Source organism: Sorex fumeus, unplaced genomic scaffold, assembly GCF_029834395.1.
Source record: "Sorex fumeus unplaced genomic scaffold, SorFum_2.1 ptg000042l, whole genome shotgun sequence".
NCBI classification, from domain to species: domain Eukaryota; kingdom Metazoa; phylum Chordata; class Mammalia; order Eulipotyphla; family Soricidae; genus Sorex; species Sorex fumeus.
Genome location: NW_026606099.1, coordinates 6,729,505 through 6,801,593, shown reverse-complemented (window position 1 = coordinate 6,801,593; position 72,089 = coordinate 6,729,505). Strand labels below are relative to the sequence as shown.

Genomic DNA, 72,089 nt, shown 5'->3' with positions numbered 1-72,089 from the left:
TGTTAATTTGTAAGGTCAGATCCTTCTAGGACACTGAACTTGTAAATTAATATTGCCTTTCTCCTCTCCTTATGTCTTTTGAATGTTTACTTTAATGCAATGTTCTTTACAGGAAGACTATTAATATTATGCTTTGTAACTTAGGATTTAATTGTCTTTGAATATTATTCACTCCTGGGCATCTGCTTTCTCAACTTAAGCCTCAGTTGCCCTCACTTCCTAGCGCTCCCAAAAGCAGGGTCCCAACAAGGGACTGGATGGAACCAGGGAAAGCAGGTAAGCTATGTGCTACCCTGGCATCAAGGTAGGCCAGGCCAAAGCGCTGCGACTCTTAACTATAAGTTAGGAGTTTGATCATAGATAAATGCTGTCATGATCCAAGAGTAACCGCGAGACTAGGACCCTGTTAGGAATAGGAAAGACTATCTGGCCTGAGCACTGTAATCTGAGATCGAGATGGCCCTAGGAGAGCAATTCTATAAGCTTAAGGTATTTCTTATTATGTCCATACAAAATGATTTATATTATGTATGCTTATATGTTTGTTGGACAAAAATAGGAGAAACACACCCAGGGGATTCTGCTCTAGGGTGGGTTGATCTGCTAAATGAGAATCTGTCCTAGCGCAACTTTCCTGTGTGTCCTGACTAGCTTGGATGAGGCTGAACATTTCTCCCTTTCAAACTGCCTTCAGTAAATAATTTCAGTATATTGTAAGAGGCAGATTTCCTTTTCTCACAAAAACCTAGCTGGTCTTAGATGTCCAGATCTCAGGTGCTAGCCAGGCCTGATCTTTGGGATGTAGATTCCAAACTCTAGCAGACTGGTTTTCCGGATGCAAATCCAAGTGCTTGTAGCTTGTGAAAGTGCTTGTGAAAGGTTTTAGTCTTGGTTTTGTATCTTCTTTCCGGAGGCCAAAATTACTGGCCTGTAAAGAAACAATGTATGTTTTGCCACCTCAATGTTCTTTCTGTAACTCCTTTTGATGACATCTCTGTATTGCGCCCTTTAGAGGTACCATGATCTATATAAGGAGATTTTGGGGGCTCTCTGGGGGAACATGTGCTTGAGAGAACTTGGGCCCACCATAACATAAATTTCTCTTATGGGATAAGCTTTTTGTAATAAGCTGCTACTAAGACCAACCAGCCTGGCCCTCGTTTCCTTCCTTCGCCTGACCATCACCATCGACCTCCCTGGAGTGGGGGAAACGGCCTGTGACTATCGAATGTGGGCGGTGGGTGAGATAGACCACCGTGCCTTTTTTGTGTTTACACATCTGGCATCCCTGGATGGGCATGAACCACCAACCTTTCCGTTAACAGCCGAAAGGAGCACTGTGATAAACCTGATAAACCTAAGCTCCTTGTATTCCAACAATTTAAAATGCAGGGAGAAGGGAAAGTCCGGTGTCTAGTCATCTGTCTTCTTCAAAGAAACTCAGTGAAACTTTAAAATTAGTCTTTCTTGTTTGGGGGGGCAGACCCTGCTCAGATTTTACTTCTAACTCTGCACTCAGGGGTCACTCCTGGCAGGCTTACAGGACTATATATGGTGTCCAAGATCGAACCTGGGTGAGCCGCGTCCAGGGCAAGCACCCTACCTGCTCTACTACCACTCCAGTCCCAATCTGTTGCTCTTGTACTTGTTTAAACTGAAGGTAAGGAAAAAAGAACCAAGGATACAGTGCCTCCAGCTGGTCAACCTGTACCTGCAGGTGGGTGCATCAATAGCCTGATGGTGCCTTCAGGCTTCATGTAGCACTGTAGCACTGTTCTCCCGTTGTTCATTGATTTGCTCGAGTGGGCCCAGTAACGTCTCCATTGTGAGATTTGTTGTTACTGTGTTTGGCATATTGAATATGCCATGGGTAGCTTGCCAGGCTTTGCCATGCAGGCGAGATACTCTCGGTAGCTTGCCGGGCTCTCTGAGAGGGACGGAGGAATCGAACCATGTTCGTGTGCAAGGCAAACACCCTACCACTGTGCTCTTGATACCCCGAAATTGCTGCTGTGCCATTAAATGACCAAAAATTAGGTATATGGGAGCCACACCCACAAACCACCTCCCACTCAGTTATACAAGTTTGTTTATTGACCTTGCTTCACAGATCCATAAATAGATCTCAAAAGAGATCAAAAGTCGCATTTAATCTCAGACCCACACAAGACTGAACAGACCAGGGTAAATCGGAAGGGGCAGGTTTTCCTGGCGCCTGCCCAAGCAGAGCCCCAGGCAGTCGCTTGCTCCCACTATTCAAAATCGCCACCATTTCCCCACCTGGAATCCACCATCTTAGGACTAACCTCACCAAGATATCAACCTGTTGGAAATTTGGCCACGTGAGTTTTGTGAATGAAATCTCTAGACTTTCTTCTAGTTGGGATAGGCTATCTCCCTTCACTTCCCAATACTCCTGGAAGCACTGGCAGTCAACCCCACAAGTCAACTCCAGCACTGCCATGTAAAGCTCTTCTACCTGACCTACTTCAGAGACCCATAAATAAATCTCAAAAGAGATCGGAAGCCACAGTTAATCTCGGAACCATGCAACGCTGAACAGACTGGGATAAATTGGAGGGGGAGGTTCAGCCTGATGCCTGCCCAAGCAGAACCCCCAGCAGCTGCTTGCTTCCACAATTCGCCATGCCTCCCGCCTAACTCCACTGTCTCAGGACGGACCTCAACTGAAAATTCAGGTTGCGGGTTTTATGACTGAAATCTCCAGGTTTTCTTGGGGTTGGGATGGCTACCAACCCCCACTTCCCTGTACTTCCGGAAGCCTCAGCAGTCATGTCCACACACCAAAGCTGCCATCCAGTTATAAAAGCCACTCCAACCTTACCAATCTAACAAAAATACTGGAGGCCCTGAACAAACATGATGACATCTTAATAACTATTGCAAACCATAATGCACAAAAGGAAAAGGAGAGAGAGAAAAAAGAAAAGTGCTTGCCATAGAAGGAAGGTGGGGGTAGGGAGTGGGGTATTGGGGGTGGTGGGGGGGAAACAGGAGACATTGGTGGTGGAAAACGTATGGAAAAATAGGTGTTAGATCAATGCATGATTGAACCCCAATCATGAACAACTTTGTAATGGGCCGTTTCACGAACATTTAATTTAAAACATTTTGAAAAAGTAAGGTGGAGTTCATGCTTGCTTCAGTCAGCTTAATCATTGGCTAAATAAATAGCAATACTCCTACATTAAAAAAAAAGAACCAAAACAAGCAATTTATAGAAGATTATACAGATAAAACGCAGCAGAATGAGGATTCTAGTGTAGGTCTTCTGGGTAAATATCAAAGTCTTTTAGTAACATTCTTAGCTATTAGCAGTTTCTTCATGAATTTTGTTTTGTATCTTTTGTTGTTTTGGTTTTAAGCCAAGGCTTACTTTTGGCTCTGTGCTCAGGGATCACTCCTGGCAGTGCTCAGGGAAGCATATTCTATGCCAAAGATTGAACCGAGGTCTTGTCTTTTTTTTTTCCTCACTCATTTCTATTCCCATAATCACCGAATTATGCATCTTATGGAAAAGATATTTATGAGGTATCATTATTGCCTACCCAAACTTTGGGCAAATGGACAGACTCCCAGAAATTTAGCTTGGTTTCAGACTCTAAAGAGAAACATCTATATAGCTGGCTAAATTTTGGGCACAACAAGTTCTATATAGTTGTCCTGACCTATGCCCTAAACTTTAGAACTGCCTAAGTATAGACATGTCCTTTTAACTTGTTGTGTTGTGTTGACTGGGGATCACTTAAACATTCCTGGCTATGGTGTTAACACATTTTTAACTGTGGTGCAGGATTGCAAGCAGGTTGCAAGCACATGTGTGCTTGACTGCAGTGCTGAGGTGTGTAGCGCTTGGATATGTTTTTGATAGGGGTCACACTCTTTGTTGAGGGTATGCAGGTTATGATTTCAATGCTTAGTTGATTTTTGCAATGCTCACACGTTTGCCAGAGGTTTCACTTTCTTGTCGTGATGCAGAATTTTTTTTATAGTTGTGATACTCATCAGGGGTCACATTGCCTTTGTGGGGCTTACATACAACCAGCTGTGAAGTGACTGGAAATCGCTGAGGGTGCTGAGGGTGCCAGGAATCACAGACAGTAGAGCTGCCAGGTTATTGTCAGCACATGTGGTGAATTTGAGCTCACGACTATTCGCTTTCATGACAGGCTCCCAAAACCACGGTGCAATTTCCTTTGAGCCCTAAGCATTAACTTTGATAAGCACTAGTTCTCCTTTTCTGACTATGTATAAATTCACGCCTCGAACAAGTTGAACTTCTTAGCAATCCAAAAGCATGATGCAATAGTCTGGAAATGTTGGTGCATAATTTACTTTGCTACTTTGGGCAAACCACTTAATCTCTCTGAGATTTAATTTCTACATCTTTGTTATAAAAAGTCTATGATTTTATTGTCTTTTAAGAGAAATTTATTAAACAACTGGGACATGATAATTATAAATTTCAGAATAAAATTCACAGTTCTCGGATTTATTTCCCACAGCTTTCCTTTCCTGGAAATATTCTCTTCCAAAATACTTTGGAAAGCATGACATAGTTTAGTTTATTCAAGGTGAGTGCAGCCTCTATTGTAAAAAGTTCTCTTTTCTGTATTTTATAAATACTTAACCTAAGACAGGTTCATCTAGTGTGCTCACTAGATTAAATTTTGAAAAGTAATATCAAAGCTTTTGTTAATGTAAAGTTTTATATAATTCTGTGTTTATCTTAATGCTGTAAAAACACCGGTACTATTGAAAATAGAAACAGCTTTGTTGCTATTTTTACTTCATCTATGAACACTGAGGAAATGCTCAATTCGAGGAAAGAAAAGATACGATAAAATTATTGGAGGACTGTACCACTGTAGCACTGACCTCCCATTCATCGATTTGCTCGAGTGGGCACCAGTAACGTCTCACAACAAATTGTGAGACTTGCTGTTACTGTTTTTGGCATATCGAATACTTCACGGGTAGCTTGTCAGGCTTTGCTGTGCGGGCAAGATACTCTCGGTAGATACTCTCCGAGAGGGGCAGAGGAATCGAACTTGGGTCGGCCACGTGCAAGACAAATGCCCTACCTGCTATGCTATCGCTCCAGCCCATCGGAGGATTACTGGTTACAAATTTCAAATGGGTTCAATTTGGTTAAGGACACTAGGCTGAGGTGTCAAATCTATTTGAGACATTAAAATGTATTAGAATTCATAATAAAATGGGTGGATTAGCTGTCATTGTGTTCCTATGGTGTTTTTTACGCATTAACACAGTTAGTGAGGTGAAGTGATACTACAAGTAGGGTGCTCGCCTTGCACACTATGGTGCCCTGCATCCTTCCAGCAACGATACTTGAGTGAAAAGCCAAGAGTAAGCCCTGAGTACTGCCAGGTGTTACCCCCAAACACGCAAACAAAAAATGCAGGACTTCACTGTTTTTCCTAAGTCTCTCTCTGGGTTCCTAGGGCAACTTCTTACACTGAGTAGGGATGAGAGTTGGGGTTGATTTTCCTTTATTATGAGGTGAGCACTAATAAGATATGCTTCTTCTCATCAAAAGAGCCTGTTAGTTAGCTGAATTGTATTACAGTGGTGATTTTTCCACTTTTTAAAATTACTACAATAAGAATATTTTGCATCAACTGAGTATATATCCACAAGTACAAACAAAATCACACACTATGAAAATCTTCAGAAAGAAATACATGTGATTTTCTCTAATATATCCTATTTTGTCCATTCTTTAAAAAGTTTATCTGTAGGGGGTCAGAGCAGGCAGGGCACTAGCAGACAACTGACCCAGGTTCTATCCTCAGCATCCCAGTATGGATCCCTGAGCACAGAGCCAGCAATAAGCCCTGAGCACTGCCAGGTGTGACCCAACCCTTCCCCCACCTCCAAATAATAAGATCTCTCCATAGGCCATTCAGTGGTTAGAATGTATGCCTCACAGGTATGATGTTCTGAGTTCTATCCATAACACCACAGAAAAAATACTCCCACTGAACTGATTTTATAATCCAACAATGAGCCTCAGTTCAAAAGCACTGTTACAGGCCCTCTATGTAATGGAAAATAAAAAATAACATCACAAATGCTATTTGGGCTAAAGATGTGCTAAATATATATTTCTAGGAGGTGTGAGTAACATAAAGACATAGCTCTTTTGATGAAAGAGCTCCTGGGCTTACACCCAGGAATTACTCCTAGCAGTGCTCAGGGAAGCATATGGGATGTCAGGGATCGAACCAGGGTCAGCCACATGCAAGGCAAAAACTCTACCCATTGTACTATCATTCTGGCCCCATTCCTCTGACACTTCAGTTCATGGTTCATTTCATATGTGTTTCCATTTTCCCCTTTTGGGGAAACTCGGAGCCAACCCAATCTTAGGAAATTCATCTAATGTAAAAAAAAAAAAAAAAACAAGAGGCAAGATCTAATGTAATGATAGTGCTTGACTCTGCCCTCCTGGAGCAAAGAGATTTTCATCTGGGGTCCAGGCATTGTTCCTTCTGCCAACTCTTTTTATTTGTTTTGTATGTTTAGTTTGCTTTTGGGCTACACCCAGCGGTGCTCAGGGCTAACTACTGGCTCTGTATCTTGGATCACTCCAAGGGGGATTCAGGGCACCATATAGGGAGCCAGGGATCAGAGCTGGGTCAGCACTGTGGAAGGAAGCACCTTACCAAGTGTACTATCTTTTGGTCCCCCCAACTTTATTTTTGTTTTTCCCCAGCCCCTTCCACTGTAGCACTTGTGGCACTGTCCTCCCGTTGTTCACTGATTTATTCTAGCAGGCCCAGTAACGTCTCCATTGTGAGACTTGTTGTTACTGTGTTTGGCATATTGAATACATTGCAGGTAGTTTGCCAGGCTTTGCAGTGCAGGCGAGATACTCTCTGTAGCTTGCCGGGCTCTCTGAGAGGGACAGAGGAATTGAACTCAAGTAGGCCGGGTCGTCCGTGTGCAAGGCAAAACACCCTACCCTCTCTCTCTCCCTTTCCCTTAGATGTTGATAATGTAATGACTGGAGGTCACATATACCTGGGGCATGGTGCCTGTACAATTTGGCGATGGTGAGACTTACTTGAGCCACAACTCAGAACTCCTGGCTCTGTTCTCAGGGGCCACTCTCAATATTACCAGGGATTGAACCCAGGTCTTCCGCATGCAAAGCAAGTACTGAACCCTTTGAGCTATCTTTTCAGCCCCATGTTTGCAAAGTTTCAGTTGTGGTGCTTGCCTTGGGTCACACATCAGACATCAGACTGCAGTGTTCCCACACTCAGCTCTAGTGGTTGCAGAGTGCTACACCACCTGAAGCTGTAGTGCTCACACACATTCTGGTTATAGTGCTCCCTGGAAGTCACTGCGGTCTTCAGACCCGCTTGGCCCAGGAAAGTGTGCATATTGCCTATCAGTTGCAGGGTTCACCTTTTTGTTATGGTTCTCACATATTCTGGTGGGGTGGCAGAAACCAATTGCAGTGCTGGGGATCACAGATGGTAGAGCTACCAGGATTACACAGCAGAACTTCGAGGATTGTGCTCCATACAGAGGGAAGCACAGGCATTAAAGACGTCACCTGACAGTATGCTTGCAATGTCTTCCAGTAGTCTGACCATTCTCACCTGCTACCCCGAGTATCTTTCCTTTGCATCTTTACTTCTGGAGAAGCAATTAAGCTCTTTGCCTAAGGACAAGTTTGCCCATTCCCTCCCAAATTGAGAAATTTTGGGTTTTACCCTGAATTTTTGGTAGGAATTTCAGGTTTGTTCCTTTTCCTCCAGGCACTGCGACCTTGTTTGTACAAGGCTTCCTTATCCACCTGTTGATCACCTACGACTGGACAGGCTAATAGCATAAGTCTTCAGCTCCACCAGCACTGACGAGACTGCCACTTCCTCCCACATGCTGAGCCTCCTCATAATTGCATCAGTGCTGCACGTAGTGATGAGAGAAATACTTGTAGATTGTCAGGCTTGGGGTTAATTGGTTTCAGCTCACGTCTCAGGGGAGCAGAGTCCTAGTGCACATGCCCCCTGGTACAAGTGACCTAACCAGCTACTCTTCTAAGGGGAGGGGCCTCCTGAAAGAAAGCAATTCCTTTTACCGAACCCCTTTCATCTGTGGCACTTAGAGGCCCGCCAAGTGGGACAGATATGAAATCTCAGCATACAGGGAACTCAATTCAACTCAATTAACTGTTCATTAGGAAACAGGAGTGGCAGATAGAAGATGCGTCCCTTTTCATGGTCGGTCAAAGAAGAAATTTGATTATGCTAAAGGGCGTGGTCTGCCTCTTGAAATTCCCTTGCCTTTCCTGTTGCACAGTCTGCCTAAAGTGCCCTTATCCAACCAAGGGAGGTGCACTTGTCTGCATATATAGAAACAGGACCCGGCCCTGGGAAGAGTCAGACTTGTTCTGCACCATGACGAAGAAACAGGCGAAGGCGGATGCAGCTCCGTGTGAGCTGAGTAAGTAGCCAGCAGGTAGCCCAGCGAAGGTGCTCACCGAGCAGACGTGGAAGGGGACAGGATGGCTCTGATTCCTGATTTAGTTGCAGCCGTGATTCCCAAAGCAAAGGATCTGTTTTGGGGGGATTTCGTGGGGCCTTTCTGAAGCTCTGGGGCATGAGGTGGAGAGACTCTTAACATTAATTTGTGTATTTTCTTTTCCCTCCAGGAGAAATTCTGAGTGGAAACCAACCTGTACCAGATAGCCAGAGATATTTGGGCCGTATTTCCCCCCCTTTGTCTTTCAGTTAGTTTTCACATTGTACTTTATTTGAATATTTCTTGTGCAGTTCATGCTCCTTTCCCCCCCTCTCTGGACTCTTTTTTACAGCTTTTTTTTAAAAACTAATAAAATTTTCTCCCAGAGGTTTTCTTCATGACGAAAGAAGTTGAAAGATTTATGCTTTTTCTTCTCTAGGTCTATGACTTGTTCACATAAACTTGGCAAACTCCGCTTTTGGCTTTTGTTGATCTGGCTATAACTTCCAATATTACGTTGTAAACAAATTAATGAGCGTGAAAGCGGCAAGCTTTAAAGAGGCAAGCGGTAGTGGGTCTAACAACGATCTAGTACTTCCTACCGACTCTGTAGAAAATTAGGAGGCGTTTCCGACCATTTCCGAGGCACTGCACCTCTGGCAGTCACTTTGAGAGAAAGACACTGAATGGGGGGACTGAATGGGGGGTGCAGCGGTGGCTTTTCCCGAGGGCAGGTGGGCTGGACTGGAGGAAGAAAAGCAGAGCGGCTGCTAACAGGGAAGACAACAACGCATCGCCGAGTTGGGAAGTCGTAGGCATCTGATGTGGTCCGACAGGCTGCACCGGCTGAGCTTTCGGGGTTCCTCCCAGGTGCGGGGGTTCCCGGGGAGCAGCCGATGCTACGGAGCTGGTTCCTGGGGCAGGAGGAAACGCTCCCGCCAGGCGCCTACAGTTATAGGGCGAGACTCCAGGAAAAAAAGCTCGATTGCCACTGGGTTGTCGAGCGGCGGCTGAGACACGTGGCCTCTCCCGGGGCTGTCGCGGAGTGGGCGCCCCGCAACGCACCCAGCGGGTCCAACAACCGCGCAGGCGGCCGCGAGCCGGAGGCGGCCGCTGGGCTCCCGCCGCGCTTTCCGGGCTTCCAGGAGCCCCGCTCGGGTGGGGGCGGAGCCTCGCTCGGGCGCTGGGCCGCAGGGCCAATAGGAACCCGCGGCCGCGGCCGTGCCGGCCAATCGCCGCGCGCGCAGGGGGCGGGCCGGTGGGCGCGGGCCTCGGGGCCATGGAGACGCCGGCGCGGGGGCGACCTGTCAAGGGGGTGGCGGAGCCGGTAAGGCGAGGAGCGCGCGGGGTCAGGGGTCACGCGCTTCGGGCGAACCCGAGGCCGCCGCGGGCGGACGCGGGGGTGGCGGGGGGACCCCGTGGGGGCCACGCGGGTGGCGGTGCGCGGCCGAGAGAGGACAGGCCTGAAGGCCGGGGGCGCGGGGCCGCCGAGGGAGGGCGGCGGGGCGGGGGCGGGGGCGGGGGGCGCGGACCGACCGTCGGAGGCCGCGAGGGGAGACCCCCCCACCCCCCACCCCGCACGCCGCGGGTCCCGGGGAAAAGGCCGAACCCGGGCTGGACTGGACGCCGGGCCCAGCCCCGTGGCCTGGGTGCGCGGAGCCGCGTCCCGCAGCGACGGCGGCCGGTGGGGGCTGAGCGGGGACCCCCGGGGCCCCGCGACGCCCCTCCCCTTGTCACCCAGCATTTCCCGGGGGTCCGCGCGGCGCCGCAGCACAGCACGCTCGGGGCTGTGGGTGCCACCCGGGCCTCCGGGGAGGAACCTTGGGTGCGGGGGTGGGGGGCGAGTGGCACCCGAGTTGCGGGCGGGGTGATGCTCTCCACCCCGCGGTAGGTGTCCCCCTGTTGGAGCCCCCTGGTCCCTCCGGCTCCCCCCCCCAACCCCCCCAGATCCTCAGGCTCCGGGTCTGGGTTCCGAAACGGTTCCTAGGAGCTGCGGGCGCTGGGTCCGAGTTTGGGGCGTGGGAACCCCGAGCGAGTCGCTTGCAAGGAGGATCCGGCGACCTCGCTGCAGAGTTGGGAAAGGATCGGTCGGAGGAGCCAGCAGCGAGAGGCATCCCAGGAACTGGCCTGGCCATCGCGTTAGCGGAGATGGGTGACCTCAGGCGGCAGGACGGTGTCCCGGGAGCCGCTGTGGCAAGTGGCAGAGCCCCTTTGTTCTGTGGTTGTCTCTTTCGAGATGCCCCGGGTTGTTGGTGCGGACTGAACTGGCATCCCAGTGCTCATGATCGCTCCTGGCGTGTTGGACTTTAGTGCCCCTTTGTGCCTTGCCCCGGGAAGGTGCCAGCCGGGAGAATTCTCGCCGAATATATTGCTTATTCACAGCTCCGAATCCTGCCTGCCAGTGGCCAGTGGACCCCCAGGGCAGTGCTGGCCTCCCTGCGAGCCCTAAGCTGGGGGAGTCCTGTAAAAAAAATGACCCACTGGAGGGGTTTTGTTGTCTGTTTATTCTTAAATAACACCGAAAAGGGCCTGGCGCAGCGGTGTCCGGTGGATGAAACCTGAGAACTGTTGGGCTGTTTGGGTTTTCTGTTGGATGACATTTTATTTAGTCCTGACCTCGGCACAGTTTATTTTGGATCCAATCTCCAAAAGGCCATGATTGCAGCCTGCTTGCTTTGCCCTGTTTCCGGAATGACTGTGGGACTTGGGATGGGGAATTTTCTGGGCAGTCTGGCAGCATTTCGTAGTAGTGGAAGGACAGCCTTGGTAGGAATCTGAGCCTTTTTGCTTTATGGAAATCCTTGTGGCCCTGGGGCTCACCCCACAAAACAACTAAGAACCGTTGGTTCTGTTTTGACTAAGTACTCTTGGCTTAGTGAAGTTGGAGACTGGTGTCTGTACATCTTTTTTGTTTGACTTCAAGTGCTTAAAGCCCTGGGTGTGTGCTTTGGAATCAAAGACGGTTTTGTTTTCTGCCATTTCACCAGGCACAGATGAATAAGCATCTCCTGACAGATTTTATGTTCTTTCCGTGAGCTTAAAAATTCTTCTAGATTCTCTTGTACGTTGTGGAAGACTTTAATCATATGGAAAACATTTTGCTTTCCTTCCTTGTTCTTCCAATGAAGTTATTCCTTTACTCCTAACATTATTGGGAGCAAATCATGAAATGAGAAACTTGAGCTTAGAAAAAAGTGGAAAAAAAGATTCTCCCTGCCCTAGTGTCTTTGGGAAACTACCTTGTTGCTTGGAACAGGAGAAGAGGGAGTGACATGTTTAAAAAGATGGTTGAGGCATATTTGCCCTAATATTGTCATGTTTGCCGTCTTAAGCCTCTGCGATTGGAATACGATATTTTGAAAGGTAGGCAGGGAGCATTTGAATTTGCAGAACGTAAGGAATTAAAAGATCACTCCTGTCTCACTTCATATAATTTTTCTATTCAATTAACAAACATATTGATTAGCATTTATTGACTGCTATAGGCACCAAGACCCTGTGTCTCCAGGTTAACATGGATAAAAAAGAAAAACATGTATTTTTAAGGCTGGAGCGATAGCACAGCGGGTAGGGCGTTCGCCTTACAAGCGGCCGACATGGCCGACCCGAGTTCGATTCCTCCGCCCCTCTCGGAGAGCCCGGCAAGCTACCGAGAGTATTCGATATGCCAGACACAGTAACAACAAAGTCTCCAATGGAGATGTTACTGGGCCCGCTCGAGCAAATCGACGATCAACGGGAGGGCCTTTACCTTTACCTGTATTTTTTACTTTATTTTAGTGAAATCAGGTCAAAATATTTTACACACAAAAAAATATTTCACAGTTTTCCAGGGTTGTTAGATTTAGTGTCCAATTCCTTTTTCCAATTTTCATTTGAAGTCAGAATAATTTACACTGTTAAAGCTTCAGTGCCAGAGATTCCAGTTAAGCCATAATTGATTATCAGTCTAACCTAACTGATTCTTAGTCTTGTCTTTGTGCTTATTGCTAGTGGGTCACCTTTTATAAATTATATTTGTTTGTTTTAGTCTTACTTAGCACTAATAATCAGTTTTCTGTTAAAACTTCAATGTAATTAGAGGATAGGAATCCAAGTTAATTATTAAAAAGTCACCAGGTTCCAAAGAGCGAAAGAAGGCATTTAAGAGACTAGGGAGTCTTTCAGATGTGCTTTCTTTACATATACCTATGCTTTAAGAAAAAAAACACTGAGACATATATGTACTTAAAATTAAGGACTGTAGTATCTTGGCTTTATTATAGTTCATTAGCTTTCATTGGAATAAATCTATTGAATGTAATCATTTAGTGACAATAGTTCTTCATGATTACTAGAGGAAAGTACTTTTAAAACTTTGAGGGCAAAACATGTTTTCTGCGGTTAAAGGTGGGTGTATGCTGCCTTAATGCCTTTCTTTCTTTTATATTAAAATGTTGTGTATATGAAAACTGGGAGCTGTGTTTCAGGCTTGATGTGTCAACCCTGGAGGCCTGGTTAGTGTCTGAAAGGGAAGCTCAGGGCTGCCAACTACTGCTGAGAAGGAAGTCAGAGGAAGGGCCCCCAGGGAGAGGGAAGAACAAAGACCCAGCTCTGGCCACTGGGACTTCAGTAACGTTGACATAGGAGTGCCAAGTAGGTTGGGAGCTGGTGAAGCTGAGGAAGAATTCTCCTTAGCTGCTATCAGCCCTCCTTGTGCTGAAGTCTGGTTGATGGGTGATACTTTTGCCTGAAAGAAGGGTACAGCCTGGCCACATTTCTCCGCAGTGTTATCATTTTTTGACATTCGGGCAGCCAAGTTCATTATCAGCTGTACTCTTCTACTCATATCTTACTCTGTCTACTCCGTCTCTCTTCTTGCTGCCGACATTGCCTTTTTTTTTTTTTTATCTTTTTTTCCTTTTTAGACAGTCTCAGTGTCAGGTTTTTCTTTCCCCATTGTAACAGATTCTGCAAAGTCCATCCCTGATGAGAAAGGGCACAGCTGAGGCTGAGTTGAAATTGTGGTTTTCTGGTTGACTAAGCACTCTCCAATTTGTGCTTATTGTCTGTGGCATTTGCAGTTAGTGAAGCCCAGAAAGGTTAAGCCAATACCTTGGTGACCGTGGTGCCAGATGAGTGAGACATTCACAGGCAGAGGCCCTGATGGGTATTAACCCACACAGAACAATAGCAGTATTTGTGCTTTCTGAACAGGACACGTTGCTGGTGCTCTCTGATGAAGACATTCTAATATTACCCTTGTAAGCAAAAAGTTTGGAATTTTGAGACCTTTCTCTCTATTGGTTTTGGGGTCATACCCAGTGGGTGCCTGGGGGCTGCCCTCAGGTCAGTGCTAGGACACTTCCTGGTGGTGCCGGTCTGTGGGGAGCTGTGCAGTATTGGGGAACAAAACTATGGCCTCTGCATGTCCAACTTGCACTCTAGCCCTTTGAGCTATCTCCCCAGCCCCTGAGATCTTTTTCTTGACATCCGTAGCGACATCCTTTGTTTTGATCCTCTGTAAGTTAATGTAATCAGTCTTCAACCTGTCTTTTCTTTTTATGATTTTAGATCAGATTTATAATATTATAAATATTTTTTTATTATAAATATTTTAAATTCTGGATTTCATGTCCTAAAGAATCACTTAGAAAATAACCTGGATTTCTTTCTTTTTTTTTTTAAATATTGTTTCCTTTCACTTTCATTGGAGGCAAATTGATTTTTGGAAGTAATTAGATGGTATTATCCATGAAAAGGCTCAGAAAATGATGGTTCTTCATTAACTTGGAAGTAATAAGCTCCTTATTAAAGGGAGTTAGTAATCTTATTCAAATGCACAGGTTTCAGAAGCACTAGCTCTGTTTTTGTTTTCTTTGGTGGGGGTTGGGGGAAAGGGGTGTTGGGACTATACCTTGGCTCGCTCTTCTGGCTCTGAGCTCAGGGATCATTCCTGATGTTGCTCAGGGGACCAAATGCAGTGCCAGGAATTGAACTGGGGTCAGTGGGGTCAACCCATGCAAGGCAATGAAAGTTCTTTAACTTCTGTACTGTCTCTGGAGCCCAGTACTCTAAGCAACTTGAATATTTCAGAGAATTTTGATGACTCCCAGTCATCATGTTCTTGAATGTGTTATACAACATAGGTCTTAGACTAATAGCAATGATTTAGTAGGACAAGTACTTTAATTTTTTTTTTTTTTGCTTTTGTTGGCGGGGGTGGGGGTGGTTTGGGCCATACCTCGCAATACTCAGGTTATTCCTGGCTCTGCACTCAGGATTACTCCTGAACCATATGGATCCAGAGGATCACATAGGATGCCAGGGATTGAACCTGTGTAGGTGTGTGCAAGGCAAACACCCTACCCCCTCTACTATCTCTCTGGCCCCAAGTTCTGATGTAGACCCTTGGAAAGAGAATTTTAGGAGGATCATGGAATCTTTTCATTTTCTTTAGGGAAAAGGGTATTTTTAAAATCACAAGTCTCCTGTTTCTTGTGTTTCTCTAGAATCACAATTCTTGTGTTTCTCTGAAACACCCAGGTGTCAATTTTTTAAGGTCTTGATTTGTATAATTAGCAGTTTCCACTTTGTCACCAGCATGTTACTGACTTTGAACACCATATCTAAACATTTTTTTCACATTTTCTTAATTAGTTGTTTACATGCAAATACTTCTGGTGGCCTATATGAAAGTTCTTTTCCTATGTAGTGCTGCCTTTGATTTGTTTGAGATAGGAGGGGAAAGAGCAAGGGGCTGGAATGAAATTAAAGCACTATATAAAGAAAATTCCACCCTGCACCAAGTGTTAGTTTTAGGGAGACCTTTGCAATGTTGACCACAGTTTTAAATTCAGTAAAATGTCTTCAATTGCTTCATTCTCCGATGGGGAATTTTATTTTTAAAAACTTATCTTAAATTTAAACTTTTTTAAAAAACATATGGGGTGGTACTCAGAGCTTATTACTGTCTCTTTGTTCAGGAGTTAACAGTGGACAGTGTGTAGGGGGCCATAGGCTTGGGGGTTGGGTGGAGTGGGTGATTATGATTTGAACCAGCTTCAGGTGAATGTAGACACATGTAAGGAAAGTGCTACACTTGGTATACTATCCAGCCCCTAAAGTTTAGTTTGTTTGTTTTGGGGCTACACTCCGGTGGTACCCAGGACTTAACTCCTGTCTCTGCATTCACTTATCACTCCCGGCAGTGCTGGGAGGACCACATGGAAATGCTGGGGATCAAACATGGGATGGCATGTGCAACACAGAGCACCCTACCCACTGCACTGTCTCTCCAGCCCTTAAATTTGAATTTTTAATATTCAGCATTTCACACTTTTCTTCTTCTTTTTTTTTGGGGGGGGGGGGGGTTGCATCCCAGTGATGCTCTGGTTGCTCCTGGCTCTGCACTCAGGAATTAACTCCTGACAGTGCTTGGGGGATCATATGGCATGCTGGGGAATCGAACCTGGGTCAGCTGCGTTTCCCAAGCCAAATTTCCCACCTGTACTATCCCACCGGCCCCTTAGATGCAGTTTTTTTTTTAAAAAAGTTTAGACCATCGTTCTTCTAGAATTCTTTTAAATGCTAAGAGAACAGATAGGAATGTTGTTAATTAGTTGTTCAGAATTTTGGGCTGCAAGTGTAGATTTCTTGGCCTCAGGTGCAGATCACTTGCTTTGGATATCTGAGGCTCTGGATTCAATCTCAGAACTACAACCACCCCCCTCTCCTCCACCCCCCCAAAAAAGGAGGACTGTAAGGAGCACTGTCCTCCCGTTGTTCATCAATTTACTCCAGCGGGCACCAGTAACGTCTCACAACAAATTGTGAGACTTCTTGTTACTGTTTTTTGTTTTTTTTTTGGCATATCAGATATGTCACAGGTAGCTTGCCAGGCTTTGCCGTGCAGGCAAGATACTCTCGGTAGCTTGCCGGGCTCTCCGAGAGGGGCGGAGGAATCGAACTCAGGTCGGTCGTATGCAAGGTAAACGCCCTACCCGCTATGCTATCGCTCCAGCCCCCCCCCCCAAAAAGAGAAAAAAAAGGGCGGAGAAGAAGAAAAATTCACAGGCCAGAGAGACAGTACAAAGGGTTAAGCACTTGCCTTGCAGGTGGCCAATTCCGGTTCAATCCTTGGCACCCAGGTACTGCCAGCACTGATCCCTAAGCATAGAGAATCAGGAGTAAGCCCCAAGCACTGCCAGGTGTAGCCCTAAACCCTATCCCCTCCCCCGAATCAGAATGTTGTTATAGTTGGTATGTGTTTAGGGAGATAACTTTTGAATTCATTTCAAACTTACAGAAAAGTTTTAAGAATAGTTTTAGGTGTATTAGGAACTTACTGAAACTGAGATTAATGACAGTGGTTAAAGAAGCTTTGGAGAGGTTTTTTAACCCAGATTAAAAAAACACTTCGCTGAGGAGGTGGCTTCTAATTGTTCCATTCAGGTGAAGCGCTCTAATCATAATTCCAAGCATAGTTCTTTGGGTAATTAACCGTAAATTAAGCTTAAGGCAGTAAATGCCTGCCAGTAGACAGCTGTAGATCTCTGATTATCCATGACTGAAACTTTATCAGCATTCTGCTGAACAGCCCTCAGTGCTGAGAAATGAGGGAATCCATTTGACCTTTGCATTAAATGGACTTGGATATGGCTTAAAAGGCCACATGTTTGGCATGTGGGAGCTCTTGAGTGTCACCTGCATGTTCCAGAGCACTGAGTACATGTGGCCCCTGAACCCTACTGTGGGTTGGCCAAAACAGAAGGAAAAAGTACTCAGTAAAAACTGTAAGTGCCAAATTAACTACAGCACTTACGCAGTGTGAGTTCTACTGGGCTTCCCAACCCTTTCTTAGGGGCCCCATTTTCAGTTCTTGCTGTGTCTTCGGAAGATAATCTCTGTGTGTGCATGTGTGTATTCTTTCCACTTTTATTTTTAGGCTGCGTAAGCGAGAATGCTGTTCTATCCATTCAGTTTTTATTTAAGGAGTCCCCTACTAATACCTACGTGGTTTTCTAGCCTTCGGTACTACAAATCGTGCCCTAGGACATCTTTGCCAAACTTCTTTATGTTGAGGTTTCTTTGTTTGTTATTGTTGTTGTTTTGGGGTCACTCCCTGAAGTGCTCAGGGATAACTCCTTCCAGGCTTAGGGAACCATATCTGGTGCCAGGGATAGAACCCCGATCAGCTGCAAGGCAGGCACCCTATCTTCTGTACTGTCGCCCCAGCCCACATGTGTAGGTTTCTTTAGAATGCATCCATTTTTTCTTTTTTAATTGAATCACCATGAGCTACACTTACAAAGCTTTCATATTTGAGTTTCACCCATCCCTCTACCAGTGTACATTTTCCATCACCAGTGACTCCATCTCACCCTTCCCCCTGCCTCTATGGCAGACAGTTTCCCTCTTACTCTCTTCTTATGGGCATTATGGTTTGCAGTACAGATAACGAGAGGCCATCATGTTTGGTCCCTTGTCTACTTTCAGCACACATCTCTCGCCCCGAGCGATCCCTCCAACCGTCATTGACTTAGTGATCCCTTCCCTGTCCCAGCTGCCTTCTCCCCCAGATCATGAGGCAGGCTTCCAACCGTGGGGCAATCTTCCTGGCCCTGTCTCTACTGTCCTTGGGTGTTAGACTCATATTATGACATTTTATATAGAATGCATCCTTAAAGTGGAATTGCTGGGTCAAAGGAAAGGTAGGCTTTTGAAATTTAGTTAGAAAATGTAAATTTTTTAGCCTGTTTTTCTTGTTAAGTAAACTTAAAACATTTGATATGGAACGGGATAAAATGGTCTTGCTACATTTACATGTGATTGTTCTTGATTTTGTTTATGTTCCTGATGGCTGATTTATAGGAAACATAAGTGATCCTTTGTAGTTGGGAGTGAGCTAATAATAACACAGGAATCTTAATCATAAGTATGAAGATATTGTGTTGATTCTAGTTGCTTCTACTTGCTGTTTGCCTTAATGTAAACTAATTTCCTAAAAGGGTCTTAACACAGTTTTTGCCCTGTTTCTTTTTAACTAGATCAAAGAGAATGAATGTCTTTATACTTAAAAAGTGTTAAAAATGGGTAGAGGTCATTCTGATTTTAGATATTTGGGTTATTCCAAAGACAGAGACTTTGGGTGATTTCCTAGTAATCTCTCTCTGTGGTTGTTTATTAAAAGGTATTGATTTCACTGAATAGTCAGTTGCTTCCATTTGGTACTGAATTCTTAGAGCCAAAAAATAAAATGTTGTTAACATTTTATTAACTTCTAACTATGCTTTAAAACTTCATTTTGAAACTTAATTGATTAGAGAAATTATCTTTTCACAGAGCAAGTGTTTGTATGGTGTAGCGTACAAAAAAATTCTGGTTCTGAATTTTTTAGTTTGTTCTTGCTAATTCCTCTATCTCTACCTTTACTCTTTCCAGAATCCTACTCTAAGACCGTGAACACTCAAGTATCCAATATGGTGTTGGGTCCAGAACAGAAGATTCCAGATGGTAACTTATAGTTTTATATTACTGTAAATATTTTATTTTAATTAGGGTCAAGAAACAGAAATCTCCCATTGTATAATGGTAACATAAAAGGGCTGGAGCAATAGCACAGCAGGTGGGGCATTTGCCTTGCATGCAGCCGACCTGGGTTTGATTCCTCCCCGCCTCTTGGAGAGCCCGGCAAGCTACCAAGAGTGTCCCGCCCACATGGCAGAGCCTGGCCGTGTTCAATAAGCCAAAAACAGTAACAAGTCTCACAATGGAGACGTTCCTGGGCACAACAATGGGAGGACAGTGCTACAGTGCTATAATGGTAATGTGTACTAGTTTTCTTTTCCCTTTTTAGGAGGAAAATGTGCTAAGGAGAGGGGAGTTATTCACAGCTCTGTGCTCCCAGGAACCATGTGATAGAACTTGGGCCTCCTGTGAGTTCAGCAGGCTTTGTGTGTACCTAACCCTTTGAGCTCGCTCTCTGGCTCTATCTGCTGTATTCAGAGTTGACTTAGGCTATATGTGAAAATGGATTTATAGCCATAGAGACCTGCCTCACCTCTTACCTCCAATTCTAAGGTTAGCCAAGATTTGCTGCAGGTTTGTATTCTAGAGCAATCCTGCAGCATTATTGGCCGACCTGACATCACAGCCTCTGAAGGACTTTGCTCAAGATCCTCCCTAACGTTTCAGATTTGTGTAGAGCAGTAAAATACAGGGCAATGTACAGTATCTAGTACAAACACAGAATAAGTAGACATATTTATTGGAGTTTCTTGAGTGTTTTACTAACCCTGATTCTAAGCTTCCCTTTTAGAATTTCCATTCATTTTCTGTAAGTTTCCTTATCCATTCACGGACATTCAGGGTGAATTGGTTAGCTCCTTTTTGGGTGAAGGGGGAAGAGAGATTTCTTTCGGTAATTTGAGGCTGCATTGATTTCTTTTGAAAACACTGAGTCAGAGCATTGCAGCTCAAAATAGCCATTTGATGGCTACCGTAAATTGCGTTTTGTGTTTTTCTTACTCATTAGTCCTTTTCTCCCAGACTCTCACTTTCTCTGGAAGGAGGGGTGGGAGAGGGAGAAACGCTGAAATTAGTCTGAGATGAATACACTCTTATCACATGGCTCCAGTATCTGGTGACCTGGAACCCCTCAGAACTGGCTCCTTTCCTCAGATAGAGACAAAGGTTTCCTGCTGTTGGTTTCCCTGCAGTTTCAGATTTCAGTTTAAACTGGCAGGATTTTGCAACTTCCACATTTTTGAGAAGCCTGCAGGAAGTAATGTCCAAGGAGGATTCTGTGACTAAACCTTAGTGAACAGTGATATTTAGGCTGTTCCACTAAACTGTATTAGTTATTTTGTTCTAAAGCTTAGGATTTCAGGAGCCTAAGATAGAACAGCAGATAAAGCACTTGCATTGGGTACAACAGACCCATATGGTTCTATGTGGTCCCCTACTCAGCCAGGAGTGATCCCTGGGCACACAGAGAGCAAGGAGCATGCCCTGAGCACTTTTGGGCATGGCTTCTCCTCACAAAAAAGTTAGAATTTCAGAGGCTGGTGACAGAGACAGCTGGTAGAACTCTTGCCTTACGCACATCTGGGTTTGATCCCTAGTACCCCAAATTGTCCCCTGAGCCCTGCCAGGAGTGATCCCTAAATGCAGAATCAGGAATAAACCCTGAACCTTTCAAGATGTGGTCCCAATACTAAAAAGCTAAAAATTAAAAAATTAAATTTAGATTTTAGGGACTGAAATGTAGCTCAAAGCATGCTTCATGGGTGTAAGGCCCCAAGTTGGATCCCCACACCAAATAAAAATTAAAAAAGAGAAATCTTACAAGTAATTTTTGTTTGTTTTTTTTTGGGGGGGGGAGGCACACTTAGTGGTACTCAGGGCTTACTCCTAGCTCTGCACTCAGGAATTAATCTTGGGGGTTCAGGAGACCATATAGGATACTGGGGATCTACCCTTCATTGGTGACATGTAAGGCAAGTATTACATGCTGTAATATCACATCGACCCTCAAAGATAATTTTTAATAAGTAATAAAACTTAGAACCTGGGAGGGGGTGCGGCTGGTAATACCTGGCAGTGCTCACAATTTACACCTGGATCTATAAGCAGGGATCTCTCCTGGCAGGGCTTGGTGGACCGGAATCGTATTTGGGTACATGCAAGGCAAGTGCCTTACTGTGCTACCTCAAAGGGATTTTAGTTACTTATCGAAGGGCTAGTCTGCACATGCCATCTTGTTTGTTTGCTTGTTTATTTGCTTGTGATCCCTGAGCTTAGTGCTTCCTTCTGGCTCTGCACTCAGGAATTTCTCCTGTTGTTGCTATGGGACCATATGGGATGCCAGGGATTGAACCTGGGTTGGCTGTGTGCAAGGCGCTGTTCTTTTGCTATGGCTAGCAGATGTTGAGGCCACCTTATCAGTGTTTTTAGGAGCAGATGGAATAGGTCTGAAATTGCCAAGTGGGTACAGAGTAGGAAAGCTGAAAAACATTTCTGAGATTGGTATGTTAAAAATGAAGAAACAGCAGTCCCCAGATTTTCAGTTATGCCAAGATTTGTTACCTAATCTAATTGTAGTTTTAGCCTGTCTCAAACTGGAATTTCCAGTTTGTAACTGGAATTTTCTGTTGTGGGAGTCTACATGATAGGAAACCTATTTCCTGAAGGAGGGACATGTCTTGTCTGAAAGAATCTCTTGCTGAATAACCTCCATGTTGTGCTTTTAGTATCCAGACCTCCATTTTCATACAATATGTTTCATAAATGAAATTTGAGAATCTCATAATGTCACTGTCACTGTCCTCCCGTTGTTCATCGATTTGCTTGAGCGGGCCCAGTAACATCTCCATTTTGAGACTTGTTGTTACTGTGTTTGGCATATCGAATACGTCACAGGGAGCTTGCCAGGCTTTGCCATGCGGGCGAGATACTCTCGGTAGCTTGCCGGGATCTCCAAGAGGGGCTGAGGAATCAAACCCAGCTTGGCCGGGCCAGCTGCATGCAAGGCAAACGCCCTACCACTCTGCTATAGCTCCAGCCCACAATAAAAATAAACCGAAGAATTTATATATATATATATATAATACATAATATATAATACAATTTTCCCTTATTCTTTCATTTCCAAAGTGTGCTTTTTTTTTTTTTGGACTGGTATGATTATCTATATCTTTTTTTTTTTTCTTTTTGAGTCACACCCAGGAATGCTCAGGGGTTACTCCTGGCTCTGCACTCAGGACAGGAATTACTCCTGGCAATACTTAGGGGACCATATAGGATACTGGAGATTGAACCTGGGTCAGCAGCATGCAAGGCAAACGCCCTACCCGCTGTGCTATCACTCCGGCCTCTATCTATATATTTTAAGCTCTAGGTCAAGATACCTATTTATACTGAATATACAAAAACAAATGCAAACCCATAAATAAATCTTGAAAGAGATCAAAAAGCTGCAATATATCTTGGACACATGCATGGCCGAGTAATCTGGGGCATATCGGGGGGGGGGGGGGTGTTAGCCCAGTGTCCGCCCAAACAGAGTCCCCACCCCATCACTAGTACCCCTGGAGGTGGCTTGGGGCGATCACTGTCAACCAAGCATCCTTAGTCCTTGCTTTGAACCATAAAATAAAACAAACCTGAATTGGGGTCCTTGGCAGACCCAGGGATTATTCAGTGAGAGAGAGAGGGCGCGCACTGGAGAGACAGGCTGAGGGTGGAGGGGTTGGGAGATGATGGGAGGGGAACTGGGACATTGGTAGTGGGAAATGTACACTTGTGGAGGGATGGGTGTTGGAACATTTTATGACTAAAACCCAAACATGAGCAGCTTTGTAACAGCTTTTTCTATCGTATGGTGATTCAATCTTTTTTTGGCTTTTTTGGGTCACACCTGGTGATGCACAGGAGTTACTCCTGGTTCATGCACTCAGGAATCACTCCTGGCGGTGCTCGGGGGACCGTAGGGGATGCTGGGAATCGAACCTGGGTTGGCCACATGCAAGGCAAACGCCCTACCCGCTGTGCTATTGCTCCAGTCCCTCAATTTTTTTTTAAAGGATTATAGTGTGGAGACTTTTCCTGGAATTATAAGATCAGGTGTATGTATGTGTAGGAAAATGCAGTGCTCAGGGCTTACTCCTAGGTCTTTTATCAGTAGTGACCCCTAGCATACTCAGGGGACTAAATACAGTGCCAGGAATAATCAGACCAGGGTTGTCTCCATGCAAGGTAAGTGTCTTACCTTCTTCTGTACACACACACACACACACACACACACACACACACACACACACACACACACACACTTCTTCAGTCCCATCCTGTTTTTTTCAGCTAAGCATTGTATTTGTCCTGATGGTTCCCTATGTTGTGAGGGCATTGCTGTCCAGTCACCTGAGTCAGATCTCCTTCACAGTCCTAGTTACCAGATGCTAACAAGACAACATCCTAAATCTCTCTGGAATTGCTCGCTTTCCATTTGCATCTCCTTTTGTGAATCAGGTTCTTCGCTAGTCTAATGTAGATTTTAATTGCTCTACTGCAGCTTTCTCTTTTTCAGTCAATGGAGGCAACTCCAGGTCTGAGTTTTATTTTTGTAGTTATTGTATCATCATAATAGTTTTATTCAAAGTAGCACAAATGTGGCTCTAAGTCACTTTTTTTCTCAACTGCAACTGTTGATACCTGTGCATGCAAAGTTCGAAATCAACACTTTGTCACTGACAACTCCCTTAAGAGTGTAACTGGATTTTTCTTACCTGCTGAATCAGGATGATTAATCTTGATTTCATATTCCAGTTTTTACTGAATGTAATAAAGATCTGAATCAATTTTCTGGAATATCAGCTCCAACTTACTAGAACATTCAGCATCCATGTTGAATGGTTGGCATTCTGTAGTGCTAGTTAAATCTGGGCTGAATGTTTTTATTTGAGAAATGTTAAAACTCACCTAGAGCTGAATGATGGGGAATATAGGGTAAGTTACAGCCTTTTTCAAAAAAATTTAAGTCATAAGTTTTTCTTTGGTGTGTTTTTTGATTTTTTAACAATATGAAAGTATTGTGGGCCAAAAAAGACAGTACAAGGGTTAAGGTGCTGACCGTGGCTGATTCTGGTTTTATCTCCAGTACCAAAGGTTCCCTGAGCACTGCCAGGAGTGATCCCTGAGCAGAGCCAGGTATTAAGCCCTGAACACTGCTGGATGTGGCTTCAAAACCAAAATATATATATATATATATATATATATATTACCTATTTAAATTTTATTAAAAATATAAATGATTGGAAATTAATTGAGCTAGAGTAATTTTGATCTTGGGCATTTAGGAATTAAAAAGATTTCTTTCAGTGTTTCTATGAATGAGTTGTTAATGTATTTTGTTCACCTTTAATCTTTCTCCAACTCAATTAAGATGATGCATCTGGGGACCATGGGGACTCTGCCAGTCTTGGAGCCATTAACCCGGCCTACAGCACCTCTTCTATTCCTCAGTCCAACGGGCATGCAGAGGAGCCCTTCAGCACCTACTTTGATGAGAAAATCCCCATTCCTGAGGAGGAGGTTAGTAAGAAGTTTTTGGAGAAAAACCTAATTGTCTAGGGAAAACCTGTTAGTGAAGCCAGCTAGACAAATCAAGATCACCATCCTCAAAGCGATTTTTGACAATTTTTGAAGGCAAGTTTTTGGTAATCAGAATAAAGGAAACTATTTAAAGGGAGCCTAGAAAGCAGTTGCTAAGTTATGCATTGCATGCTTTTTTGGTGGAGAAAGAATGCATTTTTATTTGTGAATCCCTGGGTTTGATCTCTGGCAGCCCCGAGTAAATAGAAAGTATGTGTCTGGTGTCCCTTCTTAAAGGTAGTTTTTATTCTACTTGAAAAGTACTGCACACTGACACAGTGATATTCGTCCTCTAGCCTTTGAGTGAGGGGTTAATGGAAAGAGCAGGTAGGAGAAGGGTTGGTTTTTGGAGAGAAGTGGGCAGCTCATAGATAAGAAGTAGATGAGGAAGTAAAACAGGGACTTAGGCATTATCCAGCTTCCTTAATTCTCTGTTCTTGTGAATCTGTGACATTGTTGCTGTATGTGTGACAAATAGCAGGTAAGTTAGATCAGACTGTAGGTGTGATTTATCCGTTTGTTCTCTTTTCTTCGTCTCTTTTTCTAGTACTCTTGTTTTAGCTTTCGTAAACTCTGGGCTTTCACGGGACCAGGCTTTCTTATGAGCATTGCCTACTTGGATCCAGGAAACATCGAGTCCGATTTGCAGTCTGGAGCAGTGGCTGGATTTAAGGTGAACATCTGGTCCCACTCGAGTCCCTCTGAACACCCATATAAATCACCCTTTTCTTTCCTCTACCCTCCCTGGTGTGCGTCTGCCACAGGGGCTGCAAGCAGATGCTGTAGTGGTAGGGAAACTTCAGTGAGGAGTACTTTCCCATTTTCTTTTTCTCTTGTTTTATCCACATTATTTCCTTGACTAAGGGAAACTGCAGATGGGAGAAACTAAGGATCATAAAGGCACGAGTAACCTAATAGGTCGTGACAGAACCTGATGTAGAACTTGGGTCATTTGATCCCTCAAGAATGTTTCCCATCACATTGCCCAGCAGTTAAACGAACAACTCACTCGTCTAATGAGTGCTGTGGTGGGCTTTTGTTTTTCTCTAGTTGCTCTGGGTTCTTCTGCTGGCCACCATTGTGGGGCTCCTGCTCCAGCGTCTTGCTGCCAGACTGGGAGTGGTCACTGGGCTACATCTTGCTGAAGTGTGTCACCGGCAGTATCCCAAGGTGAGCAATGTACTGCTACTTTTGTTTGTCACTCGTATCATCAGAATCTGTGTGTCTGCCGAATTGATGGTCTTCCTGTATTTTGAAACAGCAAGACTTGGGAGTCAGTGGCCCTGTGGAGTCCTAGTGGAAATACTGTAGCCCTTCTCACTGCCAAGCCTAATTTTTCTACTTCAGAAAGATTTGAGGGGCTGGACAGACAGTACAAGGGTTAAGGTGCTTGTCTTATACATGGCCAGCCCCATTTCAATTTCTGGCATCATACATGGTCCCCTCAGTACCGACAGGAGTCAGGAATGATTCCTGAGCGCAGAAACAGGAGTACGCTTTGAGCATTGCCAGGTATGGCCAAACCGCATCCCCCACAGACCCTCCCAGAAAATCTTGATTTGTGGGTTCAGGAGGATAGCTCAAAGTACTCATGTACATACTTTACGTGCAGAAACCCGCTTTAAGAGCCCTTGCACTGCATGCTTTCCTGATCACTGCTGGAAATGACCCCAAGCCCAGATCCATGAGTAGCTCCTGAGCGCTGTTGACTGTAGCTCAAAAACTCAAAATTAAGTCATTAAACTTGAAATTCAGTTTTTTCCAGAATGGTTACCTAGAAAAGTTTTGTTTGAGCAAATCTTTTCCTTCACTCCACCTTCCTTCATTTAGCAGAGTCTCGGCTATGGAGGAACGGGAAGTACTCTCTCTCAGCACTTTCATTCCTACATCCACATTACTGTGCAGTGCTCTGCAGATTTCCTTTTTTGTTTGACTCTGATCACTTTGAAAACGTAATTTTTTTCCCTTTAAGTTATATGTGGCAGGATCTTGGGATTGTTGGTTGGTTGTTGGTCTGGGAGTTGCTTGTACCTGGAGGTACAGTTAATAAATAATAAAATAAATTATATTTTATAAATTATTAGTAATTTTTATATTTTTAATTATTTTTTCTCCTCACCTTTGTGAACATCATTAACAAAATGTTTCCTTCATTTGGACTTTTTGGTCCAATTTAATTTCCTGTTTTGTTAAATGTCTCCTGAGTCCAGCTTCTTTTCCTAAGTCTGTTTGCATACCTGTATTATTGCATTGGAGGTTAACCCTCTTATTTTTGAAGCATTATCTCACAAGCTATACTTGAGTTCCAAGGGGACCATCCTTTGTTATATTCATATTTAATATCCTGGAACTTTTATTTTGTCTCTTTCGTAAGAGTAGGTTGAAATTTTCTTCCATCATCTTCTATTCTCTTTACTTTGTTTTCTTATTTTTCAATTTTAAAAATTATCATAACATTTTCAACAGTGTTAACATTTATGATATTGATGTTCAAGAAACTATGCCCTCTCCACCAAGCGCTCCATCTCCCCCCACCAAAGTGCCAAATAACCTCCACCAGCATTCCTGTGTTGCTTTTAGTCTGTCTCTTCATTCCTCCCCCTCTGCTGGCTAATTTCAGCTTTGTAATCCAAGACCAAGGTGTTGTCATTGTTTAATACTGTCAATTCCCTTGTTTTCTTTTTCTGTATGTCACAGATGAGTGAGATCACACATCCACATTTGTCCTATTCCCTCTAACCTATTTCACTTAACATCTTGTTCTCTCTTCTCACTCTCTCCCTCTCTCCATATATATACATATATAAGTACACACATACACACATATGTAAGTAGCACTGTAGCACTGTCCTCCCGTTGTTCATTGATTTGCTCAAGCGGGCACCAGCAACATCTCACAACAAATTTTGAGACTTGCTGTTGCTGTTTTTGGCATATTGAATGCTTCACGGGTAGTTTTCCAGGCTTTTCCGTGAGAGCAAGATACTTTTAGCTTGCCGGGCTCTCCGAGAGGGGTGGAGGAATCGAACCCGGGTCAGCTGCGCTCAAGGCAAATGCCTTACCTGCTATGCTATCGCTCCAGCCCTCTGAATAATATTCACTCTTAGACATCTGCTTTCTTGTCTTAAGCCTCAGTTGCCCTCAGTTGCCCCCAAAGCAGTGTCCCAACGAGGAACTAAATGGACCCAGGGCAAGCTGTGAGCTACCCTGGCATCAAAATGGGCGAGGCCAGAGCGCCAGAATACTCAGCTATAAGTCAAGAGCATGGTCATGGACAAACTCTGTCATGACCCAAAAGAGGTAACTGGATAAGGACCCTGCTGGGGTTAGGAAGACTAACCTGTCCCGAGTACTGTGGTCTGGAATATATAGTGAGATGTCTTCAGGAAGAACCAAACTTTAAGCTTGATATATCTCTTACTGTGCTCATACAAAATGCCATCACATATATAGGTATCTTATATATATATTTTTTCCTTTTTTTTAGGTTGTGTGTGAGTGGTATGTGTGTCTGTGTGTGTGTATTTGGGGGCCACTCCTGAATCTGTGCTCGGGTCACTCCCAGCAGTGTTTGAGGGTGGGGGACATACGGTGCCAGACATCAAACTGGGGTCAGCTACATACAAGGCAAAGGCCTTAGCTTCTGTACTGCATCTCTGTCCCCCGTAAACAATATTTTGATCACATCAGCAGAACATTACTCCCCCTTCCACTCCCGAACTCTGGGACTGTTCTAACGCAGGAAGTAGAGTAGAAATGAATTCATGGATGATTTGTTTCTCTCTTGAGTAAAAGGAAAGAGGAAAAGAGAAAGATGAGCATATGATTTGGACTCAGATACTTTGGGACATTTTGGGGGGGGGGGGGTGCTGCAATGCAGTAATGGGCCCAGTGGAACTGGAGGCTCATAAAGGATTGTGTATGCATAGGTGCCGAAATGGTAATTCTAAACTATTGAGGAAAAGTTTATTGAAGTAAATCATTAGAATTACGTCTCTCTGCTCTTTGGTGTCCAGGTGCCACGAATTATCCTGTGGCTGATGGTGGAGACGGCTATCATTGGCTCAGACATGCAAGAAGTCATCGGCTCCGCCATTGCCATCAATCTCCTATCTGCTGGAAGGTGAGTGTTTTGCTAAATTTCAAAGCACGTGTAAAAACAAAAGCCTGGCTCATTTTCAATCATTAATTTTCAACTCTAGAGTTACCTTTTCTGTGGAGTCTTTCTGGAATTAATTTCTCTTCTCCTGGGAGATGTAGGCTTTAAACTTCTCATGTTGTCACATTGGGTTCTCCATATTGCTGATCCCCAGTGTGTGGCTTTGTGTATTATAAGTATTTGTATGTTGATTTCCCCAGAAGTATGACTCAACCTTTTCACTTTTGAGAAGTCTGACACAGTAGACTATCACAGTTTGAATTGTTGCTTTGATCTTAGTCTTAGCCTCCTGCTCTTGTTCCTCTAAGTGCTGTATACCTGGAGTTGTTGGGGAGAACCACAGAAAGTTGTTGCCTTTTTTAAAAACCGTTAATTCTTATTTCTAAACTAGGATTCCTCTGTGGGGTGGAGTGCTTATCACCATCGCAGATACCTTTGTGTTTCTCTTTTTGGACAAATACGGTAAGGAAAGTGGGAATGGAGGGGACAGTTAAGGACACCACTTTTCATCATGTTATTATTGGGGAAGTTTGCTTCTAGGATTCTCACTGTTACATTTTCCCCTGTAGGCTTGAGGAAGCTGGAAGCTTTCTTTGGCTTTCTCATCACTATTATGGCCCTCACATTTGGATATGAGGCAAGTGTTACAGGATATTTATGACTTTTTAAGACAAACTTACATTTTTGCTCTTTATTATAAAAGAAAGTATAATGCTATTGTGGCTTGATTGTGTCTTACATTTTAAAAAAGTCCAGTTTGCTTCTTCACTGTTTATTTAAATAATTTCATTGAATCACCATGAGATTCACAGTTACAAAGCTGTTCTCAGTCATACAATGAGAACAATGGTTTATATAAATTAGATGTGATATTAGGACACATGGTGGAACAAGGATAGTCTGGGGCACTCTGATAGTGGTAGAAGTGAATTAAGATTGTATATAAAAATCATAAAAATTAACATTACTGTAATCATGTTGGGCTGGAGTGATAGCACAGCGGGCAGGGCGTTTGCCTTGCACGCAGCCAACATGGCTGACCCGAGTTCGATTTCTCCGCCCCTCTCGAGGAGCCCGGCAAGCTACCGAGAGTATCCCGCCCCCCCAGCAAAGACTGGCAAGGTCCTCCTGGCATATTCAATATGCCAAACACAGTAACAAGTCTCACAATGTTACTGGGCCCAACGGGAAGACAGTGATAAAGTGATACAGTGTAACCATGTTGTCTAACCTAAAATAAATTAAAAAATGAAAAATAAATTTTAAATTCCTAAAAATTGACACTATTGTAACCATGTTATCTAACCTAAAATAAATTTCAAAAATTAAAAATAAATTATAAAAGAAAACTTAATTCTTCTTCCCCCCCAAATTCAGTTCTCACCCAGTTTTGCAGGATTATGGTCACTGTAAGAACAAGTCTCACAATAGAGACGTTATTGGAGCCCACTGAAGCAAATCGATGAACAGCAGGAGAACAGTGCTACAGTACACTAGGTTTCAGGAAGGTCTGCAAGTGACCCCAAGTTTTAAAAAAACAGACTGAATTGTGTAGGACTTTTGATATTGTACGACCTGGTTCCAGCTGGCGTGTTCTAACAACAGAATAACCAGCCTTCGAGAGAGGAGCAGAGGGAGGGTTGCAGGGCTATTCTTGGCTCTTCACTTACAGCAAACCTATTTTTGCTTGTCTTAGTTTCTGCCAACAGCAACTTGAACTTTCCCTGTATTGCAACAGTTGATGAACTATAATTTGTGCCCCACCCCAGACATGCCTAGGAATTTTTCACCTAGGAATTTTTGTCTTGTAATAAGCACTTTTTATATCCTAGTTGTTAGCACACTGATTTCTGCATATTGACCTGGATAACTTTTAAAAATGTCTATGTAGAACTGAGGATGGGGCTCAACAATAGAGCATATGGCTTTGCCTTTGTGAGGTCCTGGGTTTGATGTCCCGCACTGCGAAAAATAAAAATATGTCTAATCTAAGAGTAGATTATGCACCTTGGTCCAAGATCCAAGAAATGCTAAACCAGAAAAAGAGATGTGTTTATGAATATTGCAGCATACACTAGTGGCAAACATTAGTGATTTTTAGATGACACTGTGAACAGAAGTATAATACAAGTAAATAATCAAGAATTTTGTTTTAATAATTAATAGTTGACTCTGGGACAAAAGAGACAGTGCAAGAGGTTAGGCGCCTGCCTTGCATGCAGCCACTTTGGTTGACCCTGTTTAGACCCCGACACTGCCTATGGTTCCTTGAGCACCACCAGTCACTCCTGAGCCTAAAGTCAGGAGTAGCCCCTGAATACTGCTGGGAGTGGTCCAACCCTTCCCTCCAAAAAGATTAGATTCTATCTCTGGTTCTGTCCCATAGACATTATATTACGAAGCTAATATCAAAAAGGTCCTTTGTAGCCAATTTATTACTTTAGAAGTCCAACTGCATTCTATCTAGCTTGTACATGTATGATACCGGAGTCCTGAATTCACTGACACCCGACAGAAAGCTCTTTAGGCTGCTATTTTTTGATAATCTGTGTTCTTTAGATTATTATTCTTTATTCTTTATTACTTTGCTTGTTGGTGAAGATGGTCGTAAGGAGTAAAGGATTCTATTTTGTATGTTGTAAGGATGCTCTTCGCTATTCCTCCTGTCTCCTATTCCTGAGAAGGCTAATGGTTGTTATGTTGCTGTGTAGTATGTTACAGTGAAACCCAACCAGATCCAGGTACTCAGGGGCTTGTTCGTGCCGTCTTGTTCGGGATGTCACACCCCACAGATCGAGCAGGCTGTGGGCATCGTGGGAGCTGTCATCATGCCACACAACATGTACCTGCATTCTGCCTTAGTTAAGGTGAGCCAGATGGGATCTTTGCCTTTAAGAGTGCGACAGGGGACACACTTTTAGTTTAAACTGTTAGCTCTTTGAAGGAACAAGGAATTTTCACATGGTTGGATATTTATGAACTACACACGCTTGGACTCTGATTTACTTACCTATAACCATAAGTGACTGACGAGAGGCTGGGTTCATTCTTCATAAACAGTCTGGAAGGTCCAGGCAGGAAGACTGAGCAATAAACAGGATGTCTGAGAAACCACCAACAGTACTTATTTTATTGAGACCATCATAGCACGCTCTCTCTCTCTCTCTCTCTCTCTCTCTCTCTCTCTCTCTCTCTCTCTTTTGCTCTGTACTCATCAAAGACTTTGTTGTTTCAGTCTTTGCTGGCAATTATTTTGAAAATCAGCTAACTGGTGGTAGATCAGAAATTCAGGAAAAGGATGTCTAACCTCAACGCTGACTCCTAAATCACTATGCATCAAGTCTTTATGTTTCAGTCTCAAGCTTGTCATGAAGGAACCCAGCCAGCCCTGTTCTGTCAGTCATACACACCAGCTTAGTGGGAGATTTTAGAGACTGACAATTAAGGTCTTAGACCTTTCTGAAATGAAATCAGGTTGTTTGGTGGGGCGGGGGGAGGGGGGGGGTAGGATGGAGGGAGCAGCAGTTTTTCCAGCTGCAATAACTGAGAGCTTAGTAATCACTTTATCACTGTTTCCTAGGTGGGGAATGTGTAATGTATTCATAGGGTCATGAAGTTCTTGGTGAACTCGGGTGTCAGCGGGACTCTCATTTTTCAATTGGTCAATTGTTTGCACTCTGGATCTTTTAGCTGACTCCAAACGTATGAAATACTATGTAGAAACTCATTCCGGCTAGTCAAAAATTAACTGTTGCTGTTATCTGTCTAGTCCAGACAAGTAAACCGAGCCAATAAACAAGAAGTCCGAGAAGCCAATAAGTACTTTTTCATTGAATCCTGCATTGCTCTCTTCGTGTCCTTCATCATAAATGTTTTTGTCGTCTCCGTTTTTGCCGAAGCATTTTTTGAGAAAAGCAACAAGCAAGTGGTGAGTAAACCATGTCCCTTATGGTAGTGAAGGGGAGGGTAAGCGAAAGTTGGACCGGATAGGAAAATACTGCTGTGACTTGGAGCTCACAGGAAATAGATCTGTAGCCTTATAGCCGCCTGGTTTTAGTCCAGTCTGTGCCTAGCCAAGGATGGACCAGTGTTTTGCAGATTTGGGGCCAACAAGAGAGGTAACCTCAGACTCAAAATTGCTCCATGCTGTTATGTTGATGGCCTCAAATCTATATCCATTTGCCTCTTTGTCATCTCCTTTGTTTTGTAAACTGCCAGCTTCTGGCCAGTCCTTTCATTTGCTGAAGAGGAGAGGTTGTGCAGAGTCAACAGACAGAAAAATTCGCTGGGATAGACCGTTTCTCATTTTGAATTCTCTGTCTTCTTGAATCCTTATTGCCTTTCTAGTTCGGGTCACCATTTTGTTTCCCAGGCACAAGATCTCTGACACCTGTCACTAAGGACTCCTTATTGTCGATATTCTTTTATATTCGAAGTCTTCCTAAGGGCCTTTTCTTCTTAATTTTCTTTGAAAATGCCTTTTTAAACATTTTTTGAGTTTTGGCTTCCCAGGAGGTCCAGGGCCCTTCCTCAGTTCTCAGCCAGCAAGGGTCCAAGGTTGCCATGCTGCTCAGGCTCTGCAGTGCTGATGACCTCCAGGACCAGGCCTCGTGGCATACTCGGGGCCTCCAGGAATGCACCCAGTCATGCTTAGGAAATCATGTGATGCCAAGAATTGAATCCAGGCTCGGCATGCACCCTAACTGCTACACTACTTCAGGCCCTAGTCCATCAACATTTAAAAAAAAAATCCAGTGTTTATATGGATTGCCATGTGAAACAAATGTTTTAGGGTTGGGACTGGGGTTGGGGGGTTATACCTGTCTGTGCTCAAGGTTTACTCTTGGCCCTGCACTCAAGGATCACTCCTGGCTGGCACAGGGGTGTCAGGGTCAAACCCAGGTTGCAAGGTAAGCTCCTTACCCACTATACTATTTTTCTGGCTCCTGTAAGAAGCTTTAATGGTCCTGAGGTCTTTTAATTTTTTTTAAAAAATAACTCTTGGCCCAAAAAGTCATGTGAGTGGGTTTCAGCAACTCACTCTCTCTCCAGTGGGTTTCACAAAGTGAATTTCTCTCAATGGAATGAGGCCGGTGCTTCAGTTGAGCTTCTTGGCTTCGGTATTTTTCTGCTCCTTCCTTAACATGTTTTTGTCAACAACTCAGCTCTTACGGTGCTCAATACAAGGATTAAAATTCTCTCTCTCTCTCTCTCTCTCTCTCTCTCTCTCTCTCTCTCTCTCTCTCTCTCTCAGTTTTTTTGTTTGTTTTTTGGTGGACCGTCGCTGACATTGTCAGGGATTACTCCTGACTTTGCTCAGGAATCATTCCTGGCAGTGCTTGGGGAAATATATGCCAAAGATTGAACTTGGGTTAGCACGTACAGTACAAATACCCTGCCTGCCTTACAATATCTCTGGGCCCATCATTACCACTGTAGCACTGTCCTCCTGTTGTTCATTGATTTGCTCGAGCGGGCACCAGTAACGTCTCCATTGTGAGACGTGTTGTCACTGTTTTTGGCATATCAAATACATTACTGGTAGCTTGCCAGGCTTTGCCGTGCTGGTGGGATACTCTGTAGCTTGCCGGGCTCTCCGGGAAGGGCGGAGGAATCGAACCCATGTTGGCTGCGTGCAAGGCCAACACCCTACCCGCTGTGCTGTCTCTCCAGCCCGGGACCCACCAGTACAAGTATTAATTCTCTTGATAAGAATCTTGCCTTTTTTTGTTTATAATAACGCCAATGGCATGCTGGGTAACATTGTAGACTCCCAGGTTTGCCCTGGGAACATTTGTGGAGCATTCCTTTTTAAACAGTGCCTGTTCCCTTTATAGTATCACCTTGCAAATCTGCATTATGCGGCTAACCCAATTTATGTTTTCTGGAAACTCTAGGGAACATATTATTGTGCCTCTCCTCTTCCCTTTGGATTGGTTAATTTGACGCTATACTGGAAGATGGTGGTTCTGGCTAAGGCTCTGAATACTTTGATGATATTTGGGGGCAGATAGAGAAATTATGAAGGAAGAGAACACGTGGCATCAAATTTGGTTTGGCACCAGCATCTATTCATATTATAGCCTGTAACCAGTTATCTTACCTCCATCTTGTATCAAATGTGATTTGTGTGTAATATCAAAGTGAGCTCTTCTCATCCATTCCTTACCTCAAAATTAAAGTTTCTGGGGCTGGGTAGATGACTCAAGTGGTAGAGTGCATGCCTGATACATGCAAAGGCCTAAGTTCAACTCCTGGTTCCATATGCCCCTTTTTCCCCCTGTTCCCCAACCACATGCGTACGTGCGCACACACACACATACACACACAGCACAAGGTATGAGGCTAAGTATTGCAAGGGGTGGCCCCTATAAACAAATGGGAGATCTCAATTGGTGTTCAGGAGATCCTTGGGGTCCATTCCTTTACATGTGCTTGCACACACACACTCTCTCTCTCTCTCTCTCTCTCTCTCTCTCTCTCTCTCTCTCTCTCTCTCTCTCTCTCTCTCTCGGCCAATTGGGCAGACAGTTAAATGCAAGGGATTTCCTCAGCCACACCCAGTGCTACTTGGAGAGGAGCTAAAAATTTTTTTGATTTATGCCGGGACATGTGACTCATGCATCAGATATAGGAGGTCCTTGAGTTTATCTCAAGCACAGCGAAATAAATAATAAAAGCAAATAGAAAGAAATAAAGTTGCTCCTATACTGTTTTGTGTTTCAGTTTGAAGTCTGTAAAAACAGCAGCAGTCACCATACTCACCTTTTTCCTGATGATAACTCCACACTAACAGTGGACATATATAAAGGGGTAAGCCTGTTTGTATTTGTGATCTGTGTTTCCAAATCAGTGTTCTTGGCATAAATGTGGGCTCACTTCAGAGCTGAGCATGTCTCCTCTGGAGAGTCACTGATTTCAGAAGTTTAGATGCCAGACAGGCATTTTGTTACCTGGGAGGGAATAGAGGATCAGATGAAAAGAAATTGTACCAGTCATTCCCAAACTTCCATAGATAGCATCTTGTTGTTCAGGCGTAATGATTGGGGTGACTAAAGAAGGTGTGTCTTGGGACCAGAGCGATAGTACAGCAGGTAGGGCATTTGCTTTGCACACAACTGACCTGGGTTTGACCCTGGCATCCCATATGTTCCCCCAAGCACTGCCAGGAGAAATTCCTGAGTGCAGAACCAGGAGTAGCCCCGAGCATTGCTGGGTACAACCCAAATAGCAAAATAAATAAATAGATATTAGCACACACAAAAAATCTGTTTCTTAATTGTGACCTGTCAGACCCTTTATGTTGATTACATTGTCACCCTCTAATAATAAAAATGTGGTGTGTGGCATACATAAACATATGTATCTATTCTCAGATTATTTTTCTTCATTTTACTGTTTCTCAGAATGATGTGTTAAGAAATGTAATTTGACAGGAACTGGAGCAATAGTACAAGCAGTAGTACTTGCCCTGCCTTGAATGTAGGTTCAGTCCTCAGCATGCGTATTGGTCTCTGAATAATGCCAGGATTGGTCCTGAGCACAGAGTCAGTAGTAAACCCTTAGAACAGCTAGGTGTGGCTTAAAAAGAAAAAAAAAGGAAAAGAAAAGAAATGTAATTTGGGAGCCAGAGAGATGGTACAGTGGGATAGGTGCTTGCCTTATATGTGGATGACCCGGGTTCAGTGTATGGCCCTCTGAGCACAGAGCTGGAAGTAAGCCCTGAACATTGTAGGGTATGTCCCAAAAACACTGAAACAAGAAAATGTAATTTAGGCAAAGTGTAGAGCTTTTAAGAATTTTTTAACTTCTAGATTGAGGATGAAGTTTATAGGAATCTGAAAAAGAGAAAGGACTTGACTGGGGACTAAAGTAACATTTTTTTTAATTGAAAATCTCTTTATTCATATCAGGACCTGAGTGTACCTTCAAAACATTGCCCAGAATAGTACTCGGTGTAGCTGGATGCACAGCAAAGAAGAGGGAGTCCCCAGAGAAATGCTGATTTGGATGTTGTCTAAGCCAGTCATTGACACAACCTGTCTGTCTTGCTTCTCTCAGGGTGTTGTCCTGGGATGTTACTTTGGACCTGCCGCTCTTTACATCTGGGCCGTGGGAATCCTGGCTGCCGGACAGAGCTCCACCATGACAGGAACCTATTCTGGCCAGTTTGTCATGGAGGTTCGTGTTGCCTTAACTGATTGAGCAGAAAAGGAGGTTGCCCTTCTATTACTCCTTACGCCCTTGCTTCTAACATCTTCCTGAACATCCCTAGATCTGTTTCTGTTTTCTGTTTCAGCTACACAGAAATCTTGTTTCTGTGTTTTCTTCCAGGGATTCCTGAACCTAAAATGGTCACGCTTTGCCCGGGTGATTCTGACCCGTTCTATTGCCATCATTCCTACTCTGCTTGTTTCTGTCTTCCAAGACGTAGAGCGTCTAACAGGAATGAATGACTTCTTGAATGTTCTTCAGAGTTTACAGGTAATGAGGGTGCTAAGGAAACTTGTAGCCCTTATAGTCACAGAACTTTGTATTCTGTCTTTGGGTGCCAAGCCTAGTACTGCATTCTGGGGGAAGTAAAAGAGGAAGGAAAAGTCACAGGATTGTGTCTGCTTCATACACACACGTGTGTAGTCAGTGTGCATGAATTCTCTGGCACTTCCTGGGTTTCAAAATTGGCATCATGTTTGTGTATGCATTGTAAGCTAGGACTATATATAGTTAGTTGTATGTGTATTAAAAGCTAGAACATCAAACACTCTTAACCAGTACAAGGAAATGTTAAATTAACATAATAGGACAATAATAAATTTTATGGAGGCTAAGAAGACAAAGCTGCTAGAAAGACACTTAAAATCACAACTGATTCTTAGGTTTAATAGCTCTATAATAGCACCAAATAAAGGGTGTTGGGAGGCTCCTCCTCCCAGGATGGGAGAAGCATGCTGAAAGTAGACTATAGACCAAACATGATTGCCACTCAATGCCTCTTTTGCAAACCACGGCACCCCAAAGGAGAGAGGGAACAAAAGGGAATGCCCTGCAACAGAAGCAGTATGGGATGGGGGGGGGGGGTGGGGGGTGGGAGGGATACTGGGACCTGTGGTGGTGGAGAACGGGCACTGGGGGAGGGATGGGTATTTGATCATTGTATAATTGAAACCCAAGCACAAAAATTTGTAAGTCTGCAACTGTACCTCATGGTGTCCCTCTAATAAAAAACAAAAATTAAAAAAAATAATAGCTCTATAGCTTTCATCATAATGCAGCATCTTGGTATTACGGGTAGGAGTATTTCTCAAGGAACAAATAGGGCCTGTATTTAGTTTTTGCTGATAGTGCTGTTCTCTAGAGTGACACAGAGCTTCCGTTAGCCCCAGCTGACCCAGCTAATCCTGGTTCTTCTTTTCCAGCTTCCCTTCGCCCTCATACCCATCCTCACATTCACGAGCTTGCGGCCAGTAATGAATGACTTTGCCAACGGATTGTGAGTGTACTCTCAGTTCTCTGTGGGATGCGGGGGGGACATTTCTTCAGCAAAAGGACAGTCACACAAACGGAAAAAGTCATCTGCTTTGAGAAGTGACAGAGCTCCTTCTCTATGCCTTTTGGCATAGAAAATGTTGCCTGTGAATATGACCCTATTTTTTGTTTCTTGAGGAAAATGTTCAACTTTGAGGGATTTAATTTCAGCAGCATCATTGAATTTAAATTCCACAATAAATGAGAGAAAAGCCATAAGCTGACACCGTTAACACTTTTATCTACAGCTTTAAGGAAATGGTGTATTTGAAATGATAGCTGCCTCTAAAGGGATTCTCGTGACTTGTTGTATTTCTAGGAACTTAAATCATAGGGATTATTATTTTCTCTCATTATCCTAATCTGAAATATATTAAGAATATTTTCAGTTAGGGCTGGAGTGATAGCACAGCGGGTAAGGCGTTCGCCTTGCAAGCGGACAATATGGCCGACCCGAGTTCGATTCCTCTATCCCTCTCGGAGAGCCCGGCAAGCTACCGAGAGTATTCGATACACCAGACACAGTAACAACAAAGTCTCCAATGGAGACGTTACTGGGCCCGCTCGAGCAAATCGACGATCAACGGGAGGGCCTTTACTTTACTTTTACTTATTTTCAGTTCAGCCTGAAATGTCTAGAACTTATTTGCTGCTGTCTACTACCCCACAAAATAATGTTCATTTGGGGAGGGTGAGTGGTAGTGTCTCTCCCAAGCCATGCTAAGGAGGCTTGGGGGCCCTTCCTAGAGATTCTCAGCCAGTTCAGCTGTCAGTTCTATGCAAGATGCAGAGCTGCTGGGTCCTGAGCGTTAAGTACAGAGGATAGGGTGTTTGCCTTGCATGTGGCCCACCTGGTTCCATCCCAGCATCCCATATGTTCCCCCACACACTGCCAGAGGGGATTCCTGAGTGCAGAGCCAGGAGTAACCCCTGAGCACTGCTGGTGTGGCCCCAAAACCAAAGTAAAAGATGTAGTGCTGCTTGGACCCTGGGGTGGGGGCCTGAGTTTTATCCAGGTCACCCTGGCAGTACCTTGGTCTCCAGGGCTGCAGTTGATGATTCTCAGGAAATTATGTGGTGGCAGAGAGTGAATGGGAGTTGGCCATCTGTAAGGCAAGCACCTTTGCTGTCTGGTCCCCGTAGTGTTATTTTAATGTTAATAGCTAGCTTAGACTATTTCACCAGTGCCTTTTTTTTTTCCTTACAGGGGCTGGCGAATTGCCGGTGGCATCTTGGTCCTCATTGTCTGTTCCATAAACATGTACTTTGTAGTGGTTTATGTCCAGGACCTAGGGCATGTGTCATTATATGTGGTGGCTGCTGTCATCAGCTTGGCTTATCTGAGCTTTGTATTTTACTTGGTAAGTCCGTCCAGTACAGGGTATGTGAGGGGGAGTCCATGAGTTCAAAGATGCAGTGGTGGTAGAGGTGGAACATGTAGAAATTCAAGGACCAGAGGCCATAGAATACAACAGCTGGGGCACTTGCTTTGCATGCCCTAGTCAACCTGGGTTCAGGCCCCAGCATTCCCTCAGATTCCCTGAGCACTACCAGGAGTGATTCGTAAGTGCTCAGGGATTCTAACTGGGCTCAACATTCAGGGCAAGCACCTTAATCCCTGTACTTTCTCTCCGCCCCCGAAGTAATATCTGTAACCATAAAATTGACTTCGGTTTTTAGGGCTGGGAATGTGCTTCAGTCGCAGAAAATATGCCTCACTCGTGTGAGGCCCTGGATTTAATCCCTAACACCACACACATGTACACACATGCACACGTGTACCCTGCCCCCCCAACACACACACACACACACACACACACACACACACACCCCTTGGTTTCTAGGAGACATCATTTTTGTCTGGTTTCCATGGTTAGACAGACATTCTTATGACAAGAGTCGTATGTTTGAGGGAGTAAGAGAAGGGTGACAATGTAGGAAATAGAGAGCAGTGCAGGATGGAACTGGAAAAGCGTTGTGCTGCCTGATTTTAGAGCTTTGGGGCAGAGCTCATGTGTTTTCACATCCCTATTCAACTCTACTTCTAAATTCCTGTTCAATAAGGAACTAAAGAAATAGTGATATTCTCTTACTGGGTTATCTGAACAGTATTAAAAATCATTTTAAAAACCATAACCTATTTAGGAAATTCAAGAGAGTGAAGAATTATTATACCTTTATAATACAGAATGTAAGGATCTAGAATAAATTACATCAAAGTGCTAATTTCAATATATTAGCTTGGTGCTAATTATACATGTATGTATTATAGATATATATGTATTTTCTGTATAATACATATGTTATAGAATAATATATGTATTATAGTTATATTTACCCTCTATTTTTCAAGTCATGCTTTTCATTAATATTAATGAAAATCAGTTACAATAACACCAGCCACAAACTTACCTTCTTCTCTTTAGGTTTCTTGAAAATAATACAAAGGATGAAAATTGGTGACAGCAAAATTTATACTATGTTTCAAAGACTGATTAAGAATTAGAGACTCGGGGCTGGAGCGATAGCACAGCGGGTAGGGCGTTTGCCTTGCACATGGCCCACCCAGGTTCGATTCCCATCATCCAACATGGTTCCCCGAGTACCGCCAGGAGTAATTCCTGAGTGCAGAGCCAGGAGTAACCCCTGAGCATCGCCAGGTGTGACCCAAAAAAGCAAAAAAAAAAAAAAAATTAGAGACTAGGAGCTTGAGCGATAGCACAGTGGGTAAGGCATTTGCCTTGCATGCAGCTGACCCAGGTTCAAGTCCCAGCATCCCTGTATCGTCCCCTGATAACCACCAGGAGAAATTCCTGAGTGCAGAGCCATGAGTAACCCCTGTACATTGCCAGGTGTGAGCCAAAATGAAAAAAAAAAGAATTAGAGGCTAGTTGGGGCTGGAGAGATAGGATGGCAGGTAAAGTGCTTGCCTTGCACGCTGCTGACCAGGGCTCAATCCCTGGCACTCCACATTCTCCCCCAAGCCCTCCAAGAGTGATTCCTCGGTGTGGAGCCAGTAGTAACCCCTGACCATGCTGGGTGTGGCCTTAAAACCAAAATAAATAACAGACTAGTTATTCTTTATAAGTAATTCTTAATAATTCTTACCTACTTCTCAAACCAGTATCTGACAGGAATCGTTTTAAATATTCATTATAGAAGTCAAGGAAATTCAGGACCAGAGATAGGCTAAGTGATAGAGTGTATACTTCACATGTGAACTTCACATGGGCTCAATTCCCAGCAAACACCCCTTAAGAAAATGAAGTAATGAAAGAATCCTTCATGCACATTGGTTATTAAAATGCCAAATTGTCTGTCATCCTGAAACTTGAAACTGTTGACAATCCAGATTTAAGGCTGAAGACTGATTTACATGTGGGTTACTGCTGTTTATCTCTAAAATATGGACTTCATAGAGCAGAGCACTTTGAGAGACTGTTTCAGTTGTACCGCCATCATGAGGAATGGAAAAAATTGTCTTCAGGGAATCTCTACTTGAATAAAAGAAACACACCACAAACACACAACAGTAGGAAACAGAAGTTAGTATTGAAAATTGCCAAAACACCATGACAGAAACTAGCATGTATTGAGGAAGATGGGTTCTGGTGTGTTTGGAAGGGTATGAAACTGGGTGCATGTCTTGTACAGTCTTGCTGATAGAAGACAGGCAAAGCTGGGCGTTCGCAGGAGAAAGCCAGTTTACATGGGAGTAGGGCAGTGAGAACAGTCAGGAGACTGGCGACTGATGATGCCCAAATTTTATCTTTCAGAGTTGGCAATGTTTGATTGCATTGGGCATGTCCTTCCTGGATTGTGGGCGCACGGTAAGCATCTCTAAAGCGCTGATGACCGAAGAAGCCACCGATAGCAACACTAAGTAAACTGGATCAGTTTTCTTCAAGTAACCGACAGAGCCAGTGGGTTCCTGTGACCTACTATGTGAACAGGCCAGGAGCCTGTACTGTTGCACAGACTGGTTGTAGTTAGGGATCAACTTTTTGTTGAAAGAGATGGTCCCATACATGTTTGAAAAATGCAAAGTTAATTCTTCCTGGCCTCTTAAATTGGGACCTGGAAGAGGTTGGATCTTTGAAATGCTACATTTGCTACTGTCATTGCAACACTAACTCTTAAGTAGCTGCCCAAGGGCAAACTTGTTTTATCCCTTTGAAAAATAATACACTATCTCCATGATTCTAAATCAGGTAATATATTAAAAATAATTTGAAACATGCAATAATTTTTACCCTAATACAAATTACAGGACGGGTATGCAAATTTTGCTTTTCAAAAGATAATGGATTGAGAAATAATTTTCTAATGCATACTCTTTCCATCATTTTTCAGTATAAAAAATAACTTCTGAAATAGGGTGGTTTCATTTATATATAATATAAAATCGTGAAACATCTACCTCTGTTAGCTTCAGGATTCTTTTCATTGATTTCCACTTCAATGGAAACTTGAGTGAAATTTAAGAGGAGTTAGGAATCATGAGGTGAAAGTGTACAAATAGCAAAACCCATCTGTAGCTGGTGGTTCCTAATCTCCTTTGAAAGTGATTTCAAAGGTTTCGCTCACGTATTGCAAGTGTCTGAGGATTTCCTGGAGACTGCTGATAGAACAACCATCTGAGTACACAGATTTTCTGATGATACTTACTCTCCAGCATACCGAGCTGTTAAACCTCCCTTCCCACTCAGGAGGGTGGTGGTAGAAAAGACGGGGAACATTTCTGACTGATATTCTCGTCAGAATGTGAGGAGAAAATATGCGAAGGAGAAGAGTCATCTCTTTCATTCTAAAGCCATCTCCTACCAGAATCATCACTTCTCTCGGAAGCCCCCAAATCTTGCTGTTTTATCTTGGACCTAACTGGCAAAGCTGAGTGTCACACTAAATCATCATCAGTGAGGTTCAAGTACTGGAAGGTTCCACAGTCTGCAGTCATTCCCTCAGAGGGAAAAACTGAGACCAGATGGTGGCGCTGTCGAGTCAGAGGAAACGGTTCCATTCAGACGAAGCTGCTGCTCTTCAGTGACCTGTGACAGTTTTCTGCCTTTTCTTACATGGAGTCTAAGATTAAATGATGAACTGAATCCTAACCACATTTTTCTGGTGGAGAGAAAGAATTACAAGTACTTGGTAGCCATAGACATTGTGGGAACAGTCATGGGAATGGCATTGAAAGATTTGTCATTTTGGATCTGTCAACCTGGAGTCCTGGTTGATGAATGTTCTCTGTTCCTCTAAGCCCCTTAAATGAGGCGTTGCTGGTACTTTGCTCCCGATCAAGAGCATGGATTGAAGGTGCCTTCTGTGAGGCATTAGGGGTAGAACACTGGGGCTCATGGACCAGCCCTTTATTTTAGCTCCTCAAATATTTCTTCCTAGTTGAGAGTTGCTTGGAATACTCTGTATGTGATATTCGATGGCATTAAAGCACTCCCGTATCATATTCCTCTTGACCCTTAAGCAAAGGATCATGAAAGAAAGCTGTCTGGTTTGTTCTACCGTGATACATGCCCCTCTCCCCTCCATCAGTGCCCAAAGTGATTATGAGAGATGTTGGGACCGATGTCTTAAACTTTCATTGGTAAAAGCTAAGTTGAAAAGTAAACAAAAATGAAAAGAACCCAAGTCTTTGTAAAGACAGGTATAGGAACCTTACCTTTGTCTTGAGTCCGGTGGGTCTGATTTACAAATATTATGTAGTCCAAGAAAAACTTCTAGGTTTCAGGCGTGACAGGGCTAGAGAGATCATACCAGCCAATAGCAGTTTGCCTTGCACACAGCTGACCCAGGTTTGATGCCCAGCATCCCATAAGGTCCACAGAACCCAGCCAGAAGTAAGCCTTGAGGAAACCCTGGAGTAAGCCAGGAAGAAACCCTGAGCTCCTGCCAGGCTTGGCCCCAAAACGAAAAGAAAAAAAGCTGCTAGATTTCTTTCAGATTTATATTTGTGATTTGTGGGCAATGGGACGTTTCTTCCCAGTTGAGTGGCACTTGAATACTCTGCGTGTGGTATCTGACGGTTTTAAAGCACTCCCATATCATATTCCACTTGATCCTCCAGCACTCTGGGCACAGTGAACATGCTTAGAACTGGAGTCTTCCAATCCCGGAATGCAGAGTGTGTATATGAGAAGCTCAGAATCGTTAACTGTACTTCTTATAAGTTGGCCCTTTGTTCTCCTTGGCTGGGACGTGGAATAACTGTGCTCCTGCAACACACTGGGGAATAACCAGCTGGGGAAGAACAGCAGCTTGGCTCCATCTTGGCTCTTGTGAGGTCCTGCAGTGATGTTAGGAGTGTTACAGCTGAGTTTTTAACATTTAACACTATGTAAGCTTGATCTGTAATTAAAATTTTTTTCATTTTCCAGTTTGGCTTCTTGGGTATTTTGTTAATCTTGAAAACACTTTCTTAATGGGGGTCTCAATTACCTTGACACAAAAGTGTTAAAAAAAATAGCAGCTACCACCTGGAATGACATGTTACGAACTTAGTGATTTGTTTTCCTTAGAAGGGATAGAGAAATATATTTAGTCCCCCGGTGACTGCAGACACCAAGACGCTAATTTCTCTTTGCCCATATAGAGTCATAGTTTTCACTGTAGCTAAGGGTTACGTTATTCTCCAGTTTGAACTTGAAAAAAAAAATGGTCTCTGCCTTTCTAAACTGCTTTAAACTGAACACTTCACGGTAGTCTTGTTTCACCATTGAAGTAGACCTTTTTGTTCTTATATGCTGCCAATAAAAGCTACTGAGTAGATGATACAGCCAGTAGGGTCAAACCCCAGTTTGATCCCCAGCACTCCATATGGTCTTCTAACCTGCCAAGTGATCCCTGGGGGCAGAGCCAGGAGTAAATCCTGAGCTCCAGGGGGTCTGGCCCAAAAAACAAAACAAAACTTACTGAGTAATTGGAGAAAAAGTGTTTAGGGCAAGATGAACGAACCTTTGGGAATATATGATACAAACATGATTTAAATATAAACAAAATAATATGTATAATATATAAGCCATATAAAGTTAATTGTAATTATATTCCTTTATAGTTTATTGTTTATAGTAGTACATAATATTGGCAATGTTTAATAAAGATTAAATCTGGGCCAGAGACACTACAGAAGTTAAGGCACTTGAATTGCATGTACCCGTCCCAGCTGCCATTCCTGGCACCACTTATGTACCAGTACAGACAGGAGTAAGCCTGAGAACTGCCAGGTGTGGCACCAAAAAAAAAAACGTCAAAGCCCAGACGCAATAAAGTTTAGCTCTGTCACCAAACACTCAGATTTAAGTCATCAATACATTTATCCCAAGAACATAGAGCTTCACTTTCCCTCTCTCAGTTGCAAGCTTTCTTTGCCTGTTTCCCCAGACCTGAATGCTCTCAGCAACACTATAGAAATGATCTGGGAAGAATTTTATTCTCCATGTTGTCTTTCCAGATATTACTCTCCCCTTAATCTAAGTTTGATTTCATAAATAGGATACAAAGCATTTTAAAGACCTTGATTTGAGGTATTTCCTTTGGCTTTCCTTTCTGGAATGTGTTCTACTCTATTGGCTACAAATGACCATCGTATGACAGAATGTTAAGAACGCTAAGTGAACAGACACAGCTTGGCTAGTGCCATTTGTTGAGGAATGTGAGACCAGGCAGTAGGTCACTGTCACTGTCCTCCTGTTGTTCATTGATTTGCAAATTAATACAAATCTCAGCTTCTTGTGTTCATGAATGTAAAAATAGCTACATCACTATATGTTAGTTCTGACTTGAGTGTTCATATCACCTCATTTAATTCTCATAACCAGAGAATCCTTTGTAAAAGAGGCAAAAAAGCAAAGTAATTTCCCCCAGTTATATCTGACAAGTGGACAATTTGAGTAGCTTAACTCCAGAGACCATTTGCACATAGCTGTCAGTGAACCATCCTATATACCTACTGTACATATACTCATATGAGGGCCTTCATATGAGGGTAAGACCATAAGTTTGGTGTTTAATAGCACTAGGAACATCAACATATAGCACAGGCATTTGCTTGATACTCTGATGAGTGTCTGAATTAGGCTAATTTTGTTTGGTCTGCACTAAGTTTTAGAGTGCTTTTCGCTTGATTTTTGTTTTGGGAGGTCATACCTGGCAGTGCTCTGGGTTTGTTCCTGGCTGATGCAGATTCAGGATTCATTCCTGGTGGACTTTGGGGGCCATATGGGATGCCAGGGATAGGGATAGAACCCAGGTCAGCTGCGTGCATGCCCTACCCACTGTACTATCACTCCAACCCCTAAAGAGTACTTTTTAATGCTTTCTGGCAGTCTTTGAAATTGAGCAAATCCCTTTAAAACACAACCCTAGAAATAGCTAAGAAGCAATAGTTTATTCATTTACATTGCCTCTCTGCCCTTAGATATGTTTTAGCCTATGGTTCTAACCACGTTTCTCAATATTTTGGGGCAGTTTTTCTAATAAAAGAAATCTGCCAAGTTGTTTAAGTGATAGAGTCTCGGATCATTGACTTATGCAGCCCTTGTTAGAAAACAGCAAATTATATCGTTTTTAACTTTCTTGAGAAAGCATGGGTTGTCTCTGGAATTGAAAATTGATCTTGGTTACCAAAACCTGAGATGTAAGGCCCTAAGATGAGTAACTAAGCTGAAGTCTGAAGAGCTGTTTTCTCTGCACTAAAACTAGTGTGACTCCATATTTTTCTAGTTCATTTGTTGAGAATGGTTTTAGGCTCCATTTGATTTCTTCACAGTCATCAGGCCTGTGAGGTCTGCAACAATATTAGACTACACAGTTTGTTAAGAAGTACTTAATAGGAGTCACGTGAGATAGCTTAGTAGTGCCCTTGGTTTTTTATTCCCGTTTTACAAATAAGTAGGGTGTGATTCCAAAGGGATCATACTACCTGTTCAAGATCATAGGAAGTGGTAGAATTCAAGCTTGAGTTCAACTCTAGCACCTCTTTCATGACACTCTGATGGGAACCATTCATTGCTATAGATTTGTAGACTTACAGTTTAATTTAGCATTACCTTGGAGCAAAAGAGCAATACATTTCTAAACTTCTAAAAACAGTGAGACTAATATGAAACTGAATGATTCTCCCAAGCTATATCCAGAAGGGAAATAAAAAAGGAAGACAACTTCACAGATCCAACCAAACTACCTGAGTACAGTTCTCTAGGAACAGTCTGACAATCTGTTTTAAAAGCCCCCAAAGTGATATTGATTCAGACTAACAAAATATGGGACTCAGGTCATGGGACATGGGAGGCATAGCATGGAGTTGGCTGATTTTTAAACTGAGAAAAAATTATCTGCTCCGCTGCCAAAGAATGTTGGGGGATAGGATTTAGTATTCAGGAGTTAGACCTTTTAAAACTGGGTTTCTGAAATACACACAGTAAGATATAAAATCACTCTGCATTCTCTTGTAACATCCAGATTGTACGGACCCGTCAATGCAGTGAGTCCCAAGAATAGCCAAAATGTAAATTTTGTTCAAATGTTGGGCATTCCATCATTCAGTGGCTAGCTAGAAATGGTTTACAGAGACTTGAGGAATTGCCTCAAGTTCCTTTTCCAAAGTAAAAAGAAATAGTTATGGGGATCAGGTTGGAGTCTAGATTGATAATGCTGATTTTGACTGACACGTGAAAATAAATCTAACCCTTTTCTATCTTTCATCCTTAGTACCATCTGGGATTGACAGCGCAGCCTGAACTCTACCTTCTCAACACCGTGGATGCTGACTCTCTCATGACTAGATGACCATCGGCCCGTATATGAATTACTTTCACTTAGTGCTTTTCTACCAAGTGCCCTAACATCTCTGTTAGTTCAGAGGTGAGTTTTGTTCAAATGTTTTGAACAAAAGCAAAAATTTCCTCATGGGAAGGGTGTTAAAAGCTGACAGGTTGAAGGGTAGGTCAGAGACCCACCCACTTACAACACTCCTACAATAGGCATACTAAATGATTGGCCTTTGAAGGCCACACACCCCTATGGGCTTGTGTCTTGACTTCTGGAATTAAAAAGATACATGTATGTGCATATATTTATGTAAACCTGAACATATTGGTTTGGGTAGGACTTGAAGATTATATAAACTGATAGATCTTTTGTATTTTTTAAAACATATATTTTGTACAGATAAGTCCAGAGCACAAATAAGAAAAGGAATGAACTAGTCAAATCGATTTTCTTCTATAGTGGTGCTTTAGTATGTCACTTAGACCTCACTTCGGTTTTAATCAGCCATCAGCCTTAATAATCATTCATACCAGCACATCATTTCTAAAGAGAACATTTCTTCTGTGTGGAATTTCAGTCCTGACTATCAGTACACTTTGTCATCTTCTTCCTTGTTGTCTTTTTTTCTGTACTCTTATAGATATGTTTTAATTTTTGAAAGAACTAAATACCTACTAACAAGATTCCGACTGTTCTTTAACCAATTATTTATTGCCAATGTTGCATTGACTCAGTTCTTTCTGGGCTCAGATTTTTGTTCTAAACAGGAGCACCGGGGGCTAGAGAGAGTATAGTAGGTAAGATGCTTGCCTTCCACGCTGGCACCCCATGAGGTCCCCCGTGCACCTCCAGATGCTTCCTGAGTGCAGAATCAGGAGTAACCCCTGAACATGCCAGGTATAACCCAAATACAAACAAGCAAACAAACAAATGGAAAAAAGGAGCATCGAATATTTGCTTTGTAAGTTCCAAGAGAAGATAATGAAAGTAATCATTTTTTTTCTAATGTGTGTGTAATGAATGACACTATGTCTTTTCTTCTGAATTTTCTCATTAACACTCCTAACACCATTTTTGTCCCAAAATCTCTATCAGAAGTGAATAATATTTCTAATATTGAATCTCCTAGGAAGCACTAAGATCTTTATGTCAAATAATATGAGATTAGAACCGGAATGGAGTTCAGAACCCTATCATAAACTGCCTGCCTAAATGAAGGTTGTAGTTGTTTTCTTTAAACCTCCCTACTAAATGGGATTTTTCGCCCTGAAAATTTTTATAAGGACTAGGAGATAGTGCAATGGTGGGAGCACATGCTCTGCATGCAGAAGGCCTGGGGTTGGTCCCTGGCATTGCATGGTGCCCGAACACCATGACCCCAGGCACCCAGCTAGCCAGGTGTGTTCCATGCCCCCCCCCCCCCGCCACCTCCTAGTTAAAAATATAGAGCAGTTTTGAAAAATGATGTGACAAGTGAGGAGATTTTCAACAGTGGACTCGCGTCCCAGAATAAAGATGCAGCTGACTGGACCAGAACTAGCAACTGTCCGTTTTTAAAGGATCTGCTCTAGATTAGTATACACTGCTTCGCTCCCTCATTTCCTTTTGGACCCAGAGGCACTGAGTTTACAAATCATGCCCTGTTTAGGTGACTTTGAACATCATTTTCTCTTTTTAGTGTAAAGATAAAGCCTCTGACTCTATGCCTCAGTGCCTTTCAATATGCCCTTAATCCAGACATTGACAGTCTTTGAGACAGACTTGGTCTCTCCATGTCCTGCATGATACTCAGAGTCCCTCATTTCTGCTTCAGGAGGACTCAAGATTTCTGATAAGAACAGCCTGCTGCTTCCGATCCTAAAAACAGGACTGAATTAACCTGAGCTAACAACTGACATTTGAAAAAGAAAACAATGTGTTTTTGTATTTTAGCTTCTTCATTGGCAGACAAGTTTAGATGAACCACATTGGATTTTCCTCTCCCCCTGGGCAGTTTCATTTCTCCATAGGTTCATTACCAGAGACTCTTTGAGAAAGCAACAAAAGGCAAAACATATCTGCTCCACAACTCAGAGCAAGGTGAGGTGACTATTAAAGATTAAGTACTTCGGAGATTTCTGTAGAATTCCTCCATTCTTTGGCTGTACGTTAATGGAAATAGACTTGAGTTTACAAAAGTTTACAAGTATATCTCTCAGGTCATACATCTTTTGTAAAGCAAACAGAATCATGCTAAAAAGCCAGTAGAGATTAGTATTTAAAGAGTGAGTATAAAACTTTTTTCTAAATTGATTTTAATTATTCTGTAATTTGTAATCTATATGGATTTCTGTTATGTGCGAACTATATTATAGAAATCGTATATTCAGTCTTCAAATTAACCGAGGTGAATACACCCAATTCTTAGGGGTTAACACTGAGACTCACTTTGTAAAAGATTCTCTAAAGGAGATCTACCCAGAATGTCAGGAAAACACAGTTAAATAATTGCTGCTGCTGCTCTTTATAAGTGCTGCTCTATATAAGCTGAATATGTGACTGTCCACTTATATTCAAGGCAGCATATATTTGATCATTTAAGCATAAAATCGTTAATTTAGCAGATATGGCATCGGGGGTGACTGCTACCATGAAAATCTACTTCCCAGTTATAAACATTATATTTTAAGTCACCAAAGCCTTGCTCCAGAAACATGGTGAATTCACATGTTGTATATTCTCTAATTAATTGGGTCTTCTTACAGTGGTCCTCCTGCTTTACTGCCCCCCCCCACACACGCAGTCTGACACTCACACCCAATGGTGCTCAGGTGTGAGTGCTCAGAGGACTCCTGCCTGAAAAGTCTGCATTCTTGCCCTTTGAGTATTCTCTCCAACTTCTGAATAGCCACTCTTAATTAGTAAATACTTCGTTGTTGTTGTTTTAACTTTTTTTTTCTTTAAAATGTATTACCTTAGTTTTCTCAGAGTAAGATTTAACTATTCTTATTGTATTTACCCCCTATTGTATTTGGGGGTAAAGCTATTTTCTAATTCAATGTATATATTGATTCATATATATGTATATGTATATCTATGTATGTATGAAAAGAATTTTTCCAGATTAGAAATACCTTTCCATTGTGAAGCAACTGCAGGATGACCTTTCTGTGCGTTCCTCAGTTTTCCTGACCCTTCTGGAACATACTCACTCCAGCTGCGGGAACAGTTACTTTATGGAACAAAGCAGCAGAATTCTTCCCTAACACTGTGTTGACCAAAATATTTGTACTTCTTAGCAGCATGATAGTCGCATGATGCAAATGCCAGTTTTAAAAATAATTAGCTGCTCAATGGAGAAATAGTGAAGAGTGAGTTAATACACTGAATGCAGATACATTTTCAGATATTCCTGTATGTTTCACTTCTCCAAATACTCATCCACTATTAGAAACATCACTGTAAAGGAAGTCACGCCAGACTGTCTTTTGGAGAACACTGCCATCATCTGACTGCAGAGGAAACTTTTTTTATTATTATATTTCCCAGACTTCACATCTCGGAGAATAAATCTGAATCAGGAAAGCCATCACTTCAACAAGTTTAGGTCATTTATTAGACACCTCGGGCAGTCTCAAGGGAGTTTGAGACCACAGGTATACGGTCTGCTTTGGTGTCTTGTAGTTTCTCAGTGTCATTAGAACAGATTAGCACTAGCTGTTTTGGACTCGGTCCTTCACTCTCCATATACTGTCATCTGGGGAAAAGGAATTTGTTCACTTGTTTTTTTAAAAAAATGTTTTGTTTAATTTTTTGGACTTCGAGCAATGCTCAGGAGGCGCAGATGACTCTCATGGTGGTATTCTGCCTGACTGCACTTACGTGCCTTGCTTGGTGATAAGAGGGGTACCAGGGCCACACCTAGTAGTGTTCAAGGACCATACTGGTGCTGAGGATCTAATTCAGGGCACCTGCATACAGAGCATTCAAAGTGAGCTGGAGAGATTGTTCAATAGGCTGGAGCACATGATGTGCTTGCCCTCCATGATTCAGTACTTGGCATGCATGGACTACCAAGCGCGGCCAGAAATAGCCCAGATACCACTGGGTATGACCCCCAAACCATAATAGTGATGATAATAATAATAATAATAATCTGGGTCTGGGGATGTGACTCATGTGTAAAACTCTTGGCTTGCATGAAAAGGTCCTGGTTTTGATCCCTAGCACTGCAAAAACAAGCAAACAAAAACCAAAATTAAAAAAATAAAAAAACATGCAAACATGGAAAGCGTGAGCTCCAGCCCTCTGAGCTATTTCCCATACCAGGAAGGAGAAAAGGAATTTTTATCTAACATGGTTAAAAAAATCAACATGACCTTTCTCCTCCAGGGTAGTTCTTTTCTATCCTAAATGGAGGATTATGAGAATCTTAGTTACATTAGTTAAATCTGGGGAATTACACATTCATTAAGCCTTGTATAAATTGAGTATCACACTTCACACAGATGTAGAAAATTTTCTGCACTCACTGTATAACTTATTACTTTCAGATTGCTTTAGAATAGATTATTTTTTACGACTAAATATAGAAAAAAATAATTTAAGAAAATTGTATCCTAGGTTCTGAAATACATCAATGAAGAATATTTTGAGTTGATGTTTATAATTATTGACTTGAAAGTAAACTGTTAAACAGTTGAGATTTACTATAAAGGACTATGATAATTCTGCTGATATTTCTGCAGTACAATTTGCTACATGTTAAAAATTTGTCTTCATAATAAATACTTTTCCGAAGCCCGATATTTTGTTTTGTTTTGGGACTCACCTGGTGTGTGTTTGGGGGTTCTTCTGGGGACCATGTGGTGCCAGGGATTGAATCTGGGCCTCCCACATGCAAGCATGTACTCTCTAGCCCATCTCCCAAACCCAGGCTTTGTTTCCCTTTAAGTTGCACCATTTTTTTTTAAATGACACATTGCAGAACTGAGTGAGGGCTAATGTAGTCCTTACAAAGGAAAAAAAAAAGCACATAGAGAATCCATGGGAGTAAGCACTTGAGTCTCACTTATATTTTCCCAAAATAAGTACATAGCCATCAATTAACAAATACCTTACATTTATTAAACAAAGATAATTCATATATCTTTTATCCTGTTGCATTGTTTTTCCCTGGAGTTTTGATCTCAAACTATTTTTAGGCTTTATTCAAACTAATTGCTTCCATGGGGTGTAGGGGGGCTGAAAATTGTGCAGGAGAGGTAGTACCAAAGTTAAGGCACTTGCTTTCATGTGATTGCAGGCATGACAGTGGTTAAAAACCTGGAACTATATATGGTCTCCCAAGCACTTCCAGGGTGGCTCCTGAGCAGAGCCAGGAATGACCCTGAGCATTACTGGATATGGCCCCCAAACAAACTAAAAAGTATTTTCTTTACAAAATCCTAGGCATCTCCTTATAAATCTCCTAGGATGCGGCCAGAAGGATAGTACAGCTATCCTTGCCTTGCAGGCAGCTGACCAGAGTTCGATCCCAGGCACTCTGTATTGTCTCCTGAGTCCAACCAGGAATAGTCCCTGAGCATAGAACCAGATGTAAGCCCTAAGCGCAGCTGCGTATGAACCCTCCCCCCACCTAAGAAAATAGAGACCTATGTCCCTAATGAATATTGATTCAAAGATCTTCAACAAAATCCTAGCAAACCAAATCCAGCAATGTATCGAAAGGATTATTCACCATGATCGAGTGGGGTGCCTCCCAGAAATACAAAGACGGTGCAATATACTCAGCACACCATATTAACAAAAGGAAAGATAAAGATCAAATAGCTATATCAACTCAGGCTTTTGACAAGATCTAATATACATTTATGATAAAAAAAAACTTTCTGAAAAATATGGGACTGGAGAGATAGGATTGCAAGTAAAGTGCCTCTTGCCTTGCACGCAGCTGATCCAGGTCCCATCACCAGCATCCCATATGCTCTCCTAAGCCTGCCAGGAGTGATTCCTGAGTGCAGAGACAGGAGTAACTCCTGAGCAATGCTGGGTGTGGCTCCCCACAAAAAACAAGAAGCAAACAAAAAACAACTCTCTGAAAAATAGAGAAGGAACATATCTCAAGATGGTAATGGCTACAACAAACCTACAGCCACAACCAATAAAGAAACACTGGAAGCTTTCCCTGCCCCTCCACCCCCAAGATGAGGCATAAAGTAAGGGTGCCTACTTTCACCACTGTTTTTTTTATTCAAAATATTGTTAGAACTTCTTATCACAGCAATTAGACAAGAAAAAGATAAAGGGATTCAAGTTGGAAAAGAAGTAGTCTATCACTGTTTTCAGGTGATGTGATAATATCCATTGAAAACTCTAGAGACCGCCATTTTAAAAAACAAAAAAAGCTTCTTAGAACCAGCAAAGTACTTAAAACAACTACTCATAGATTTGGAAAAAGACATCAATAGAAACACAATACTAGTGGGAGAATTCAACACCACTTTGTCACCTCTTGATAGATCAACCAGACTCAAGCTTAGCAAGGACATACTTCATCTGAGGGAAACAATGGAAGAAAGGGACTTAGTAGATATATATAGGACACTTCATCCACAAAAAGCTGAATACACATTCTTCTCAAGCGTACATGGAACATTCTCCAAGATAGACCACATGCTGAGCCACAAAACATGCCTCCATAAAATTAAGAAGATAGAGATTATATCAACAATCTTCTCAGGCCATAATGCACTGAAATTGGAAGTAAATCACACACAAAAACAGAAAACTAAATCAAACACCTGGAAATTAAACAGTGCGCTATTGAACAACGAGTGGCTTAGACAGGAAATTAAAGAGGAAATCAAAAGATTCCTAGAAACGAATGAAAATGAGGACATGAGTTACCAAAACTTATGGGACACAGCAAAAGCTGTCTTAAGAGGAAAGTTTATAGCTCTACAAGCATTCCTCAGAAAGGAGGAGCGAGCCCACATAAATAAACTAACCTCACAGCTTAAGAACTTGGAGGAGGACCAACAAAAGGAGCACAACCCTAACAGGAGGAAGGAAATAATAAAACTCAGAGCAGAGATTAACGAGATGGAAACCCAAAAAACAACCCGAAAGATCAATGAAACCAAGAGCTGGTTCTTCGAGAAAATTAACAAGATCGATAAGCCCCTAGCAAAACTCACAAAGAAAGGGAGAGAGAAAATCCTAATAAACCGAATCAGAAATGAAAAGGGGGTCATTACAACAGAAACTACAGAAATTCAAAGGATCCTCAGGGAATACTTTGAGAAGCTTTATGCCACGGAACATCAAAACCTCGAGGAAATGGATAAATTCCTAGACTCCTACAGACTCCCAAGGCTGAATCAAGAAGACCTGGAATACCTGAACAGACTTATCACCATCAAGGAAATTGAAATGGTAATAAAAAGTCTCCCCAAGCACAAAAGCCCTGGCTCGGATGGATTCACCAGTGAATTCTTCCAAATCTTTAAAGAAGACTTACTCCCAATCCTCTTTAAGCTTTTCCCCGAAATTGAAATATCAAATACACTTCCGAACAGTTTCTACGAAGCAAATATCACACTGATACCAAAAGCAGACAGAGATAACACAAAGAAAGAGAACTACAGGCCGATATCCCTGATGAACACAGATGCAAAGATCCTCAACAAACTACTAGCAAATAAAATCCAACTACTCATCAAAAAGATCATACACCATGACCAAGTAGGATTCATACCAGGGATGCAAGGATGGTTTAACATTCAGAAATCAATAAACATAATCCATCATATCAACAAAAGAAAAGATAAAAAGCATATGATCATATCAATAGATGCAGAGAAAGCATTTGACAAGATCCAACACCCCTTTATGATGAAAACCCTAGCCAAAATGGGTATAGAGGGGACTTTCCTCAATATAGTTAAAGCCATCTACCACAAGCCTACAGCAAGCATCATCCTCAATGGGGAAAAACTAAGAGCCTTCCCAAGATCAGGGACGAGACAAGGATGCCCACTATCTCCACTGCTGTTCAATATAGTACTGGAAGTACTTGCAATAGCAATTAGGCAAGAAAAAGATATTAAGGGCATTCAGGTAGGAAAGGAAGAAATCAAGCTCTCACTATTCGCAGATGATATGATACTATACTTAGAGAACCCAATAACCTCCACCAAAAAACTCCTAGAAACAATAGACTTGTATAGTAAAGTTGCAGGCTATAAAATCAATACCCAAAAGTCCATGGCTTTCCTATACGCAAACAGTGAGAGAGAGGAAAGCTACATGAAAAAATCAATCCCATTCACAATTGTGCCCCAGAATATCAAGTACCTAGGAATCAGCTTAACTAAGGAAGTAAAGGACCTGTACAAAGAAAACTACAAAACGCTACTTCAGGAAATAAAAGAGGACATGAGGAAATGGAAAGATATCCCCTGCTCATGGGTCGGGAGACTTAACATTGTCAAAATGGCAATACTACCGAAAGCATTGTATAAATTCAATGCAATCCCTATAAGGATACCCATGACATTCTTCAAAGAAATGGAGCAAACACTCCTGAAATTTATATGGAACAATAAGCCCCCACGAATAGCTAAAGCAATTCTTGGGAAAAAGAAAATGGGAGGAATCAACCTCCCTAACTTCAAACTTTACTACAAAGCGGTAATAATCAAAACAGCATGGTACTGGAACAAAGGCAGAACTGCAGACCAATGGAACAGAGTTGAATACACTGACATCTCCCCTCAATCATATGATCATCTAATCTTTGATAGAGGTGCAAGAAATGTGAAGTGGAGTAAGGAAAGCCTCTTTAACAAATTGTGCTGGCATCACTGGATGGCTACATGCAAAAAAATGGGCTCAGAACTCTGCCTAACACCATGTACAAAGGTAAGATAAAAATGGATTAAAGACCTCAACATCAGACCAGAAACCATAAGGTACATTGACGACAAAGTTGGCAAAACCCTCCATGACATTGAGGCTAATGGTATTTTCAAAGATGCCACGCCACTGGCCGAGCAAGTGAAAACAGAGATAGATAAATGGGACTATCTTAAACTAAGAAGCTTCTGCACCTCCAAAGAAACAGTGACCAAAATACAAAGACAGTCTACAGAATGGGAAAGAATATCCGCCGAATACACATCTGACAAGGGGTTGATATCAAGGATATACAAAATACTGGTTGAACTCCACAAGAAGAAAACATCCAACCCCATCCAAAAATGGGGCAATGAAATGAACAGAAACTTTCTCAAAGAAGAAATCCGAATGGCAAAAAAGCACATGAGAAAATGCTCTACATCATTAATCATCAGGGAGATACAGATCAAAACCACAATGAGATACCATCTCACACCTCAGAGACTGGCCCACATTCAAAAGAACAAAAGCAACCATTGCTGGCGCGGATGTGGCGAGAAAGGGACACTCCTTCACTGATGGTGGGAATGCTGACTGGTTCAGCCCTTTTGGAAAACAATATGGACGTTCCTCAAAAAATTAGAAATTGAGCTCCCATTTGACCCAGCAATACCACTCCTGGGAATATATCCCAGAGAGGCAAAAATGTGTAGCCGAAGTGACATCTGCACTTGTTTGTTCATTGCAGCACTCTTTACAGTAGCCAGAAACTGGAAGAAACCTGAGTGCCCAAGAACAGATGACTGGTTAAAGAAACTTTGGTACATCTACACAATGGAGTACTATGTAGCTCTTAGAAAAGATGAAGTCATGAAATTTACATACAAGTGGTACAATATGGAAAGTATCATGCTAAGCGAAATGAGTCAGAAAGAGAGGGATAGACATAGAAAGATTGCATTCATCTGGGGGATATAAAATAACAAAATATGAGATTAATACCCAAGAATAGCTGAGATCAACACCAGGAGGATTACTCCATAGCTTAGAGGCCAGCCGGGTATTCTAGGGGAAAGGATAGTTCAGGTAGAGAAGGGAGTACCAAATGGAGGGTGTTTGGAGGATCCTCCCAGGAGGGGAGATGCAGGTTGAAAGTAGACTGGACTGAACATGTTTGCCACTCAATGCCTCTTTTGCTGATCACAACACCCAAAAGGAGAGAGAGAACGAAAGGGAATGCCCTGCCACGGTGGCAGGGGTGGATGGGGGGGATGGGGGGGAGGGATATTATCCTGGTGGTGGAAAATGGGCACTGGTGGAGGGATGGGTATTTGATCATGGTATGACCGAAATCCAAGCACAAAAATTTGTAAATCTACAACTGTACCTCATGGTGTTTCACTAATAAAAAATAAATTAAAAAAAGAATGCTTATCCTCATGCCCCTCTATTCAAATATTACTACTGAAAATCTTGGTCAGTAAAAGAAATAAAAGGCATTTAAGTTAGAAGGAAAAAAATCTTCTTAGAAACAGTAAACCAATACTGTAAGGTAGCAGGTTCTGAAGTTTATACATGAAAAAAGAATCCATTATATTACTGTATACAAGTAATGAGCTAGAATAGAAGAAATTAAAAAGACGATCCCTTTTAAGATAGTGTCCCCAAACATCAGATTTCTAGGAATCAACCTAACAAAGGAGGTTTTACCTATACAGTAAAAACTATAAATCACTGCTAAAAGAACATTTGAAATATGGTGATGGGAAGGTGAAATGGTGTTGGGATTTGTGTTGGAATATTAAATGTAAATTATCATAAACAACTTTATAAAAATAAAATTTAAAAATAAAAGAAATAGAAGATGCCAGGAAACTGAAAGATATTACCTATTGATGGATTGGAAAAGTCAACATCATCTAATGATTTTCCTACCTAAAGCATTATACAGATTCAATGCAATATCCATTAAAATTCTAACAAATTTTAATACATTTTCAGATATTCCTCTATGTTTTCCAAGTCCTTAAGGACTTGGAAAAAACTCTACTAAAATGTTTAGAAGGACAACCATGCGAGCAAGCCAGGTTCTGCAAAGGATTTAGCACCATCGACCATATCCACACGATAACCAAGCTCATTGAGGTTTCTCGGGAGTTCAAGATGCCGCTCTGTCTAACGTTTATTGATTTAAAGAAGGCCTTTGATTCTGTTGAGACGGAAGCCGTCATTAAAGCCCTAGCCAATCAGGGCATTCAAGCTTAATATATCAAGATCCTCCGTGAGCTGTATTACGGATTCACTACCAGGATCTCACCATTCTACAAAGAAGTAATCATTGATGTCAAGAGAGGGGTTAGGCAGGGTGATACCATTTTACCAAAACTCTTCAGTGCCACCCTCAAGAACATCATGTGATGACTGGAATGGGAAGGAAAGGGAGTAAAGATAGTTGGTCGGCAACTACACCACCTCCGCTTTGCTGATGACATTGTTTTAATAACACCAAACATTAACCAAGCGGCACAAATGCTGGCCGACTTCGACCGTGAGTGTGGAAAGGTCAGACTACAGCTGAATCTTACGAAGACAATGTTTATGAGAAACAGCCTCGTTCCTGACGCCCCATTCGCTCTCAATGGAATGATCATCTCCGAATGCAACAGCTATGTGTACGTAGGTTGAGAAGTCAACATGACAAATGACCTGGCACCCAAGCTGCGCATGAGGAAGAGAGCGGCTTGGAACGCCTTCAAGAGCATTGAAGAAATAGCTAAGAGGATGAAGAACCTCCGGCTCCGGGCACATCTCTTTGATTCCACTGTTCTTCCATCAGATGGGCTGGTCATGTAACGAGATTTAAAGACGACTGCTGGACTAGAGCTGTTACCGACTGGATTCCACGGGATGTCAAAAGACCACGTGGCCGCCCACCTACCAGATGGTCAGACTTCTTCATCAAGATCATGAACAATCGGTTTGAGGCTCTTCGTGTTCCTAGAGCGAACAGACACCATTGGGCTACACTAGCACACCACAGGGACAAATGGAGACATTACTGTCGCCTGCTTGAGCAAATCGATGATTAACGGGAAGTCAAGTGATCAAGTGAAAATGTTTATGGAACCATAAGACTCCCTGAATATGGGGTCGACTAGATAGTACAGTAGTTCTTGCTTTGCATGATTGACCCAGGTTTGATCCTCCGTATCCCATATGGTCCCCTGAGCACTGTCAGGAGTGAACTCTGAGCACAGATGTAAGCACTGAACATCCTTGGGTGCGGGAGTTGTGGGGGGAAGACTCTGAGTAGACAAATAGAGGAAAAAGATGGGAGGAATTGCATTACCAATTTTTAGTAGTACTATTGTAATGATCAAAACTGCAATGTGCTGGGATAAAGATAGACTCACAGGACAGTGGAATAAAATTGAAAATCCTAAATTAAGTCCCAAAATTACAGGTAATTAATTCACAACAATACATGAAATGATGCAAAGAAAGTCCCTCCAACAGATGGAAAACTGGATAGCCATATGTAAGAAAACGAGAGTGGAACCACACCTCATACCATTCACAAAAGTAATTTCAAAATAGATTAAAGACCTTGAGATTAGACCAGAATCTAATACACTGAAGTAAACATAGGCAGAATGCTCCAGGAAATTTCCCTCAGAGGTAACTTAAATGAGATGACCAAAGAAGCAGACAAGAAAAACAATAAACAAATGGGACTAGATCAAATTTAAAAAGCTTTTGCACAGCAAAAAATACTCAAATAAAAGGAACCCTACTGAACAGGAGAAAATATTTACACCCAGTACACCAGATAAAGAGTTAGTATCCAAGATCTATAAAGCATTCCAAAAGCTCAATGACAAAACTCCATCCAAAATTGGGGAGAAGTGATAAACAGAAACTTTCCCAAAGAAGACATGTATAACCAACTGACATATAAAAAAGTGCCCAGGGATTATGGAAATGCAAATCAGTACAAGGAGAAACCTTGTTACACCCAAGTTCACCTGAACACACTGAGAGTTGCCAAGGCCAAAACAGAAGACTAGGAAGTTTTATTCTGAATTCACTGCAATGGATTGGGGCGTCTGCAACAAGTGACTCAAAGACTAGAATCACATTTATACCCCAAAACCACATTCTAGTGTGTCAATTAAGAGCATGCAAGATTGACTGCAGTCTGTAGTAAAATAAAGCATTGTCCCACACCCTGATGATATGTGAAGGGAACAAGATATGGTTACAGTTATATGATCCAAAGGGGGGAAATGGTTTCTTTCACCCCACTTAGGGGATACCATTTCTTGGCACATTAATTCAAAAGGACATATGCCAACCTATATTTACTGCAGTGTTTGATATTTTAGCCAAGAAAAGGAAACAACTCAAATGTCCAAATATGAGTTGCTGTATATACACACAAAGGATATATAAAATATATAAAATTTAAATATAAAACCCAGCTCCCGGAAGAGAACAACTCAGAGTCTCCTGCCCCTGCGTCTGACTGTTCTCACCCGGGCCCCTTGGAGTGGGGCAGGTTGAGTTTCCCACTGTCCTGAGCAGAGCCCCGGCAGCCAAAGACCTCCGGAACCAGCCACAGCCATGCTTAAGCCCACTCTCCACACATTTGTATGAGCCTCACGCATGAAGGAACTAGCAGAGGAACCCAGGTATGTGGAATCTGTGACTGAGATCTCCAAGCCTGCTTGAATCGGGACTGGGCCTCCTTCACCCAGATCCCCCATCTTTCTGTGGCTAGACAGTTACACCCACCAACTGCCGCCCAGTGCCATGTTATCCCATCAGCGGCCAAGATCCAGAGACTATAAAACCCAGCTCTTGGAAGCGGGGTGGTACCGGCTCATCGTTCACGCCCTCCTGAGGTCACAAGTTGCTCCCCACAAGCAGCGCTCCAGCCCAGCCATGACTCCAGAGGCAAAAGGATTTAATCGAGAGCCCAGCAGCTTGAGGCAGAAAAGTGAATGGACCATGCATTAAACTACAGCGCCATGTCTTCCCAGGAGGGAAAGGGTGTTGCTCCCTTCTGCCTTTCTTCCTCCACTGGCAGCAAGGTGGCCACCACCTCAGAGCTTATATATAGGAAAGCCAGGTATGAGCCAACAGTGAAGGGGCAACTGCAGTCTCATGGGAAGATGGGCGGTACCGGCTTATCCTTCATGCCCTACCAAGGTCCTGAGTTGCCCCCCACGAGCGGCTCCCCGGCATAGCCATAACACTAGACGCACAGAAACCAGTCTTGTAATTATCTGGCTCTTTGCGGAAATCAAAAATCATTATATGATTCCCATAACCAGTTATAGAAAACAAAGTATTTCACAATGCCTTTTCAGCAATTCTGATTGTTGGGAGGGAAATTCTAAACAATAATGGTGCATTTTTGTCGAAATAATGTAATCAATGTAGAGAAGAGTTAAGTGGAAATTATCTGCCTCACAGGCATTGGGAGGGGTGGAAGGGGGGGTATATTGGGGTTCTTGCTGCGAAAAAATGAGTACTGGTGAAGGGAGAGGTGTTTGATCATTGTATGACCGAGGCTTAAACCTGAAAGCTTAGTAACTTCTCCCACAGTGATTCAATAAATAAATATAAAACAAAAAAATAAATGAATAAATAAATAAAACTATGAAAAAAAAGTAAGGTTGAGTTCATGCCCAATTCAATCAGCTAATCGGTGGCTGAATAAATAGCAGTACTCCTACATTTAAAAAAAAAAAAACAGCTCCCAGAAGTGCCATGGCCGCAAGACCTCTTATTATCTAGTTCATACTCTTGTAGAACCTGGCAGGCTACCGAGAGTATCCTGACTGCATGGTAGAGTCTGGCAAACTCCCTGTGGGGTATTCGATATGCCAAAACCCAGTAACAATGATGGGTCTCATTCACCTGACCCTAAGAGCCTCAAATGTGGCACTTTCTAAAATCTCAAGGCTAGGACGAAGGAGATGTTATTGGTGCCTACTTGAGGAAATTGATGAACAACAGGATGACAATGATATAGTGATACACAAAGGAATACTATGCAGTTGAAAGAAAGGGCAAAATTGTGCAATTTGCTTTTACATGGATAAGACTAGACGTTATCATGCTGGAGTGAAGTCAATCAGAAGGGAAGGGATAGACAGAATGATCTCATGTGTGGGATTTAAAGACACACAATAAGGGAGCAACAGATGAAGAACAGCAGTAGAACTGAAGAGTTGGACCACAAAGCTGAGCTTATAGAGGTAGGGAGAGGACCAGGAGGGGCCTTTGGGATCTTAGGAGAGGGAAGAGGGTACCCTTATAGTGGGTGTGGTGTTGAAATGATGTATGAAATGCTCATTAACAGTACTGTAAGTCATAATATCTTGATAAAGATTTTAAAAAGCGAGAAGAATAAAACCCATCAGTCTAGGTATACATGAGCGGGGAAGGGAGGAGTGGTAGAAGAAATTCATATGTTCTGCTGATGTGTAATGTCAGCTAATCTAACCTCTTTGGAAATCAATATGGACCTATCAAAAAACTAAGAATTGAGCTTCTATATGACCCAGTAATTCCACTTCTTGGCATCTACCCTAAGGGCCCCCAAGAAAAGGCATTTGTAGCCCTATGTTCATTGCAGCACTATTCACAATGCTCAAGATTTAAAAACATTCTAAGTGCCCAAGAATCGATCGCTGAATACAGAATACAACAAAATACTACTCAAATATGAGAAAAAGATGAATTCATGCTATTTGCCACTATCTGAATGGAACTGGAGGGTATCGTGCTGAGTGAAGTCAGTTATAAGGAGAGGAACAGATAGAGTGATCTCTCTCTTACGTAGAAATAAAGAAACAAAGTAAGGGACCAGCAAGAAGCCAAAAGCAACAGAACTGGTGACTTGTCTACAAAACTGAGCTTACTACCTGTGGGGGTGAAGGAAATAGAAGGAGTTCCTAGGACTCTGGTTGAGAGAAACAGATATTCTGGAGGTGGGTGTGTGGTGTTAAGATGATGTATGAATGAAACTATCACTTGCAGTACTGTCACAATCACGATCACGATCATCCTGTTGTTCGTCGATTGCCTGGAGCAGGCACCAGTAACGTCTCCTTTGTCCTAGCCCTGAGATTTTAAAGTGCCATATTCAAGGTCCTTTCAGGGTTAGGAGAATGAGAACCATCATTGTTACTGGTATTTGGCATATTGGGTATGCCACGGGGAGTTTGCCAGACTCTGCCATGTGGGCAGGTTACATTTGGTAGCCTGCCAGGTTGTCCAAAGAAAGAGATAAATGCGGCCACGCGCTCACTTCCGGGAGCTGGGTTTTATAGTCTCTGGGTCTTGGCTGTTGATGGTTGATGGGATTACATGGCACCGGGGGGGTCAGTTGGTGGGTGTGACCCCTAACTACTGGAAGATGGAGAATCTGGGTGGAGGATGCTCAGCCCCCATCCAAGCAGGCTTGGAGATCTCAGCCCCAGGACCTGCATGCCTTTGTTCCTCTGCCGGTACCTTCATGCTTGTGGAGAATGGTCTCAGCATGTTTGTGGCTGGCCAGCCACAACCATGCAGTCCTGTAAGTCATCGTATATCTTTAATACAGGGTGAAAATGTTGATACTCAGTACAACATATCCTTAAGCACTCCATGAGTAGAGAGCAGGAGTAAGCTCTGAGCACAGCTGGGTGTGGCCCCAGCCTCCCCACACCCCTCCAAGATAAAAACATTGATTCATACACATACATTCAGAAGAATATGAAGATTTCAACAGCTATAAATAGATGATAATGATGAAATAAATATTGACTGGGACTGGAAAGAAAGATAGCTTAACTTGCTTTGCATTCAGGAGACCCAGGTTGGATCCCCAATACAATCTATGGTCCATGGAGCACTTTTAAGAGTGATCCCTGAGCACTAAGCCAGGTATGGCCTGAAAAGTAAAAAAAACTTTTAAAACAGTCATACCAGTAAGTAATTTCTGTAAACCACAGTGTCTAAAACAAAATTTAAAAGATAAAAATAAACAGAACAGCATTGTAAATCACAATGAGTAAAATAAATAAATTTAAAAATTACAATCTAGGGGGGCCAGAAAGTTCAGCAGATAAGGTGCTTGCCTTGCATATGCCTGACCTGGGTTCAATCCCTGGCACCCCCATATGATCCCTGCGGCCTGCCAGGAGTCTTCTCTGAGTGCAGAGTCAGGAGGAACCCTGAGCACAGCCCAGTGAGGCCCCAAAACAAAGACAGGAATAGAACAAAAAAAAACTTTTAAAAAAAATTACAATCTAAAAATAATGGTCAAAGAGATGACATGGAGTAACTCCATGTTTGATCCCTGGCACCACATGGTCTCCTAAGCATCACTGAGCATAGCTCTGTAGGCCCCCAAGCACCAGGTGTGGCTCTAGTGGCCCCCCGATCCCCAGCACCAGAGGAACCAAGCAGTACCATATTCTTGGGTACCGGGACCAACCCTGGGTAAACAGGCCTGAAGCAGGGGCACCACGTGAATTAAGAAAAGCAACAGAAATAAGAGAGAAACAGCACAGGTTAGAGCCTCTGACTGTCCTCCACGAACAATATTTATTGCTTAGAACCAATAATCATTAAAAGGAGAACAACATTCTGTGGTCCGGTTTCTAACAATCTTGATCTATCTGGGTTAAACTGTTACACATCCGAGGGTGTTTATCAGGATGAACATAAATGTAAAAAGCTTTCTTAAGGGGAAATTCTTTTATTTATTTATTTATAATTTTTATTAGTGAAACACCGTGAGGTACAGTTGTAGACTTACAAATTTTTGTGCTTGGGTTTCAGTTATACAATGATCAAGTGTCCATCTCTCCACCAGTGCCCATTCTCCACCACCACGGGTCCCAGTATCACTCCCACCAGGAGAAATTCTTGCAGGAGGAGGAAGAGATAGATCAGACAGAGCTTCCGGGATCAGCATTCCAGGGCAGCATTCTATATCTGGACTCCAGCATTCTGGATTCTGGTTCACAATACTTAGACAATAGTATTGAACCATTGGCTCTATTGCTAAGAATTGTCAGAAGTGACACGTGGGTCCCCTGACCACTTCTTGGAAGGCCAGGGGGAAGAAAAGAACAATCAGAAATGATGGTATGTATCTAGATTTTATCATTATTTTTCTTGGAAAAAATTTGGCTCTCTTTCCTTGATTAACTCAGAATTCTAGTCTTAGTTTTGTTTCTTTGAGTGACTAATGCTGGAACATTCAGCAATTTTCCATACTGTATTTCTGTAATTTAAATAAATTTAGATGGAACATTGAAAAAATAACCATTTTTAATTGAGGTACCAGGATTAACAATACTGTCAATTATAGTTTTCACACATCTATCATTCCAAAACCACAACCATCACGAGGGAACTAGAGAGCTCTTCCCTCCACCCCTCCCAACCATCCTCCACACCATGTGACTTTAGTTTGGGGAGGGTTGTTTGTTCTGTTTTGGCCACATCTAGTGGTTCGCTCAAGACTTACTCCTGGCTCTTTGCTCAAGGGTCACTTCTGGCAGGCTCAGGGGACCATAGAAGCACAGGGGATCAAACCCAGGTTAACTACATGCAAAGCAAATGCCCTAATATAACTTCAGTTCTATAGAAAAAATCTCAAGTGATGGAAACATATTTGTCCCTGCCTTAATCGCTTTAAGTATCTAGAAAATAATTTACAACAGGAACAGTACTGATCTCTGTTCTTTATAGTGATGTGTTCAAGTGGCCTTTTTCTAATTTTTTAATTTTTATTTTTTCTATTAAATTAAAAATACTAAAAAGAGAGAGAAGAGAAAGAGAGTATCTGATGTAAATGTATTAAGCATATGTCAGCCAAAGCTAAGGAGGCTATGATTCCAGATCAAATTATAATGCCAATTGTTTGTTTTTGTTTTGGTGCTCAGGGTTTGCTAGTGGTGGTGTGCAGTGGGCCTGGCAGTGCTGGGGCTGGAACCCCGGGCTCACAAGGGCAAGGCTCATACTCCAACCCTTACACTTATCCCCCTAGTCCCTAATACCAATTTTTCAGACCGAAAGTTTGCTTCACTATCAATCTCAACACAGAAGCTAGCAAAAAGGACAACTGAACATGAATATTCATGCTTTCAGGGAAACAGTGAAGTCCTGGCTTCCTCTTAGAGCTTCTTTACCCTGAATTAAGTCAATTCTTTCCATCTGAAATTTGTAGCTTAAAATGTCACAGAAGAGTTGAAAGCACAAGTTTTTGGTGATAACCAAACAGTGATGGAAGAAACAAGAATTAGAAGCACAAGAATTCAAGAACAGATACAAGAATTTAAATTCAAGAACAGATACAAGAACTTGAAAGCACAAGAATTCAAGAGCAGATATAGTAATGGAAGAAACAAGAATTAGAAGCACAAGAATTGAAGAACAGACTCAAGATTTGTTCAGATTCAACAGATTCAACAATTCAATTTAAAACTTTAAATTTAACAGGCTGTGATTACTTAGAACAACAGTTTTTTTTTTATGGCACTCCAGAAAGATTTTCTAATGCCTCTTACCACATGGTATGCCTGGATTATGTGGCAGAATGGAGCAGTGTTTTTCACTCTCATGAATATAAGCAGCTGCACACCTGGTTTTTGCAGCCCACAAAATACTTCTGTTTCATCAATCTGCAGGTTTAAAAAGATTAAAAGCAACTAAACCAGGGAGACATAATCCGCTCAATAATCCTTAGGAGATTTTCGATGTAGCAGTAATCTGATTCTCCTGCTGCTGATCTTGAGTTAATCATTAAATTCCATCAATTATTTATTTATGAAAATTTAGATTGTCTGGGAACTAAACTAGTAATTACAGATAAAGTTTAATTTAATTAAATTCCTATATCCATTCTTGAGAGGCCTGTGTTCTCTCTGTCTCTCTCTCTCTCTCTTGCTTTATTATTTTTCAGGGGAGGGGGCATACCCAGTAGTCCTCAGGGCTTATGCCTGGCTCTGCACTCAAGGATCACTCCTGGTGAGCTCAGCAGTCATTTGAGATGCTGGGGATTGAATCCTGAATTGGCATGTGCAAGGCAAATGCCCTACCCACTGTACTATTGCTTCAGACCCCCCTGCATTCTCCCTTAAACACGCACTTCTCCTTTTCTCTCCCCTTACTCTTTTTTTTTTTTTTTTTGCTTTTTGGGTCACACCCGGCGATGCACAGGGGTTACTCCTGGCTCTGCACTCAGGAGTTACTCCTGGCGGTGCTCAGGGGACCATACGGGATGCTGGGAATCGAACTCGGGTCAGCCGCGTGCAAGGCAAACATCCTACCCGCTGTGCTATCTCTCCAGCCCCCTCCCCTTACATTTTTAAAATATAAGTTGCAATAAATAAATTTGCGACCGTGCGACATCTTATTATGATATCTTATTATCTCATTCCTACTTTGGACAAACTGGCAGGTTACCGAATGTAGCCTGCCCACAGGGCAGAGTCTGGCAAACTCCCCTTGGCGTACCCAATATGCCAAATACCAGTAACAATGATGGGTCTCATTCTCCTAAAGAGCCTTGAATATAATCTCAGGGCTAGGATGAAGGAGACGTTACTGGGGCCTGCTCGAGGCAATCGACGAATAACAGGATGATTTGTGTGATTTGTGAAGTTGCAATAAAACCTTGATTCATTTAAAAATAAATAAAATCAGTTAAGTAAAATAAAATTTGAACCTTCACAATAATAATTAACATTTAGGGGAGAATTACTATTTACTAAAACTTTCGTGAAAGTTTAATTCATAATCAGAGTTAGAGGGGATTATCTTAAATTATTCCAGTCAAGAGGAAAGTGTGCACAGGGCTACAAACCTGGGTTAGAAGGTGAGGGCAGAGATTAGCCGTCTGAGACCCAGAATTCTGTTCTGTAGGAATAAGAGCTTGCCTAGGGCAAGGCTGGACTCCTGTGACCTCCAAGTGGAGCAAATTGTGGGCTGTGGCAGCTTCTGCAGAGGCTGAAGGAATGTTTGTACCGTTTCGAGAAGGGCCTGGTGTCACTGGGCTGTGATTTGTCTGAGAGCAGTGCAGAAGATGATGCACAGGTTGCTGTCCTGCACATTTGGGAGCATGGCAGATGGGTGTGGGTGCTGCTCTCACTGCTGACCGGGCAGCACTGGGGTCAGTGAGTCCTCAGACAAGTGAGTCCCTTTGCTCCTGGCCTCTTCCACTGAAGCCACATAGACCTCAGTGGAGGATAGAGGATTCGTGTTGGTGGGTTTCCCCCCCTGTTAATATTCAGTTGTGAGATAATTTCAGACTTCCAGAAAAGTTCCCAGAATAGTACATGGAACTGTGTGTCTATGTCTGACACCTGGATTTCTCAGTGTTCACAGTTAAGATTATTATTTATTATTTCTCTCTCTCTCTCCCATCTTTCTCTCACCTCTCCTTTCTCTCCACCCTTCTTTTCCTCTCCCTCCATCCCTCATATCTCCTCTGTCTCCACCTCCATCACCTCCGTCTTTCTCCCTTGATATATCCATGCCCACTTTTCTTTTTTCTTTTTTTAATTAGTGAATCACCATTGGGTACAGTTACAGACATACAAACTTTTGTGCTTGCGTTTCAGTCATACAGTGATGGCGTACCCATCCCTCTACCATGTCCATTCCCCACCACCAGTGATCCCAGTATCCCTCCCACCCCCACCGCATCCCCCCACCCCACCCCTCCTCTGAGGCAGGGCATTCCCTTTTGTTCTCTCTTTCCTTTTGGGTGTTGTAGTTTGCACTAGAGGCAATGATTGGCCATTGTGTCCAATCTATAGTCTACATTCGCCTCACATCTCCCAACCCGAGCTGGTCCTCCAAATACCCTTTACTTGATGTTCCCTTCTCTATCTGAACTGTCTTTCCCCCCAGCATTTGAGGCCAGCTTCCAAGTGAAACACCATGAGGTACAGTTGTAGATTTACAATTTTTTGTGCTTGGGTTTCAATTATACAATGATCAGATACCCATCCCTCCACCAGTGCCCATTTTCCACCACCATGGATAATATCCCTCCCACCCCCATCCCCCCATCCCCCCGTCTCTGTGGCAGGGCAATCCCCTGTGTTCTCTCTCTCCTTTTGGGTGTTGTGGTCTGCAAAAGAGGCATTGAGTGGCAAACATGTTCAGTCCATAGTCTACTTTCGACATGCATCTCCCCTCCTGGGAGGATCCTCCAAACATCCTTTATTTGGTGCTCCCTTCTCCATCTGAACTGCCCTTTCCCCTAGAATACCCGGCTGGCCTCTAAGTTATGGAGTAATCCTCCTGGTGCTGATCTCAGCTATTCTTGGGTATTAATCTCATACTTTGTTACTTTATATCCCCCAGATGAATGCAACCTTTCTATGTCTATCCCTCTCTTTCTGACTCATTTCGCTTAGCATGATACTTTCCATATTGTACCACTTGTATGTAAATTTCATGACTTCATCTTTTCTAACAGCTACATAGTACTCCTTTGTGTAGATGTACCAAAGTTTCTTTAACCAGTCATCTGTTCGTGGGCATTCAGGTTTCTTCCAGTTTCTGGCTATTGTAAAGAGTATAGCACATCTTTTAACAATGTCATTCCATTATAACATCAATGACAAAAATAATTCTGGGAGATGCTGAAAGAAATAATGTTATCAAGGGACTTGGATTAATTGTTCATAGTTTAGCTAAAAGTTGAATCTGTTGATGATTTTAAGTGAGAAATTCCTAAACATGTCTAACTAAATGATGTAGAAAAAGCCTGGGTAGGACCCCAGGAGTCCAGGTTCTTAACTTTGGCACAGGAAAGAATTTAAGAGTAGGTCAGACAAAGTACAGAAAGCAGTTTACTAAAGCAATGCACTAAAAATCAGAATGCAGGCATTGCTTCAATGAAAGTAGCTATTATTTTTAAGTAAGACAAGTTTACTAAGAGTACACACTCAACCGTTTTTATGACGTACTGAGATTTACAATGCTGTTAATCGTACTTTTCATGCACAACATTCCAATATCATATCCATCACCACAGAGCCCATTTCCCTCCACCAATATTCCAACAACCTTCTCAACCCCACATGCCCATGTAAGCTCAGTTTAATAAACAAAATCTTTAATTGGATCCAAATAGGAATATTTTTTTAAATTTATTTATTTATTTATTGAATCGCTGTGGGAAAAATTACAAAGCTTTCAAGTTTAGGTCTCAGTCATGCAAATATCAATCACAATTCCCTTTACCAATACTTATTTTTCACCACAACGAACCCCAGTAAACCCCCCAACCCCCCCCCCAGTGTCTGTGGGGTAGATGAATTCTAGTTAACACTCTGTCTACTTCGACTAGCTTCATTGTTTTGATAAAAGTTGCACCATTATTATTTAGACTTTATCCCTTCCCCCTAAACTCAGCCATGCTGAAAAAGCATTGTGAAATGATCTGCTTTCTACAGCTGGGTTTAAGAATTAAATGATGTCGTGCGGTTTTGGATTTCTGCTATTTTATTTATTAACCCTGCAAGTATTTCTACTGAGAGTCAGATAATTAAGAGATTGGTCTCTGGGCTTCTGGGGTCGTGGCCGTGCCGGAGAGCCGCTCGTGGGGGGCAATTGGTGACCTCGGTCGGGCGTGAAGGACGGGCCGGAGCCCCGCCCCCCGTCCCATGAGGTTTCAGTCGCGCCCCCACCCCCGGCTCAGACCTGCTCTCCACCAGGCTCCCATGCGGCCGCCATCTTTCTTTCCAGAGAGCCAAATAGGAATATTTTCATTATCATTCCTTTTATATCTTTTGCTTCTGTATGGGAATATTTTTATTTTATTTATTTTATTATTATTATTATTATTATTATTTGCTTTTTGGGTCACACCTGGCGATGCACAGGGGTTACTCCTGGCTCTGCACTCAGGAATTACCCCTGGCGGTGCTCAGGGGACCATATGGGATGCTGGGAATCTAACCCGGGTTGGCAAACGCCCTACCCGCTGTGCTATTGCTCCAGCCCCGGGAACATTTTTAAAAGATTCTCTGCCTCATCTTCTTTGGTTTCTATGAATGCTGCTGTAATA

At 42.6% G+C, this 72,089-nt stretch overlaps 1 protein-coding gene and 1 pseudogene across 3 annotated transcripts; one reads left to right on the top strand and one right to left on the bottom strand.

Annotated features, from left to right (window-relative positions):
- The first annotated feature begins 18,922 nt into the window (after window positions 1–18,922).
- SLC11A2 (solute carrier family 11 member 2) lies at window positions 18,923–49,941 on the top strand. 3 transcript variants are annotated; one of them, XR_008793315.1, is made up of 17 exons: window positions 18,923–19,014; window positions 24,443–24,591; window positions 25,199–25,324; window positions 25,702–25,821; window positions 28,668–28,774; window positions 29,202–29,272; window positions 29,380–29,447; window positions 31,522–31,677; window positions 32,580–32,738; window positions 35,537–35,623; window positions 36,872–36,991; window positions 37,145–37,294; window positions 38,227–38,300; window positions 39,543–39,696; window positions 42,112–42,165; window positions 48,059–48,211; window positions 49,856–49,941. XR_008793315.1 is itself a non-coding variant. In XM_056120281.1 (16 exons), exons 1-16 carry the CDS (start codon window positions 18,981–18,983, stop codon window positions 48,134–48,136), a joined length of 1,707 nt encoding a protein of 568 aa, XP_055976256.1. In that variant the 5' UTR covers window positions 18,923–18,980; the 3' UTR covers window positions 48,137–48,608. The 3 variants fall into 3 exon arrangements, 2 of the variants coding, with proteins under 2 accessions (XP_055976256.1, XP_055976257.1); XM_056120281.1 differs by lacking the exon at window positions 49,856–49,941 and having other exon boundaries at window positions 48,059–48,608; XM_056120282.1 differs by lacking the exons at window positions 48,059–48,211; window positions 49,856–49,941 and having other exon boundaries at window positions 42,112–44,726.
- On the bottom strand, window positions 23,538–23,904 carry LOC130029089 (spindle and kinetochore-associated protein 2-like; annotated as a pseudogene).
- Window positions 49,942–72,089: the final 22,148 nt, after the last annotated feature.

Bases quoted from the DNA above. Each gene is read 5' to 3' on its own strand.
- SLC11A2 (XM_056120281.1), top strand. From the start codon at position 18,981: ATGGTGTTGGGTCCAGAACAGAAGATTCCAGATG. The intron at 25,822-28,667 runs GTGAGCAATGTA...TTTGGTGTCCAG, and splicing joins GTCACCGGCAGTATCCCAAG to GTGCCACGAATTATCCTGTG. The intron at 31,678-32,579 runs GTGAGCCAGATG...TTATCTGTCTAG, and splicing joins TGCATTCTGCCTTAGTTAAG to TCCAGACAAGTAAACCGAGC.